This window comes from Arvicola amphibius, chromosome 4 (genome assembly GCF_903992535.2).
Source record: "Arvicola amphibius chromosome 4, mArvAmp1.2, whole genome shotgun sequence".
Taxonomy (NCBI): Eukaryota; Metazoa; Chordata; class Mammalia; order Rodentia; family Cricetidae; genus Arvicola; species Arvicola amphibius.
Genome location: NC_052050.1, coordinates 73,932,179 through 74,004,267, shown reverse-complemented (window position 1 = coordinate 74,004,267; position 72,089 = coordinate 73,932,179). Strand labels below are relative to the sequence as shown.

Here is a 72,089-nt window from a genome sequence, read left to right as displayed (position 1 = left end):
CATTGCCAAACTCTTTTTATGAGGCTATAATTACCCTGATACCCAAAGCACAGAAAGACATTACCAAGAAAGAGAATTACAGACCAATCTCACTCATGAACATTGATGCAAAAATACTAAATAAAATACCAGCAAATCAAATCCAAGAACACATCAGAACAATCATCCACCATGATCAAGTCAGCTTCATCCAAGTGATACAGGGATGGTTCAACATACAAAAATCTATCAATGTAATCCACCATATAAACAAACTGAAAAAAAACCACATGATCATTTCATTAGATGCCAAAAAAACTTTTGACAAAATACAACATCCCTTCATGATAAAGATCTTAGAGAGAGCAGGGATACAAGGAACATACCTAAACATAATTAAGGCAATATACAGCAAGCCAACAGCCAACATCAAACTAAATGGAGAGAAACTGCCAGCGATTCCACTGAAATCAGGAACAAGACAAGGTTGTCCACTCTCTCCATATCTATTCAATATAGTCCTTGAGGTCCTTGCCAGAGCAATAAGACACCAAAAGGAGATCAAGGGGATACAAATCAGAAAAGAAGTCAAACTCTTTGCTGATGATATTATAGTTTAAAAAGCGACCCCAAAAATTCTACCAAGAAACTTCTACAACTCATAAACACTTTCAGTAATGTAGCAGGAAACAAGATTATCTCAAAAAAAATCAGCAGCCCTCCTGTACACAGATGATAAAAGGGCTGGGGAAGAAATCAGAGAATCAACATCCTTCACTATAGCCACAAATAGCATAAAATAACTCGGAGTAACTCTAACCAAACAAGTGGAAGACTTGTGTGACAAGAACTTTAAATCTTTGAAGAAAGAAATTGAATAAGACACCAGAAAGTGGAAATATCTCCCATGCTCTTGGGTAGGTAGAATTTACATAGTAAAAACGGCAATCTTATCAAAAGCAATATATAGATTCAATGCAATGCCCATCAAAATCCCAGAAAAATTCTTCACAGACCTCGAAAGAGTGGTACTCAAATTCATATGGAAATGCAAAAAACAAACAAAAACAACCCCCCAAAAAACAAAACAAAACAAAACAAAGCCAAAAAAGCAAAAAAACAAAAAACAAAACCAAAAAACTGGATAGCAAAAACAATCCTGTACAGTTAAGGAACTTCTGGAGGCATCACAATCCCCCTGACTTCAAACTCTAGTACAGAGCCACAGTACTGAAAACAGCCTGGTATTGGCATAAAACAGACAGGAGGACCAATGGAACCAAATTGAAGACCCAGATGTTAATCCACATACCTACAAACACCTGATTTTTGACAAAGAAGCAAAAAATATCAAATGAAAAAATGAAAGCATATTTAACAAATGGTGCTGGCATAACTGGATATCAACATGTAGAAAAATGAAAATAGATCCATATTTATCACCATGCACAAAATTCAAGTCCAAATGAATCAAAGACTGAAGGTGCGTGGTTGATCGGCAGTTATGATTCACCAGACAAGCTTTAATATATATAATTCAGTTTTAATAAAGGAAAGGAAAGGGAACTTACAAATCCAAGGTTCCAGCGAGGAGGGCAGGAAAACAAAGAGCAGGCGGGCCACAGGCCCGCAAGATTTTATAAGTCAATATTAGCCTAAGGGGGACACACCTAAGAGGGACACGCCTAAGAGGGACACGCCTTTAGACCAAGGGGGACACGCCTTTAGACCAAGGGGGACACGCCTTACAAAACAAGGTTTTTGGCTAGGCTTCCCCTTCATCTCCCCCTTTTGTCTAAATAAGACAGAACCAAACCAAATACAACTATATTCAATAGGAACAAATAATAAATATAAAATTACAAACAACAAACAATATTAAGAAACATAAAACAAAAGTTTTACTAAGCATTCTATTTCAAGGAGTCTAAATAATGTAGAGGGTAACTACAATTATCTAATCTTCAACCCCATCAAAGATCTGAGAAGGGAAGTAATATTACTTAAGCAACCAGGAAGTACAAACAAGAAACTTCCAAAATGTGCAACAAATGACAGAGACAACTAACTACCTGGGCAGTCACCCAAAGTTTCGTTTTGCAATGTTGAGGCAACCAACTTTGGCTAAGGCCTAACACAACTGACATAACATTTTTCAAAGGCAAGGAACTTTTTGTAGAACTGTCCAACCCTGTCTTGGCAAGATAAGACAATCCTGTTTTTATCCATTTACGGATACTCTGAAACTCTGTCAGTGGTCGAAGTATGGGCTTTTTCTTTGCCTAAAGGCCACTTCTGCCAAGAAGACAAGCTCCCAGTGGAGTGTCTTTGGTGCTCAACATTCTCTCGGGAGTAGAGTGGTGTTGCCAGGAGTGATTGTGTCTCATAAGTATCAAACTCTAGGTTAGATTAAAGGCCATGTTCTACAGCTCTTCAAAGAGGTCGAAGATTATACTATCTATACTAAATATAATTTCTATGTATCTAAAAAACCTGAAAAACAACTGTGCAATAAATGAGGAAATATCCCCAAACGTAAACAATGTCATTATACAAATAATATCAGAGGTAGAAATGTACATTGCAATATGATAAATATCTCAATATAACAATTGTTTTAAACAGAGGTAGAAGCATACTCTCATACAATAGAGGTAGAAGCATACTCGCATACAATGTTCAATATACAAGAATCAACACCAATGCAATTTTCTAATAACAATAATTCACAAATACCAATCATCCCATCAAACCAGGTAATTCCCCCCCCCCCTTTTTTTTGTCATAAACACCCCTGAGTCCATATAATACCTTCCCCATCCCCTCAACCCTATACCAACTACTAAATGATGTCCCTAAACCAGAGGGCAAACTCTGTTGGGAGAGGGGGCGTCGTCCTCTAAGATTGCTTCTAGCTGACATGGGGGCGACGTTCTTCTCAGGGGGTTCCATGAAAGCAAATGATGGTAAAATTCCCAGAATAACATTTGGTCGAGGAAATTGTAACTAGCCTCTGAGTGTTTTGAGGAGGTCCGGCCAGAGTGTTGTCAAAATTGTACACCATTTGAAACTGTCTTGTGTAGTTGGTACCAAAAAAAAAACCAAAAAAAAGGTCTAATTTTAGCGCTATTAAAAACATGACGTCATAGTAACCAGGTGAAATTGATGTTGTGGGGCCCCATCTTCATCCTGGAAACTTCAAAGATTACTGAAGGAAAATTTGTTGTTTGTTACAGGAAAGGTAAACATTATCTACAAAGACATATACAGACATATATATTCGATGGAAGGTATAATAAAGACAGACACAGATATGAGGAAAGGCAAAGAAAGTTTATCAAGTATCATCATCATCATCATTATCATTATTATTATTATTATTATTACTACTATTATTATTCTGTCCCATTTCATGGCTCCTGACCTGAGACAGAAACTCTGAGATATCTCTTATAAACAGGCTTGGAATTGAAGAAGGACTGAGCCATAGTCCAACTCCAAAACCAGCTCTATATACATATAAATAAAGGCACAGTATATATGTAAAAAATGTTTTATACTTACTAAACATATTCGGGTTCTGTGTTGATCCATATTAGGTTGTAACTAGTGTCCATGAATCAGTATTTAAATATCCAGGGTCCCTTAAGTTCTTTGAAGATGAGTGGTTTCCTGTGGAGATAAGAAAAGAACCCTGCCCCCAACCTATATGCTTTTCTTACCATCAGTATGATCATTATCCTTGTGAATGAATTATTTTTCTTTTCCAAGGGGCTTCTTCTCTTCAAACCGAACCTTTATTAATTTTGACGGTATCCACAATTTTTCCTCTCCTGTGGAGACAAGAGCAAAACCCCTTCCCCAACGCAGCACATCTCCTGGCTTCCATTGCGAGGTCAGCACATCCTTGAAATAAACTGGTTGATTTAATTCAGCAGACTTTTCCATTATCCAATGTCTTTCTGCAGCTGTTGTCCCCTTCTCATTAGCGTTGAGAAAATTCAAGGTTAATAAAGCACTATGTAACCTATTTCTAGGGGTATTTTCCACCCCTTTCTGTTTGTTTAACATATCCTTTATAGTTCTATTTGATCTTTCTATGACTGCTTGACCTGTAGGATTGTATGGTATACCTGTAACATGCTTAATATTGTAATAAGCAAAAAACTGTTTCATTTTCCTAGAGACATAAGCTGGACCATTATCCGTCTTTATTTGTGTAGGTATACCCATGATGGCCATAACTTCTAATAAATGAGTGATTACTGAATCAGCTTTTTCTGAGCTTAAAGCAGTTGCCCATTGAAAACCTGAATAAGTGTCAATGGTGTGGTGTACATATTTTAATTTGCCAAATTCTGCAAAGTGAAACACATCCATCTGCCAGATTTCATTCCTTTGAGTGCCCTTTGGATTAGCCCCTGCAGGCAGTGGTGTTTGGTTATAAAAAGAGCAAGTAGGGCATTTCTTTACAATTTCCTTAGCTTGTTGCCATGTAATAGAAAACTCTTTCTTCAAGCCTTTGCTATTGACATGATGTTTTTTATGAAATTCAGAGGCCTGCAGCACACTACCAATCAACAATTGATCAATTTCTGCATTACCTTATGCTAGAGGACCTGGCAGACCCGTATGGGATCGGATGTGTGTTATATACATAGGGCAAAGCCTGTTCCTGATCATGTCTTGTACCTGGATAAACAATGAGGTTAGTTCTGTATCATCAGGTATAAATTCAGCAGTTTCAATATGTAAGATTACTCTTTCTGCATATTGTGAATCAGTAACTATATTAAGCGGTTCTTTAAAATCCCTTACCACCATAAGAATGGCATATAATTCTGCCTTCTGGACAGAATTAATAGGACTTTGTTCCACCTTACTCAAATCTTCTGATTTGTAACCTGCTTTCCCTGATTTATTAGCATCAGTATAAAATGTACGTGCTCCAGTTATCGGAGCATCACGGATGACTCGAGGGAGAATCCAAGAAGTTCTCTTTATAAAGTTAAGCCTCTTGCTTTTCGGATAGTTGTTATTGATTTCTCCCAAAAAATTAGTGCAAGATCTTTGCCATGGTTCGTTATCTTCCCACAACTTTTTTAGTTCATCAGCAGTGAAAGGCACTATAATTTCTGCTGGGTCTATGCCTGCTAGTTGACGAAGTCTCAATTTGCCTTTTATAATTAATTCAGAGACTTTTTCCACATAAGTTTTTATTTTCTTACTTGGTTTATGTGGTAAAAAGATCCATTCTAAGATAATATCATCTCTCTGCATTAAAATTCCTGTAGGAGAAATTTTGGAAGGCAATATGACGAGAATACAACTGAGCTCTGGATTCACCCTGTCCACATGTGTCTCTTGTAATTTCTCCTCAATCATTCTCAGCTCCTTTTCTGCTTCAGCTGTTAATTCTCTGGGGCGTTGCCTTATTGCTTATAGACCAAGTTTTGAGCATCTCTCTAACAAAGGACGAATGTAGCCCAAAGTTCATAATGGCTTGTTTAATTTCTTTGAGATCATTCATACGGACGGGTTCCCATGTATATTCCTTGATGACCTTAGGGTTTTTGGAACCAGTCACCTTTTCTGACGTTATTATTGGAAAGGCAGGTAGAACTTATCCCGGAGAGTTTTACTCATTGACGGAGTTAAATTTTGCCTTTCTACCATTTGCTCCTGTTCATCATAGTCTATAATTTCCTCAATCTTTTCTAATCTGCTTACTATTGCCTTCTGTAAGGCCTGGATCTCCTGTCCAGAATTATGCTCCAAGGCCTTCATGGAGGATTCCAAAACATGAAGTTTGTCCAGTAGAGTTAGTATCTCATCCTTGGATAGAATTTTCATAGCATGAATTGTGCCTTCTTGTATTGACAATCTGTCAGCCAATCTGTCATATCCTTTAGACAAAGTCCGATTTTCACATTCAGCAGTTTTAATTCTCTCTGATAATGTTTCAGACAGGGACTGAAGTTTACGATCCAAATCAGCTGTTCTCTCCTCCGCAGCAATGAATCTCTCCTTAATATCAGACTGTAGTTTTTCTAAATTTTGCTCATTTGACCGAGTCATATCAGACAAAGCCCTATTCCCTTCCTTGAGACCTTCAAGCTCTTTCTTGGTGTCAGTCTGAATTGTTTTTGCAAATACCTCGACCGACTTAAAGTTGTCACTCAAAACAGTTGTGCCCTTTCTTAAGCATTCAACCTCTGTCCTAAGAATCCTGGTTTCATTCTGTAAGGACTTTATCATTTTTCTATTTTCAAACCATGTAAGGGAGAAACCAAATACGAGAAAAATTGCAAGCCCTATAAACATCCAAGTTATGGGAATATCATATGTATCCTGTAATATTTCTACCATAGTATAATTAAATAGACTGCAGAAGCTTTCAACGGTGATATGGTCAGACTTTTTTTTTTTTTTAATCAAAAGAAATTTTACCTGTAATGACCGTTCCCTGCCAGTAGGTGGCGAGGGCAGTAACCGCTCGGCCAAACCGAGTCTGCAGTACCGGCGGAGCTTGAATGTTGGGACTCCGGCAGTAACCGCTAGTCTCCGGCAGGTCAGGGCCCAGGCTGAACTCAGCCGGGACTGGTGCTGCCTGAGGGGTTAGCGAGCTCGGACTGAGTCACCCGCGCGTGCACACACACACACACACACACACACACACACACACACACACGTCCTTTGCTCCGTACAAGCGGGGCTGGGACAGGCTAGTCTGGGAAACTGCTCTGAAGCAATCAAGAGCCCAAGGCCGAATCCCTGCCACGCAGTGTGGGAACTGGAGCTGAAGGCTCCCAAATGCCCGAGTTGGACGCCAAATGAAGGTGCGTGGTTGATCGGCAGTTATGATTCACCAGACAAGCTTTAATATATATAATTCAGTTTTAATAAAGGAAAGGAAAGGGAACTTACAAATCCAAGGTTCCAGCGAGGAGGGCAGGAAAACAAAGAGCAGGCGGGCCACAGGCCCGCAAGATTTTATAAGTCAATATTAGCCTAAGGGGGACACACCTAAGAGGGACACGCCTAAGAGGGACACGCCTTTAGACCAAGGGGGACACGCCTTTAGACCAAGGGGGACACGCCTTACAAAACAAGGTTTTTGGCTAGGCTTCCCCTTCAAAAGACTTCAACATAAACCCAGTCACACTGAACTTCTTCAAAGAGAAAGTAGGAAGTACACTTGAATGCATTGGCACAGGAGCCCACTTCCTAAATATAATCCCAGTAGCACAGACACCGAGAGAAACAATTAATAAATGGGACCTCCTGAAACTGAAAAGCCTCTGTAAAGCAAAGGACATGGTCAACAAGACAAAATGGCAGCCTACAGAATGGGAAAAGATCTTCACTAACCCCACATTGGACAGAGGGTTGATCTCCAAAATATAAAAAAGAACTCAAGAAATTGGACATCAAAAGAAACAAATAATCCAATAAAAATGGGGTACAGACCTAAACAGAGAACTCTCAACAGAGGAATCTAAAATGGCTGAAAGACACTTAAGGAAATGCTCAATATCCTTAGCCATCAGAGAAATGCAAATCAAAATTACTCTGAGATTCCTTCTTACACCTGTAAGAATGGCCAAGATTAAAAACACTGATGACAGCTTATGCTGGAGAAGATGTAAGGTAAAGGGAACACTTCTGCATTGCTGGTGGGAATGCAAGCTGGTACAGCCCCTTTGGATATCAATATGGTGGTTTCTCAGAAAATTAGGAAACAACCTACCTCAAGACCCAGCAATACCACTTTTGGGTATCTACCCAAAGGATGCTCAACTGTACCGCAAGGACATGTGCTCAACTATGTTTATAGTAGCATTGTTTGTCATAGCCAGAACCTGGAAACAACATAAATGCCCCTCGACTGAAGAATGGATAAGGAAAATGTAGTACATTTATACAATGGAGTAATACAGAGCAGAAAAAAATAATGACATCTTGAAATTTGCGGGCAAATGGATGGATCTAGAAAACTTCATATTGAGTGAAGTAACCCAGATCCAGAAGGACAAATATCATATGTACTTACTCATAAGTGGCTTTTAGACATAAAGCAAAGAAAACCAGCTCACAATTCACAATCCCAGAGAACCTAGACAACAATGAGGACACAAAGAGAGACATACATAGATCTAATCTACCTGGGAAGTAGAAAAAGACAAGATCTCCTGAGTAAACTGGGAGCATGGGGGCCATGGGAGAAGGTAGAAGGGGAGGGGAGAGGAAGGAATGGGAGTAGAGAAAAATGTACAGCTTAATAAAAGCAATTTAAAAAATGTATGAAAGAAAGGTTAAAAAGTCCTGAGGCAAAATGTGCATGAAGAAAAATGTATTTTTTAAAAAAGAAAAGTTATGAAAGATGAAAAGCAAAAATTAACTGGAATGAAAGAAACAAATTCACAGTTTGCTTGCATTTAGATTTGTATTTCCACATAGCTCTCTCAACAATATAATGAGCAGTTAGACAAAGATTGGCAAGCATACAGAATACATCAATGATGCTCTCTACCGAGGTGATCCAGGTAGTATTTTCTAAACACCCCACTCACCATTGGCAGAAACACATTCTTTTCAAGTTGTTGTATCAAAACATTCATATTCTAAGTCTTAGAGATAACCTCAATGGACCTAACGGAGTTGAAATTATACTGTGTATTATCTGACTGCAATGGGAGCAAGCCAGAGATCAATAACAGAAAGATTACAGGAACCAGACACTCTGAATATCAAAAGTCTCCACAGTGCACTTCTAGCTCCCCAAGATCATAAAGGAAATCTAAGTAAGGCCCATTTGTGTGTGTGTGTGTGTGTGTGTGTGTGTGTGTGTGTTTTCAGTGCTAGAAACTGAATTTATTCCACAACTGAGCTATATCCTCAGTCTTCATAAAGTTCAAAGGGAAATAAGAAATACATAGATTTGAAAAAAATAATACTGATAATTGTGCAATATACCTAAATCATTGTGTAAACGAACACATCTTCTGCATTTACCACAGAAGATAGAAGTCTCAGTTAAGTGACTTAAATTCTCATCTTAGGACTAAAATTGTAAGAGAAAAATACCAAAGCAAACAAATTAAAGTCAAGCCGAAACAGAGAAGAAATAGGATGACCAAAGCAAACAATTGATGAAATTGAAAATGAGATAACAGATTAAAGAGCCAATTGTTTGAAAGGAAAATTGACAAACCTATAGTAAAATGAACAAAGAAAGAACAGGAAAGACACACATTGCTAGTATCCCAGATGAAAACCAGAAATACTCACACAGACTCTGAGGACATGAAAAGGGGGACTAAGGGGACCCTACAAGCAGAGCTACAACAGAGCTTCAGAACTTATATAAAGTGTACCAGTTTTCTCAAAGAACAAAATCCTCACAAATGTACAAACACAGAGATATTAAATTGGTATTTTAATTTAATTCCCTCTAAAAACAAACCTAATCAAGATGGTTTTAGTGGAGAATTCTACCTCCAGCTAAAAGAAAAAAAAAACACTGAACACAGTAGTAACCACCTGCCACTTTAGCGCTCTGGAGGTTGAGGGAGAAGGGAGGAGGAGTGGAGGGGAGGGAGGAAGACCAACTTAACGCAATGCCTTCTAGAAAGTAGAATACCTGTTCATTCATCTCATAAAGCTAGTAGTGTTCTGATTCCAAAACCAAAGAAACTAATAAGAAGAAGGTATGGTTATACATATATGTAATCCCAGCACCAAGGGGACTGAGGCATCAAAATACTGAATTAAAGGACAGGGATACACAGTGGGACCTTGTCTCAAAAAAGTATTAAAGGAGCTGTAGAGATGGCTCACGGGTTAAGAGCAGTTGTAGTTCTTCTAGAAGACCTCAGTTTGGTTTTCAGTATCCACATGGCAGCTCACAACCCTTCAAAATTCTAGTATAAGTGGATATGATACCTCCTCTGACTTCTGCAGGCACTAGACATATATGTGATGCACACACATGTAAGTAGGCAAAACATCCAAACACATAATATTTTAAAAATTTCCAAAAAAGTAATACTTTTAAAGATGAAAAAAGGAGAAGAAAGAAGAAAGCAGTGGATTAATGTCCCTCATAAGTATAAACAAAGATCTCCAGCAAAATAATAGCAAGTAGGATTTTGCAATGTCTAAAATAATTATATACTACAACCAAGCAGGTTTTATCCTAGAGTATCTTAAATCAATTGATATAACTGCCACATGAAGAGGCTACAGAAGAAAAATCGCATAATCACATTAATCTGTGAAAAAGAGTAAATGACAAAATCCAACACCTAGTCACAATGAAACATCTCATGTAACAGAAATAAAACGTCAATATGAAACAGCACACAAAAAAAATGAGCTCACATTTTACAGAGTGATGAAAGCCCACACTTCTCTAAGGCCAAGAGCAAAGGAAGAATGTCCACTCATCACATGTACCCAGCAGGGTGCCAGGAGTTGTGGGCAGTGCCCTAGCAACAGTATAAAATCAAAACCGTGCAGATGAAAAAGTAAGAAACACAACTTAGGCGGAGATAACAAGAGCTCTATACAGGAACTCCCTAGGTATTTACAATAAAGTTCCAAGAACTGATAAGTGAGTTCCCCAAGCTCACAAAATACAAAACATAGATATTTACATGTAAATCTAAAAACTTGTACACAGCATTGAGGGAAGAAGTCAAGAAGCTGTAAGTCAACGGAAAGATATATCCAGTTCATGAATTTGAAGTTTCAGTATTTCTGTCTTCCCCAAAGTGACTTATTGGTATAATGTGCTATCAGTTAAAACTCAATAAGATATTTTGTAAAGACAAAATCATGAAAAAATCATATGTATGAGAAATAAACACAACTATCCTGAACAACTATAAGAATAACCAAGTATTAGGGATACGTCTACTCAATTTCAAGACACCGCACCGTGGTAGTCACCAAGACTATACGGCCTAAGTGGAAAAAGACACACAGTGCTGACGGGAACACAATGGGGAACTCTGAAGCATGCTAATGTAGAGATGGCTGGCACAGTCCTTATGAAGGTGCAAAAGTGCTTCAATGGGAGAGAAAGCCTTTTCAACATATGGTCCTGGGTAGCAACAAACCACAAAATAAATACATTTGATTTAGTCTTGAACCTTATTAAAAGGCTCTCAAAGTCAGGCAAAGACTTATTCAAGATTTACCTAAAGAAAACAAAATTATAAGAAATGTAAGAAGAAACCATAGGAGATGTTAAAAATGTAGTTCACAAAGGAAAACAAATTATTCATTTGCACATCCTCAAAATTCAAAACACTAAGTCCTTTGAATGATCTTGTTAACCAAATAAAAACAGGTTGAAAATGCAAAAAAAAAATTAATATTTGCAAATCAAATGGCCCACAGAGGAACAGTTTCTATGTTATAAAACTATCAAATGTCAGCACTAAGAAAACTGCCTGGGCTGTAGAGATGGCTCCTCAGTTAAGAGCACACACTGACCAAAGAGAAGATCTGAGTTTGGTTCCAGGCACTCACATCAGATGGCTCACAACCACTGCCAACTGCAGCTTCAAGGGATCTGATGCCCTCTTCTGGCCTCCATGGGCACTGCACTCATATGCATAACCCCCTTACACACACATAACCAAAAATAAAAATAAAAATATTTAAAAAATAAACAAACAATCCAGTCAAAAAATGGGCAAAAGTTACCCAGATAATAAATAAAAAGATTAAATAAATTCATAAACTCCTTTGAGGAAATGCTAATTAAAATCACAATGTTATAATTCTGTGTAGCTATGAAAATAGCTAAAGTAAAAAATAATAAATAGGGAAATACAAAAGCATGATTCAGAACAGGAGAAACTATGTCACTCATTTGTATTTGTTGATAGTGGACACGTAAAGAGCCACAGTCATTACGGAAAATGGTTTAGTAGTTTCTTAAATACCAAATATGCAAATGTTTTATAGCAATTTTTACCCCTCGGTATTTATCTCTGAGAAATGAAAATGTATCTCAATATAAAAACCCTTACACAAATGTTTATGGTAGCTTTCCACATAATAAAAAACAACCCTGGATGACTTCTTCAGAGGTTAAAATATCCTTTTCACATTTGTGTTATACAATAATATCCAGGAAAAAAGAATATGCTATCAAACAATTTACCTGACTCTCCAGATAATTATTCTAATTGGAAAAGCTAGCCCCAGAGGTTACATACTGATTGGTTCCACTTGTGCAATGTTGCTGACCTAAAATGGTATAGAAAGGACAACAGGCTAGTGGTTACCAGGAGCTATGGGAAATGGATATATAAAGGGGGCACCACGAGAGGTGACGGAAAGGGACCTTGACTATACTATATCATAGCTGGAATAATTGTGCTCTGCTATCATTCTGCAAGATGTACCATCAGGATAAACCGGACACCGCGTGCAAGGGATCTCTCTGCATTGCTTCATGTAATTACCTACAATTGCCTCCCATTTTAATAACTAGTTTACCTAGGGGGTTTCTGTCTAGATACTGACAAACAGATTCTAAAGTTTATAAGGAAAGGCATGAAGTCTAGAATGCACCCAGTACAATCCTAGGGAAAATAAAGCCAAACAGCTAAGAGGACCAGACTTTAAGAGTTATCAAATTACTCTGATAGCACAAAGCATTATTGTTGACGAACCAAAGGAAGGGAACTGAAAGCCCAGAAAGAGACTGATTTTGGCAAAGAAGCAGAAGCAGCTCACTGGAGGCAGGATAGTTTTATCAGTAAACAGAGGCAACTAGACACCCAAAGACCTTAACCTACAGCAAAAACGAGCACAAACAAGTCATAGGCCTGCCTGTAAAATGTGAAATGGTATCACCAACAAACACATAATCCATGAAAACATGAGCCAGTCTTGATTAAAACAACAACCACCACCCCAGATGTTCTATGAAAGATACCATTGAAAAATGAGAAGATAAGCTTCAGAGTGGGACATTTTGCAAAAGACATATCTGATAAAGGTTATTACCCGAAATATTCAAAGAACTCTTATAAGCAAACGCTAAGGACAGCTGAGAGATGGCTCAGCAGGTAAAGGTGCTGTAGCCCACAGAATCACAGAAGGAGAGAACCAGCTCCACAAAGTTGCCCTCTGACCTCCCCATGTTAAGAAGGTATGTCCACATGATGGGTTATTAAATGGCTTTTTAAAAAAAAAAAAAAGAGAAGATACAGTTACAAAAGAAACGGGAGAATCCTTAAGTAGAAGAAAACACTATATATGACTCCAACTACATGACATTTTAGGAAAGGTCACATCATTCTGATAGTAAAAAGGTCAATGAATTCCAGAGACTTGTGGGGAGGGAGAGATGACTGGGAGAGTTTGGGGGATTTTTAGGACAGACAGAGAGCCTGGTTATCCAAACAGAGGATGAGAAATAGCAAAGCAACACCACGCACACAGTAGCCTGGCAGTGTTGTGTGTAACAGATGGTAAGTGGGAGACAGTGAAGGGAATTAGCACAGAAGCCCCAAGGCCTGAATGTAGCTGATCCGCTTACTGCTGCCCCCTGCTGGCACGAAAAATGTGAGACGCAAAGCAAACTGCCCCTCTCACCAATGGCTGTACTAAGTCTGGGTTGCTGAGTTGCTGAGTTGTTAGCGATACGTTTGTTCACACCAATACAGTAACAGCAACATGCACAAAAACAAATAGTTATTAAGGACTGAAGCTATATCGTAGATTTCATAGGAAAACTCAGTAGCATTGATTTTCATTGGAAGTGCTTCCTTTAGGTTACATATCTACGAATGTATGTATACACATATACACAAATGCACACACACATATATACACCGTTACTATATATACTATATTATATCCTATGAATAAGAAGATACTGAAACCAACCATTTTCATTTGCTAGCTTCCAATTCTTCTCCTGAGACTGATTAACAGGCTGAAAATGCAAATTGACTGACAACCCACAGATTATTATATATGACTCTTTCTACCAATAGCACTATAATATCTGCAGAGTCAGTGAAGTGATAGAGAAGTTAGATTTCTATATACAAAAATAATAAATGAATAGAACCCAGATTCTTATCTAAACTACATATGAAAACAAATCCACCCAAAGTTAGAAACCTCAAAGTAACACTTAAAATCGTAAAAAAAACCAATCCCGTACAGTGTTTGGCTAAGCAAAGATTCTTGGAGAGGATACAGAAAGTACAAGCCACAAAAGGACATAATTGGCAGGACTGGAGTTGGTTCAGCATTTAAGAACACCCATTGTTCTTGCAGATGATCTGGGTCTGATTTTCAGCACGCACACAGTGGCTCACACCATCTGTATCTCTAGTCCTAGGGGGTCCAAAACTTTTTTCTGGCTCCTGTGGGTACCAGGTACACATGCGTTGTGCATACCTACGTGTAGGCAAAACACTCACAGTAAAATAAGTGAATCTAAAAAACAAGAATTGATAGCACTTCAGGGAAGCTAAGAACTCTTGCTGTTTAAAAGATACTATAGGGAGAGTTAAAAGATCAGCCATAAGTTCTAAAAAATTTTAAGAGACATATATCTAGTAAATAACTTATTATACCCAGTGTGTGTGTGTGTGTGTGAGCGTGTGTACACGCACTCACACAACTCAACAGAGAAGACAAGCCAATTTTTAAAAAGTATAAAAACTCAAGCAGCTCACTGGAGAAAAGATGCTTATGACAGAAAACTTAAGAACAGATTCCTAGCATCAAATGACAGCAGATTAAAGCACTGCTCATCCTTTGGGATGACAAAGCAGACTGACGATGCAGAGCAAAGACAACCCAAAGGTTTGTAACATTACATTTCCGGTTTGTAACATTACATTCGCTAAGTTCTGTGAGCGTGGCAGGACATGCGGGGGACGACACAAGGAGAAGGTGCGCGCTACAAGAGAGGTGCGCTCAGTTCCTTTCCAGCTCCAGCTCAAGACCATCATGGAGACCTCGACATTGCTCCATCTGCTGTTTCCATTACCCCTGCAACATTCACCTCTCTCCATTATTCATAGCTGATTCCCAAGGTCACCATCTGTCACTCCCCTAGGCAGCTGGCCTTAGCCCACACTGTGACCGCATGAGACTGCATTACTTTGTCCCCACAGCCCTTATCAGTATCTGAGATTCCTAGGTTTGCATCCTGTTGTCTACATCTCTCCATCAGAAGGTTGGACATGTGTCTTTAACCTTCTAGAACAGTGCCTGGCATGATGGACACACAATAAAGATGTGTTGAAGAAATGTATTCCTTGTTAAACCTAAGGCACACATTTTCCATTCAGACCTTGCAGATACAGTCAACAACATATTCTATTATGACATGGACTTCATAGCCACTATTCATTTGGGCTTTACTGGAAAGAATACCAAAATGAGAACCAAGAGGCTGACAGTCCACCTTGATTAGGTCACTAGCTGTAGGACATGTGCAGTTTGGACCTTCTAGAAATTAATCTCAGTTGGGAAAGTGAGTGCACAACAAGCGTGAACTGAGATACTCACAATCCAGAGGTTGTGACAGTTAACACTGGGAGGAAAGTACTGTCACACAGCAGAGCTATGGCTATGCAGACCGTCATCTGTCTATTAGCATCACTATGGCTTCATTTGAAACTGATGGCCGTATACTGGTCCTTGTTTATCGAAGCTTTTACTTCAATTGCTCATGGACAAATAAGGCATAAAGACACTAGTTGGAAAATTCCAGAGATAAATTTATAGTATGCTTTAAAGTGTGCATCAGTTTGAACAGAATGGTACAGACTGTCCAGTTCTCTGGCCTGCCAAAGTTGTGAATTACTCCTTTGTCCAGAGTATAGATACTATATATGCTACCAACCCTGCAGTCCCTTAGTAGACACCATCAGTTAGAGATTTTCTGTTACATTATTGCTGGATTTTTGCTCAAGTAATTTTTATCTTACGTACAAGAGGAATCAATCTTGCTATTCACGAATGTCAATGGGGAGTCATAAAGTATTTCCTAAAAGTGAATTAGTGATATGATACTTAGAGACCACACTCACAAAATTTTATTACATATGTTGTCATAAATATTCTATTCATTAGTTACTGTAGTTCATTTTACTGTACTTTATTTATAAATTAAACTTTATTATAGGTGGGAATAATAAAACTGTATACTATGTACTGGGTTAGGAACTATCTGTGCCTTCAGGCACTCACTAGTGATCATGGAATGCATTCCCTGGAGTTACAGGAGACAGAGTCATTCTGCTATTTATTCAATAAATCTTTCTTGAATACTTGCCCATCTCAGACACTGTTCTAGGTGCTGACAACAGTGAACGAAACAGGGTGTTTCATGGTTCTCTGTTCATAAACTTGTATTCTGATGAGGAAGGCAATAAACCAATACGCTACACGAATATGATTTCAGTTGATGACAAACATGAAGGATGTTTAGTACATTTTGAAATGTTTGGGGGACCATCATCTTGTAGAGTTTTCTATAGGCCATGGTAGGGGCATGAGATTTCATTTTCTATGTGATAGAAACTGCCTTGGAGAATTTTGAACAGAGCTCAAATCTTCTACTTCAGAACGGAGTGGGAAGCAGGATAAGGGAGGACAAAAGTGGACGCAAAGAAACCATTTGGGAGGCAATTGCAGAAATTAAGGTAAGAAAGAATGACAGCAGAGTCACGGGAGTGGTAACAATTTCTCATATTTAAAACACTTTAAAATAAAACTAATGCAAGTGGTTGGTGGAGCAGTTTCAGCAGTGCACTGGAAGAAAAACAGAGGAACTTTTTGCAAGTAGATGCAATACAATTGGGTAAAGCTGCCTGCTAGGGTCTGAAGTATAGAGGTGAGGGGGTTCCAGGGTGTTTGTGGTATGACCTATGTGCCGTCACATGACTGAGAGGTGGCTTCACAACTGAGTCCTGGGGGAATCAAATGATGAAATGCGCCAAGTACTTCTGACAGATGGGATACAGTGATATATGGGAAATAACCCTGGCAGTCTCTGGTGTAGGACATGCTGGTATCGGGAGAAACACTTGATTCAGGCATGCTAAAAAGGGATGGATTCCTTCAACTGAAATATTGATGGGGGTAGAATGGGGGAGGAATGTAAAGATTACAAGCCAATTAAAAGACACTAGTAGTTTGAAAAGGGTAGTTCTTAATTGGAACCAGAGACAATCTGAATCAAAATATTGATGTGGTAGTTGATTATAAAAACTAGAGAAATCTTTCTTTTACTTTCTTCTTTTCCTTCTTTTCTGTTCTGAGACATGTTCTCACATGTTTTAAGCTGGCTTTGAACTATGTAGCTGAAGATGACCTTGAATTTCTGTATTCTGGATCCTTCTGTTTTGACCCCCCCTAAGTGCTGTGGTTACAGGCATAGGCCATCATGTCTGGCTAATGTAGTGTTGGGGTAAGAGTCCAGTTTCATGTGTTCCAGGCAAGCTTTCTACCAACTGAGCAACATCCCCAACCCACTTAACTTATCTTTGGGTGCCGGCTAATCTTGGTTATTAATCCGTTTGTATCTGAAACCAACTAAAACCCAAAGTCCTGTGAGCTCCAATGAGGAATTTTCTTAATCAGACTTTTAGAAGCAGGAAGGAAGACTGGGTGGCATTTTCTTGCAGCTGCCCAGATAAAAAGGGCAAGAAAGGAAACCGTGCTTTGGTTACGTGTCCCTCACGCTTAGTGGCAACTTCATCTATGTTGTTGCCGTGTCAATCCTTTGCCGGTATTAGAACCAATTTCTTTGGGATTCCTACAGAGACTGAAGTCCAGAAGCCCTCCAGGAATCCTCCAGGCCTCCAATGCCAGGCGAGGGCTGCTGAGATGTCCAGCCTCTTGGACTGAGCAACACAGGATGCTCCGCCTTTCATGCATGAGACAGTCATTGGGATACTTGGACAGCATCCTGTGAGACACTCTAATAAATCAGATGTATATGTTTATGCTATGTATATATCATCAGTTTTTTTATTTAATGACCGCTAATAAACTTTCAGTAAGATAATAGTCCTATGGGTATATGAAGAAATAGAAAGCCTTACCTTGCAGAGTTGCACGCTGGCCTGGAGATGAGATGATGTTGAGCATGGAACCGTTAATGTTGATGCTCAATACTTTCACTGTTAGCCTGCAGTTCTCCATGTATTTAAAAAGAATTGTGAAGCAGAGCTGTTTTATCAGAAGAACATTCTTATCTTCCTTTTAATATTCAGGGTGCATCCTTAAGACTCCCAAGAATTTGGACATTCGTTAACAATTCTTGGGGTGGAAGGAGGGAGCAAAAAACGAAAACTGTAAACAAAACGGTAAATGGAAAGTTTTCTTGCTGGGCCTGATGGCATATTGCTGTACTCTCTTGAGGCTGGGAAGGGACATTTGAGGCCAGCCTGGGCTATACAGTGAAATTTATTCATTTAAAAAATTACATCAGATTAACTTTTTTCATTTGTCAATTTGTGGAAAAATTGTAATAGACATCTTTGAATTCCTGAGAGAAAATAAAAGTGAATGGGGGAGGGGGGGATACAGGTTTAGGATTTTATTCTTAATCATGTTCACACATATGTCCATGTATTTGCAAATAGTTATATACGTACATATGTTTATCACGGAGTATAATCTTGTTAAAACATTTTTGATGGTGAGGTTAGCATTGATAGAATATTTTAATATATTGCTTATCCGTGTTTTCTGACTTTTTACATAAGGCAAGTGGATTCCTCTTTAATAAGTCTCATTGGAAAGTGGGGGGGGTGAGGAATGGAATTAATAGGTAGTACTTTCTTTCACTGACAAAATGTACGAAGACATACTATCCTGACCTGACCTAGGCGGGTGGGTGCTGGGTAGAGCGAAATCCCAGCGAAAACCCCGGGGAAAGAACGGGAGATGCGGCAGTGCGCAGGCGCAGGATCTTTAGGGCGGGAGTAAGACAGCCTCCGTAGCCAATTAAAGGCCAGCGTCAGAGGCTTCTTCCTGAGAAGGCAACCGGAACTTGTGCTTCCGCTGCGCTGAGGAAAGTCGCTACCGGAACAGCAAGCGCTGAGGTGAGCGGGCGGCCGCGCTTGGCGACCGCAACCTGAGCTTCTCTCTCCGCCCCCGCGGCTGCGTCTCCCCGAGCGTGGAGCGCCGAGGTCCGGCGCGGGGCATCCTGGGAATCCCGGGCTCGCGTGCCCCCGCCCCCCCGCGTCGCTCAGCGGAGCCTGCCCGAGGCCGAAGGTGAGCCGCGTGCGGGACGAGCGGGACTTGGGAGGCCCGAGTTCTCGTCCCCACACCGACGGCTTTTGAACCGCCGTGCCCGTAGCCAGGACTGTGCCCCGTCGCCATCGGTAAAATGAAAAGAGCCACCTGGGACGGTGGGGACTGGCGGGAGGGGCGCGAGAACTCCGAGGGCATCCCGATTCCCCATTTACCAGACTTGCAGAGGGGTCCCAGGCACTGGGGACAAACTGAAACTTGCTACGCTTTCCCCCCTCCAAAGCAAACACTAGAAAGTGTGGGTTTTGCTAGTGCTAGTCAATTACGAGTTTGAAAAGCGGCTTTGAAAAGTTCAGTTTAAACCGGTGATGGGCGGATCCCGTCCCGTGGCAGGCTGTGCTCTGGGTGCTTCGCGACTTAGTGAAGCTCGGGCATTTGTACTTTGGCGCAAAAAAACTAGCAAACCCTGGAGTAAGAATTCCCGTTGCACCATTTGCCAGGCTTTTGATCTGATGTACCCAGTTTTGCACGTTGGGGATTGCCTTTGTTGTTTCTGAAATGAGGCTCAGTGTCGGCTTGCTGTGGTTGCAAGAGAACATTCGTGTTTTAGGACTATACTGAAGTACTTACGGGAAGAGGAGTGAAAAAAGAAGCAAATGGGGTGTGTGGGGGGCGTGTGGGATGACCAAACAAACAGTTGGAAACCTGGAGAGTTTGAAGAGGCTACCCTCAGATTTAACATATTCGAGATGTAATACTGGTACAGAACCCGTGTGTTACTGGCCCCGGTTGATGTTGGAAGGTGGTGTATGCTGAACTCAGATCAGTGCGAAAAAGCACTCGGGAATCTCCTCCTTGGATAATACACATAAACTCAGATTGGAATAAGCAGAGGTTATTTTGACCATATATGTTGCAGTGTTGGGGTTTATTTAGAAAGGTTATAGAATGCTATTGTGTTGATAAAACTGTACCAAACTCTTAAGATGGCGCTTCCTCCAGAAACCTTGGATAATAATAGAAGTTTGAAATTTAACAATGCTTTGGGTTTGTTGTTTGTTTGTTTTTTTGTCAAAATGTTAGAGTTTTAAGTTTTTGCTTTTGGGAACTAGTGTATAATAGAAAGCAAAAGTAATTGTGATCGGAGATTGGTAAACACCATATGTAGTTTCACTGTGGGAAAGAGTAATAAATAAGGCATATGACATTTGAGTATGTGTTCTTTTTCCCAGAGTAGGTTCCAACATGCACCTACCAAAAAATATCGAACTTGAAAATTAGTATATCATGTGCCATACAAAAGCTCCCCAAATAAAGACCCTCTTCTCTTAGTTTTTCGAATATATATATTTTGTTTTTTGAGAATTTTATGACATACATTGCCTACCCACTCCTTCCCCTCTGTTACCCTGCAGACCATCACCGTGTCTCATTCCCAGCTTCATGTACTTTTAAAATATTTACTAGTTTTTAAAGATCACATTTGCTTTCTATTATACACTGTTTTCCAAAACCAAACACTTAAAATTCTTATTATTTTGACAGCATTGTTAAATTTCAAACTTCTGCTATCCAAGGTTTCTGGAGAAAGTCCCATCTTAAGCGTATGGTGTCTTTACTTAGTCTGGACAACAAGCATGTCCTTTAACAGGTGATAAAGACTTGAAGAGATTGAAATAATTGTAAGGTTTCCAAATGCCACTGCTTTGTGTTCTGAGGATTTCCTTCATAGACCAAGTTTGCACGGCTCTGGTGTATTTTTAGTTGCTAGAGATTGTTTCACTGCTCACATGGCAGTGGCCATGATGACTGCAGCGTTTAGGTCCGATTCAGATGAGCGACAAGCTATCTGACGCAAGCCTGCAGGCTTCTGGGTGAATGGGATCAGAGCAGGTACTGTGAGGAGGATGTAGGACCTGGAGAGTCAGTGACTAAGTAGGTTTACATGGGAAAAAGCAACACTTCCATATAAGGTGATTCTGCAGTGAAAATGAACTTGCCAGTGTCCACTATCAGTTACAGAACCTGCCTTCGTACTTGACACAGAAGTCTTTGGTGCCTTTAATTAAAGGTGTGGTGGCACACGCCTTTAATCCCAGCACTGGGAGGCAGAGGCAGGCGGATCTCTGTGAGTTCAAGGTCAGCCTAGTTCCAGGACAGGCTCCAAAGCCAACAGAGAAACCCTGTCTTGAAAAACCAAAAAAAGAAAAAAAAAAACCGAAGTCTTTGGAATGTAGTTTTCTGCCCTATTCCATAAACCTAACTAGTTCTTGTCAGTTCATCCATGAAACCACAGCTTTGCTTTATCTTTTTTCTTCCTCCTTTGCCAGGGTCACCTGCCCTCTAGGGCGAATTTAGCACACCTCTTGTCTTGACTGCCTAACAAGATCAAGGCATACTTACCATCAGGAAGCTTGAAGATAGTATGGTCTGAATTCACAGTGAACTTCTGAACACCGAAGTTGTGTTGGCCAGGCTGCCTGGTCGTAGGTTGGTAACTTCCTTTCCTCATCAGTGAAGCTTCATGATACAGTGACATATGTCACAAGAGCCCCCCTCTCCCAGCACCCCTTTATTTTCAGTATACTTCGCCCAGGTCTGTCTTTGAGAAATAGACAGGTGCTGGGGGTCTTTTGTGCTCTGGAAGTTCTCTTTTTCTCTCGATGTTATTACTGTAATTATGGGTGTCTGCCTTCTGCTGGAATGGCATGGTCTCTGGATGTCTCTGCTGCACAGACACCCCGCCCCCAACACCCTAGGGTGGGGGATGGTGGCAACAGGAGATCCTAGGCACAAAGCAGAAACAACACCCTGCATATCCATCTGTAGGCTGTTACCTTTCTTTTGCCTCAGCAGACACCCAACTGATGTGGGACTGCCATAGCTTCCAGTTCCCTCAGATTGCCTTTATAGATGAGAAAGTGTAACTCTTGTTTATTTAACTTCCGTTGAAAACATCAAGGCCATAAAGGAAAATATATGGCTGTTAACATAATCTTTAATCAGGAAATAATTGATAGCCATTTCCTTTTGTAAATGTTAATTTTAAAATCCAAGATCATCTTGTCTTGGACTCTGTCCTGTCAGAAGTAAGAACATACTCAGAAGTCACTTATGGGGATTGGGATGGTGTTTTATAGTTCTGTTCTGAATCTGTGTTCTGTTTCTTTAGGTTCTTGATTGTCCACGATGGGTGAGCCACAGCAAGTGAGTGCGCTCCCACCACCGCCAATGCAGTACATCAAGGAGTACACAGATGAAAATATTCAGGAAGGCTTAGCTCCCAAGCCTCCCCCTCCGATTAAAGACAGTTACATGATGTTTGGCAACCAGTTCCAATGTGATGATCTCATCATTCGCCCTTTGGAAAGTCAGGGCATCGAACGGCTTCATCCTATGCAGTTTGATCACAAGAAAGAACTGAGAAAACTCAATATGTCTATACTGATTAATTTCTTGGACCTTTTAGATATCTTAATAAGGAGCCCTGGGAGTATAAAACGAGAAGAGAAGCTAGAAGATCTTAAACTGCTTTTTGTACATGTGCACCATCTTATAAATGAGTATCGACCCCACCAAGCAAGAGAGACCTTGAGAGTCATGATGGAGGTCCAGAAACGTCAACGTCTGGAAACAGCGGAGAGGTTTCAGAAACACCTGGAACGAGTAATTGAAATGATTCAAAATTGCCTTGCTTCTTTGCCTGATGATTTGCCCCATTCAGAAGCAGGGATGAGAGTTAAAACTGAGCCAATGGATACCGATGATAACAGCAATTGTACTGGACAGAATGAACAACAAAGAGAGAATTCAGGTCACAGGAAGGACCAGATTATAGAAAAAGATGCTGCCTTATGTGTCCTAGTTGATGAAATGAATGAAAGACCATGAAGACTATTCTTTTCTTTTAGTGAGTGGCATCATATATTAGCTTATTTTTCTCTTGGGCAGTCTTAAGAGGTATAACTAAAAATATAAAGGGACTTTTTTCTCAGTTGAAATGCTGTAGGTGGTAATTTAACAGTAAGCATAGGCAAGCAAGTATATTTGAGTAATGACCATAAAAAAACAGAATGTTTGCTATTGTATGGGATAGTCCTATTTTTGGAGTTGGAATAAAAATTTGAAGTAATAACGAACCGTCATTCTTGGGGAAAAAAAGTTACTTGCTTTAAGACTAATAAAGGGCATCAAACTGTACATAAGAAATTATAAAATGTTCAGACTTCTTCCAGAACAATACAGAAGCATTATTTTCCTGATGACTGTTCCTGCAAACTCAGCATCACAGCTTTTTTCCTCCTTGTGTTCCATAGAGTATTTGTTAGGGGCTCTCCCTTCCCCCAGTCAGGTAATCAGTCTTTAGTCACTAAGTTAATTTGCTCATTTTAGTCATTAAGATAGCTGTGTGCTAACTCTACATTTCCTTACCCCACCCCCCCATATCTATCTATGTAAGTGTGAGTGCAGTGCCCACAGAGGCTAAAAGGGAGTTGACTTCAGGAGCTGGAGGGAGGGTGGTTGTAAGCCATTTCTGTGGATGCTGAGAACCAGACTGGTACTGTACAGGAGCAGTATGCACTTGGGCCACTGACCCATTTCTCCAGCCCCTACATTAGCCCTTTAAAGCTGATCTCAGGTCTTAAATATGGAATAAGAAACTGCTAAGTGTTTACCAGATGCTCTTTTTTTCTTTTGAGTTATGTTGCTGAGATGTAGCTGACTGGCCACGTACCACATTTTCCCACACAGTGCTGTTAATCTGTGTGAGGCTATGTGACTATTCTAATCTACTTAAGATGGCAAAAGTTAAGTTTGAGTCCTTGCTTTGAATGACAGAGGCATTTTCATCAGCTGTATTTCTTAACTAATTTGATTTTATGTGAACAAGAGAAGTCTTTGGAGGCTTTTCATTTATTTATTTTATTTATTTTTGTGCTTTCTTCTGACTCTTCAACCAAGGTCTTAAGAGGGTAGCTTTGTTATCAGGCTGCCTGCCTGTCGTCTCTTAATGTGGGATAGTGATTTTCAGAATATAACTCGACCTATAACATAACTTCTCTTGGGGTCCTATTAGAAATGCAAAGTCTCTCATGCCTCACCTGAACCAACATCCCTTGAAATAGCATGAACAAGCCTTTTATGTGATTCTGATGTAACCTCAAAATGAAAGCCCACCCATAGATGTAATACATTTGGTTTCCCAGGTAACCACTTAGAATTTCTCTCAGCCTCTGGTTTGAGCGAAAGGATTTTTTTTTTCTGTCAAGGCTGTATTAGTCCTGGAGCTGGCAAAGCTCAGTTTAAGATGGTTAAGGTCCAGATCTCTGAGAAATGTACATTCCTTGCCTTCACAGATGGATGTAGGCTTTCCCAAGTGGATCCCGCTATTGGGCGGCTCTTCTCAGTCTCAGCAGTTTCATGTTGTTGTTGTTGTTGTTTTCTGGTATGTGTTTGGTAAGATCGTATCTTAGTCACTCGGCCATTCCAACATAGCCTACTCAACACCTTGCCCACATTGTCTCCTTTTGCAAATACGTATAGTAAGTTGGTAGTACTGTTCTGATCACATAACACTTATCCACAACCAACCCATTTTCATTCATAGATGAGGAAGTAGAGGTTCAGAGAACTTGACTTAACCAAGATCACAAAAGTAAATGACAGAATCGGGTTAAAAAATAGATGTTCTGTTCTGGGCAGTAGTGGCACACTGTCGTCTCTTGTTTAGAGACACCGTGACCAGGCAACTTTTATAAATAAAAACATTTAGTTGGAGTGGCTTATAGTTAAGAGGTTCAGTCTGTTATCATGGCCGGACATGGGGGCATGCAGGCAGACATAGTTCTGGAGAAGTAGCTGAGAGTCCTACATCTTGCAAGCAACAGGAAGTAGTCTGAGACACTGGGTAGTATCTTGAGCATAGGAAGCCTCGAAGCCTGCCCCCCACAGTGACACATTTCCTCTATCAAGGCCATATCTTCTAATGCCACTCCCTATGAGATTATGGGGGCCAATTATGTTCGAATTACCACATGTATGCCTTTGATCCCAGCACTCAGGAGGCAGAGGCAGGTGGATCTTTCTGAGTTCGAAGCCAGCCTCATCTACAAAGCAAGTACCTGGACTGCCAGGGCTATTATACAGAGAAACCCTGCCTTAAAAAACAAAGTAGGTATTCTGTTTCATAGCCACAGCACTGGACTTGGGTCTGTCCTCTGGTCTGTCATACTGTTAAGTCATATATGTAAAGAGATTACTCCAGTTTTTTTTTTTTTTTTTTTTTTTTTTTTTGGTTTTTCGAGACAGGGTTTCTCTGTGGCTTTGGAGCCTGTCCTGGAACTAGCTCTTGTAGACCAGGCTGGTCTCGAACTCACAGAGATCCGCCTGCCTCTGCCTCCCGAGTGCTGGGATTAAAAGCGTGCGCCACCACCGCCCGGCAAGATTACTCCAGTTTTATACTCCTAAAATCCATGCTTGTAAATACCTCAGAATACAGAGGAAACATTTGTAGATTCAGAGAGGCTTTCTTTGAACATCCTAAGAGGCATGTGTTGGTTAAGACATCTGTATCCTGAGATGTTCTTCAGACTCAAGGAAGTTGAAGCTTAAAGTTTATGGTTTCTTTGGGCTGGAGTCCATGTGGGGTGAGACACTGGCAAAAGTGTTTTGTTTTGGTACTTTTTTTTTTTCCTTTTTCATTTTCTCTCTTTATTGCTTCCTTGTCTTCATTGGTGGTAAACTTACTGTAAGTCCAGTTAATAGGCGTTAAGGACCATCCAACTGTTTCATATACGGGAGTGCTATGGCGTGACAGCAGTCATAGACGGTGGGTAAATGAAAGCACTGTGTTCTAATCCAACTTTTATATATGAATAGCAGGAATAAAATAAGGACACTGAAATTTGAATTTCATTTACTGAAGCGTTTTCTGAAGTATTTTGAGTTTTTGTACCACTTAAATGTAAAATTCTACTCTATGTGGGTTTAACATCAGACAGTAGATTCAATTTGGCTGGTGGGATTTATTTTATATCTCAAAGTATCGTCACAGAGATAGTAATGTAGGGCCAGCTGGATGACTCAGTTGGTAAAGGTGCTTGCTCAGAATTTGTCGAGGGAGAGAATGGACTCTGGGAGTTGTCCTCTAACTTCTACATACGTCACATATACTGACAGTAGTAATAAATGGACCACAGAAATAATGTCAAAAAGGAAAAACAAACGTCGGGTGGTGGGAGTAGACACCTTTAATCCCAGCACTCGGGAGTCAAGCAGGCAGATAGCTGAGTTCAAGGCCAACTTGGTCTCAGAGTGAGTTCCAGGACAGCCAAGGCTACACGGAGAAACCCTGTCTTGGAAAACAACAACAAACAAAAAGGACAAAGTAATCTTTATGGCTACAGTATATTATGCAGTAGTACTTAAAAAGCTGTGGATATGAGCTACTGTCCTCCCCACTACTCTCTTTTTTAAAGTTTTACTTTGTTTATTTTTCATATTTTGAGACAGGGTCTTCCTAGGTAGGCCTGGCTGACCTGGAACACACTACGTAGACCAGGCTGGCCTCAGACTTTTCAGGGCTCTTGCTGCTTCAGCCTCCAGAGTGTTTGCGTTCCCGGCAGGTGTCACCACACTCCTGTTTATGTTTTTCATTTGGAAATGCTTGTATATATTTACGGAGGAGAGGGTACTTCCCTGCAAGTGTGCTCTCTCTGCTGTTTCTTCTACAAACTATTAATATTTACCTTTGAAGGTTTAAGACCAGGCTTCATACTGTAATGTGACGATGCTACCAATAAGTGGCAGTCTTACTTAAGTGTCAGGCTCTGGGCATTTGCAGCCAGGATGCAAAATGAAACCTAGAGGCACTGCTTACGAACTGCTCATTTAACTCTCCTTCAAGAGTGAATTAGGCCTTTACATCTCATTGATATCTGTTGAATCAGAGATGGCTGTTGAAACACACCCATAATGCAACTGGGAGTAGTGGCTAACACCTGGGATCTCATTCTGGAGGGTGAAGCGGGTAAGAGGGTGGATTTCCAGACTACCTTGTAAGACTTTATCTTAAAAAACAAAGTACAACACACACAAAAGCCACCCCCAACAAACAAAAACAACCTTGGGTTTTAGAATTTGGGCTCTAACTATCAACTGCATATCACTGATTTGGCTTACTAGTGTCTATGGAAACCCATTTTCATTAACCCGGGAAATCACAGTAGTTATCCCAGAGTATAGTGCTGACATTAAAAGCCAGCACTCACCCTAATTTCTTTTGAAACCAATTTGACCCCAAGAAATATAGTCAGGCAAACTAGGCATGTGTAGAGTATTGTTGGATACTCCAGAGGCTAGGTGGTACTGGAGCCTGGGGCCATTGGGGATGGGGAACAAAAAATAGAAGGAAAGCACAAATAATAAAAGCAAAAAAGGGACATTATTATAGACATAGGTAGTAAGTAACAAAAGATGGATAACTTTAATGCATTAAAAATTTAGGGAAAATTGGAAAATTATTAGGAAATTATCATTATTGATAGAAAATCCCAATAATTCTCTAAGGATTAAGAAAAATGAACCAAATGTGAAGATCTTACAAAGAATCTTTCAAGTTCAGATAGCTTCTGTTGCAAACAAGCCTGGTAAACATTGCCAGTATAAACAGACCACTGCGTGTACTTGTGTGTATACACAAAGAATAAGACAGCTTTAGTTTTTTGCAGACAGTGAAGAGGATAAGCAAAACATTTCCCAATTCTTATAAAGCTAGTATAAGCAAAATATTATACTGAGACCTGCAGTATGTTTTGTTTTTCAAAAAGAATGTTTATGACCAATTTATACTTAACTGAAGAATGTGGAATAGGGAATTAATGGAGCCTGCCAAATAATGGATTTAGGAAGAAAAATCACTTTTCACAATAGATGTGAAAGGCATCTTTGAAATTTAGTATCCATTCATGAAAAAGAAAAACAGCTTGCATATCAAGAATAGAAGGAAATTTCCTTAATATAATAAACAGTAGCTCTTAAAAACAGAAAACAAAACAAAAACCTGTGGCATGTTTTATACCCTAGATGATATCTTGAGATCTTTTCTTTGAGAACAGAAATAAAATAAGAATGCCTGCTATCAAAGCTTTAAGTCCGTACTAGATTCCCTAACCAGCAAAGGACAAAAAAAAAAACTGAAAAGGAAGGAACTAAGCTTTCACTACATAACAGAAAATAATCCTCAGCATAAACAATTTTATATAACCTAACGATAATGGATTAGTAAACATTTAATTGTTGCAGAAATGTTAAAAAAATGGTTGCAGAAATCAAAAAATACATTTTACTTCAGTATTTGATAAGCCAAAATAAAAATTAAATGATGCTATGTAAAATAGCTTCAATAATATAGAACACCTAGAAAAAACATCTAGAAACAAATTCTTATAGAGAATTCATTTTATTAAGATAATTTTTAAAAATCAACCTAAATATAGGTCGAGCGAAGACATGTTTGTGGATTGGACCCCGAGCTTGTAAAGAGGCCAAATTTGTCCTGATTTCATTTGTATCTCTACTGCAAGTTAATAATTTTTTAGCATATTCTAACATTTGATAAACTGATTCTAGACTTTGTTAAAAGGACCCAGAGAGCCATACTGCCCTTCAAGGAGAATAAAGAAAAGGGTTTCCCCTGATGCCAGCGTCTGTCATCATGCTACTGCTATGTAAGGAAAATGTTGCATTGACAGAAAGAGAAATAGACAATTAGGCCAGAAATCCATGTCTGTATATCATGATGAAGCACCATGGAGATGACGGTACAAAGTGAGGGAAAGGGCTGGAATTTCAATAGATGGGGTTGGAATAGAACATGCAAAACTCAGCTCCAGGGAATTAAAGATTTACCTACAAAACTTACTATTATTTTTAAACAAGTTATTTATGCCTTAATTAAAAAATGGAATCACAATTGGGAGAGATGACTCAGCAGGCAAAGGTGCTCTCCCCTAAACCTGACTACCTGAATTCAATACCTGGGCCCCATATGGTGGAAAGGGAGAGCTAGCTACCTCCTAAAAGTTGTCCTCAGACTTTGATGTGTCAGGTGAGCCCAACTGGACCAAGAAGCCAGCTGGCTTTAAGATGCTTCAGGCCACTGTCTTTGCTCCTTTTCATATTAGTCAAGTATTTGAACTAATATAGGCAAGTATTTTTTAAACCTCTGAATAAGAGAAGTACTAAAATAAAATACAAAAATGTACGATTCACAAGAGAAAAGATTGGTCTGTTCCATTACAACAGAATTAAATTGTGTTCAGGAGATGGAGAGACGTCTCAGCAGTTAAAAGCACTTGCTGGACTAGAGGATCCCAGTTCGGTTCCCAGCACCAACATGGGCTGACAAACATCTGTAACTCCAGTCCCAGGGGATCTAATACCTTCTGACCTCTACAGGTACTAGGCATGTACAAAGTGCACATGCATATGTGCTTGTAAACCACACGTACACAAATCTGAAAGAGGGAGGGAGGGACTGAGGGAGGAAGGAAGAAAGAGAGAGAGAAAGAGAGATTGTGTTCCCAAATGATACGCTGAAATGCTACAGTGTGGGGGAAAATATTTGCAACAGATGAAATCAGTAGAGGAATGACATTAAAAAGTTATAGATTATTTGTATTAATCAATATGAGACACACAGAAACCCAACAGACTGGGTAAAGGACTTGAACAAGTATTTCTCTAAAATTAAATTCAAACGCTGTATAAACAAGAGTTGCTGGTTAGTCACTAGGGATGTACAAGATAAAGTCATATGACATGTTCCCACATTCTTACCAGTTTTTGAAAAACCATAGAAATCAAAACCACAAACAAAAAATCCAGTTCTGGCAATACCGCAGCTCAAAAAGATCTGTATTTTTTTTTCTTCTTGAGACAGGGTACTTGCTTTGTAACCCAGCCTGTCCTCAAATTGTGTTCCTTCTTCAATCTCCCTGTTTGGATTACAGGTGTGCACTATGCCACCCAGCAAAATATATTCCATATGCTGTTGGTGAGAATCTTGGAAGCTAACTGAACATTATGTAACAAGATTCCAGGGTTTTGTGCCCTCTGATCCATTAACTCTACTTTTAGAAAGGCGTTCCAAAAACTCGTGAATATCAGCATTATTCTATTCTCACATTACTATGTGAGAATGTCCCGAGTGGCAGTGTGTGTCACTGAAATGAAAACAAAACGTTGAAAGCAGAAGGGACAACGACTCTTTTGAGAAGTCCACACCCGTGTTCAGGAGTGTGCCTTAGTTTCATCCTGAACACATTTCATATCTTAACCCTAGCACTTAAAACCTATTAAACCCTTTTGCTAAACACCCAACTGTACTTAAAAAAAAATAGGATGTCCCCATCTGCCTAAGCTAGGTCCTCTGCCGACAGACCCCGGCTGCTTTCAACCTTGATTAGAGAAACATCTTTTTACAGTGGGCAGCGGTCAAATGGATGATGTAGAATGGTCAAGATGCTGAGCATGAGACTGAGTCTCAGCTGTAAACAGGACATTTATATTAACAACTTCACCTTCTCTTCCCGGGATCAGGGACAGAAAGAATGTAACAGTGGGAAGATGGGAGGAGTGTTTTGTGCGGGGTGCTGTCTTCTGAACCTGAGATGGCAGTGCAGTCATGAATTCCCAGCATCAGTGGGTACTTGTTAAAAGACCTCCACAAGATCAAGCCAACCACAATCACCGCGGAGATGAGGTACATAGTCTCAGTTCCCACTCATCACAGAGTAGTCTTTAGTGGTTGGTAACTGAGAGAGGAACTATCAACTTTGCGGAAGATGTGATCACTGGTAAGTTTTCCATGTTCCGGTGGATGACCTCACACCCAGGCAGATAAAAACAGCACTAACTGGGCTTAATGACTTACCAAACAAAACAGAAGCTCCCTGAAGTTGGGAAGGAGTTGAAGATATGAGAAAGATGGAAGGGGGGGAACAGTATCATCATATTTCTTGTACACTTGTATGAAATTCTCAAAAATGAAGGAAAACAAGGAAATGGGCAATTTGAACTATATTCGTTCCCAGAAAAACTTTTCAATAGCAACTTACAAGGACACAAATAGCCAGGGAGGATCTAACAGATACGCTGTCCTGTTAAAGAGATGACAAAACACCACAGTTCACGTGATTTCACTCATAAATTGTTGAAAACCAAGAAGAGCTATATGCATAAATTTGAGAATCATACATAAGTAGTGAAGTTTTAAAAAAGACAGAGAGGGGACTGGCAGTGTGCACAGTCGGTGGAGTGATAGTGTAGCGTGCTAAAAGCCCTGGGTTTGAGCCCTAGCATTGGGTTTGGTGGTGCATATTTGTAATCTAAGCCCTGCAGAGGTGGAGAAAAGAGAAGTTCAAGGCCATTTTAGGATACATAGAGTGTTAGAGGCCAGCCTGGGATACATAAAACTGCATAACAAAACAATCCCAAAAAACTTTATCACGACAAAATTGCATTGCAATACCAAGGATAACACCTACTTAGAGAAGCAAAGTGTTGTGGTCAGGAAAGAATGGATGACTTGGAGTTAGGCTTCAAATGGGCTTTAGCAGAGTGGCTGTATTTTCAAATCCAGATTTGCTTGAATATTGCTTTATAAGTATTGCATAGTCCGTACATTTGTGTTTATGCAGCATTCTATTATAGTTTCCATTAAACAAACTTTAAACCTTAAAGCCATATTGTGAAACCATCTTCCAGCCCCTTTATCGGAAAACTATTGTCTGACAAGAAGATTTTGACAAAGACATGGAGTATCAGAAGGATTCTTGCTGCCAATGAACACGGAAAAGAGATTAGCACTTTGGAAGACAGCTAAGCGTGTTCTTGTAAAGAGGATGTCTTTGATCAGAGAAAAATGATCATAGAGCAGGGATGAAGACAGGAAGTAGTAAGATGAGATGAAAGCCTAAAAGGTACCTCACCAGGACTGACTGGTGGTGAGTGTGTCTGTGAACGCAAGAGAAGGAGAGCTTAGCTGTCTAATCCTGGGAAACTGTTAGTGAGCTGGCAGAAAGAAGAGAGCCGTACTGGAGAGCAGTATAAAGGGCAAGTCATACCACTTCCCATCTGCATGGCTTCTGTGGGCAATAGCGGGATCTCCATTTTCAAGATGAGACTAGATAGGATTTTCCACAGTGAGTCACAGTTCAGCAGAACGTTCTCGCTGGTGGATGCTTTTCATCCTTTGCAGCTGCATGGCTGGAGCCTGCGGGAGCTGGTGAGGGGTGTTCTCTTCACGGCCTTCTCCTCTCGTGATGAGGACATTGGCTGTTTCAGAGAGGATCTGACTTCTTGTAGACCAGTGAATGTGGCAGCTGAGAAGACGACTTGTCCTCACTGGGCCACTGTTTTCTGTGCTTCTGGGTAAAGAACACTGGAGAGGGTGCTAAGTACTCTTGTATATGCTTGAATGTGACCGAAAGCTTAAACTCTCTATCATCCATTCATAATTATCAGATATAAAAACTCTACATCATCTCCTTAATTTTGTTAAGTTCAAGTCCTTGTGAAGCACACACTTCATTCTCTTTTACAAAGAACAAGAATACGTAATTTGTTTTGTTTTGTTTTTATTGTTTTTGAGACATGGTCTCTTGTGTACTAGACTGGCCTTGCATTCTTGATACTCCTTTCTCTGCTTCATAAGTTCTGGAATTACAAGCTTGGTTTATTGGGTACTTGGGATAAAACCCAGGACTTCATCTATGCCAGGGAAGCACTTTACCAACCTAATTATATCTCTAGTCCAAGATCCACACTTATTTGGGAAGATGATCATATTAGTATCTGTCCTTGTTGGCGCAATAAAATATCCAACAGAAAACAATTTGAAGGAGAGAGTTTATTTTTGCTCAGTTTGAGGCTACAATCCAATACTTTTTTTTTAAAGATATACAGTATATAACCATTATCTCCCAGCTAGCCCACACACAGCAAGACACTGAAGCTTCTTACTCCTGCTTAATTATAACACAGAACCTACTGGCCAGCCTCTCCCTTTTCTCTCCGTCTCTCTGTAGCTTCTGGTAACTTCCACTCTATTCTCAGTTTCCACTGTCAACGTTGTTAGATTCTACCTATGAGAGAGAAGCAGCATTTACCATTCTCTGCCTGGCTTATTTCACTTAGCACAACGACCTCTGACCCCATCCACAGCACTGCAAATGGCAGGGTTTTAGCATTCCATGGTGTATACATATCACACTTTTTTCATCCATCAACTGACAGATGTTTAGGCTGTTTCCATTTCTTAGTTATTGGGAAGAGTTTTGGAATAACAAGTGTGTGCAGATGTCTCTCTGAATTATCCATTGCATTTCCCTTGAGTGTATACCCAGTAGGGGAATAACTGGATCATAGAGTAGCTCTCTTACAGTTTTTAAGGAACCTCTGTGCTTTCTTCTGTAAGATTGTACTCATTCACTTTCCCGCCAACAGTGTGCAAAGGTTTTCTTCTTGCCCCTCCCTCCCCTCGTGAGCATCACTTAGACGTTTTTAAATAGCTATAGTGAGATGCTATCTCTTTGTGATTTTGACTGGTATTTCTCTCATCAATGTGTTGGACATATTTTTTTCATTTATCTGTTGATGTTTTCTCTTGAGATGTGTCTTTTTAGATCTGTTGCCAATCTTCGATTTGGATTATTTGAGAGAAAAGGTTGCTGTTGGGCTTTTAGAGTTCACAATATATTCTGGAATCAGCCTCTTATTAGGTGTAGAGTTTACAAATATTATAGATCATTCTGTAGGTTGTTTCTTCGCTCTGTTGATTTTCCCCTTTGTTGTATAGACCATTTTTAGGTTTAGATACACTCCCATTTGTCTATTTTTGCTTTTGTTCCCCGTGACTTTAAGGTCTTAACTAAAATTTTTTTGTTATTATTTCAAACATCTTAAGGCTTTTCTACTGTTTTGTTCTAAGACTCCTTCCCTCCCTCCCTCCTTCCCTCTCTGTGTGTGCATTTCTATGTAAATCTTAGATTTGTTTTTTTCTAGTCCTGTCAAGAATGTCATTTCCATTTTGATAGGATTCCATTAACCTGAATTAGTACGAACATATAACAACAGTATTGATTTTTCCAATCCAACTTATCAGTGTTTTATTATTTTTATTATAGAGATATTTCACCACTGTGGTTAAATTTATTCTGAGATATTTATTCACTCATCTGTTTTGTAGCTATTATAAATTAGATTTCTTCCTTTAAAATATTTTTTATTTTGAGAAAGATTCTCCTCAAAATTCACATGAGGTCAAGGATAACTTGAACATTTGATCCTCTTGCCTCTATCTCCCAAGTTCTGGGATTACAGGTGTGTAATTTTTTTGTGGCACTGAGTATCAAACCCAGAGCTTCAAACTTTCAAGACAAACCCTAAGCCATATCCCCAGAACCAAGACTTCTTGTTTTCTTCTTTTCTACTTCAGCCAACTTGTTATGTTTTCAGAGTTACTCTCAAACTTGATATACTCTTCCTCTGGGGTCACAGGTACGCATCCTCATATCCAGCTGTTTTGAGCATTGTGTTCACAAAGGACATTAGCCTGTAGCATTCTTTTTGTTGTTGTTGTTGTTGTTGTTGTCTCCTCATCTGTTTTGGCTATGGGGTAATGCTGGTTTTGTGGAAGGTGTTTAGGAGAATTCCTTCCTATCCTATGTTTTGGAATCATTTAAGGAAAATTGGTTATCAGTTAAAATGTGTGCAGGTGCCCACAGAGGTCAAAAGAGGACATCAAATCCCCTGGAGCAGGAGTTACAGGTGATTGTGAGTCATGTCGTCGTGTGTGTCGTCCCCACCACCACCTGCCAAGTGTGTATGCTGGGAACCAAACCTGGAGAAACAAGGTTTCTTTGTGTAGCTTTGCAACCTGTCCTGGAACCGTGCTGGCCTCGATCTCACAGAGACCTGCCTGCTTCTGCCTCCCGAGTGCTGGGACTGAAGGCGACTGCATACACTCCTAACTGCTGCACTATCTTGTTAGCTCAATAGGTGACTTCTTATTACCAAGTTAGTCTTGTTACTTGTTATTAATCCTCTCATCTTCTCAGTTTCTTCCTAGTTCTCGTATAGGTAAACTGTGTAGTTCTAGTAATTTCTCTGTTTCTTCTGTTATCTTTATCACATTTGGTCTCTTACACAGCTTTCTTAACTCGTTTGTAGGTGCATAAATATCTCTCCCAGGGAGTGCGTCTGTGGGGAGACAGGGCTGGAGGATCTTCTTTAACCATCACCCCCCTGTATTGTTCTCACACTGCAGCTTTCATTTGAGAATGTCACTCTTGTACTGTTTTCAGGACCTTAGGTTTGGGGAGGTGGCTCAGGTGCCAGCCAGTGAGCACTCTTTGTTGCTGTTTGTTTTGATTCTTCAGAGACTGTGATTGTGGAGAAATGAATGTGTGATGGTCAGGTTGGGCCGTTAAAGAAGTGCAGATCACCATATTTTCATGGAAGCAACCAAGTAATTGGTTCGGTTTTGTCAGTTGTAGTGAGGAGCTGCGGGCAGGCCTGCTTTTCGTCCCGCCCGGCTCCCGCATGGTTAGCTTTACACCCGAAATAACAACACACAAATTATATTTATTTAAATACTGCCTGGCCCATTAATTTCAGCCTCTTACTCACATCTTGACTAACCCATATCTAATTAACTGTGTAACACCACGAGCGGTGTCTTACCGGGAAAGATTCAGCATGTCTGACTTGGCATGAGATGGCTTCATCGCATCTGGCTCACTGAGGAGAGTCATGGCAGTCTGCTCAGAGGGGAGAGGCGGAGCAACTGTCTGAGCCATCTACCTCACTTCCTTTTTCCTGTTCTGTCTACTCTGCCTATCTAAATTTTGCCCTATCAAAAAGCCAAGGCAGTTTGTTTATTAACCAATAAGAATCCTCCATCAGTCAGTAAATTTGTGTTTCCTTGGAGCCAGTTTTAGTTGGGTTTTCTGTCATTTGCAGTGTTAAAAAAATGCTGAGTGTTGGGGAGGCAATGTTGGCAAATCAAGGTTGGAGTGTGCTGAAACCATACTCAGGGAGGTGGCTGCTGGCAAGGTGGGAGCTGTCTTTGTAATGTGTCGAAAACACCTTTTCCGGCACCCATGGAAAGCGAGGCATGGTGGTGCAAGCTTATAATCGGAACCAAAGATGAAGGAACCTCAGTGAGTGGGCAGCCACTCTTGGTGAGTTCCAGGCCAGTGAGGGATCCTATCACAAAAGATGCTCTTTCTAAAGGTGATGCTTGAGGCTCTTCATCTGGTTCCACGCTCACGAAACACATCCCATATGCAAATGCGCTTGGACACACACATGCATCTATCAACACATGGACATGAATACACATACATTAATGGAATTTTTTTAAAAACGAGTTTTAAGGTACATAGGTGATATCCAGCACTTTTTAAAGGGAATCACATAGCTTGTTGCCTTCTGGAAATCGGAAGAACCATCTCTGTAATGATTGTTATGTCTCTTTAAGGGACAAGCCACACCCACTCTCTCCCCCATTCGCTGAGGCAGGCTGATCTTCAGCTTCCGGCCTGAGGCTCACTCTCTTTTCCAGCTTCTGCCTCTCTCCCCACTTCTCCCCTTCCCCCTTCTGTCTCTCTCTTCTCTTTCCCTCTCCCCTCTCCCTCTCTCTCTCTCTCTCTCTCTCTCTGCTCTTCTCCCCTTCTCCCTTCCCCCTCCATAACCTCCTGAATAAATATCCAACCTCACTCTGCATGGTGTGCCTATCTATGTCTCTGTCTCTTGCCCGCCTGCCACATGTCTCCCTGCCTGGGACCAGCCACTGCTCAGGGACAGGGGGATGGTGCTTAGAGGCATTCAGAATGGTCCAGCATTTTTAATTTTTCCATTACATTTGGTTCTGTGACTTGGATAGACTCTCCTGCCCCGAACCTTTCTCCTAGGATTGGGATCCTGAATCAGGTATTTTTTTTTCCACAACCACGTGTTCCATATGCCTGAGCGAGGTTTCTACAATGTGATTTCTATTCATATGACCGGCTTCGATTGGTGTTTCCCCTATTCTGCTATGGTTGCTTCCCTCAGCTTAAATTGTGTTTGGAAAGGCCCAGAGCCAATCCACCTGTGACTGAGGGCCCAGGGTCCCTCAGATCCTTCTTTCTCTCTTTTTTCCCCCATTTCTTTTCTTTTCTTTTCTTTTTTCCCCCCTCACTGTAAAAGGCCACTTGAAGCGGCCTCTGGCCTCTCTGGCTTCTGAGTCACCCCGACCAAATCCAGCCAGGCCATAGCACCACACCTGGGGTCAGGGGACGCCTGGCCCATGGGTCCTGTGGTGTATGCACTGATTTGCACCCCACCTATAGGAGGAGATGCTGCCGTTATAGGCCTTGTGGTATCACCGTTTTGTGGGTTTTCACAATTTCAGCTGTGGGTAGCAAGCCATCCATGTCCATCCCCCCTGAGGTGGAAGCCTTTTAGAGGCCCCAAACCCCAGGCCTTAATGTCCTACTTCTTCAGCTCGTACCCTCACTTGCCGCTGTCCCACCAGCTCCACTTTTATGGGAGCTTTCTAACTACTGTCTGTGGGAGCTTTCTGACTACTATCAGCACACAGGCAAATGGACCCTGTCATGGTTACTGCTGCCAACAAGATTGGTCAGATCCATGAGGCGGCTTTTTTCAATTCCAGCCTTTTGCTCCCCGCTGCAGCTTGTGGCATGGCGGATCAGCAATAGGGCAGATCACGCCTCTTGGTCTCTCTTATTATTAAGCTCAAAATCCCTGCAGCTCAAAAATTGTGGCTTTTCCATCTCTTATTGAGCTTAAAACCCCTACAGCTCAAAAATTGTGGCTTTCATCAACATGTGACTGCTGCCATTTTGACTGAGGGCATGTGACCTCATCACCATCTTAACTGAAGTCAGGTGACTTCACCGCCATCTTAACTGAGTGGCTTTTCCATATAACATGTGGCTGCTGCCATTTTGACTGGGGTCAGGTGACTTTGCCGACATCTTGGCTCAGGTGACCAAGTTCTTCCATCTTTTCTAAAGCATGCCCTGTCTTGTCCCCCAGTTTACTTATGTTTTTTTCACTAAATTCCTCTTGTTGACTCTGTTGCATGTGTTTTGAGCAGTGGCATGCCTTTGGTAGGGCTAAGAGCATTCACTTTGCCTAATTCCTGTTCACTCTCTCTGTGTGTGATCATACATGTAACTTAAATGTACCTATGCTTAATGTTATAATTGTTCATTGCATGTCATTTCAAACTACAAAAACAATAAATCTCATGTTTTAAACTGGTATGCACTTTTAAGTCTCTTACAAAAATATTTATATTTAATCCAACCCTCATTTAAAATAAATATATTAAGCTGTTCTCTACTAGTGTCAGCCCTGCCATTAACCTTATGTTGCAAGCAGTTTTTTTTCTTCTTTCTGTCTTTTTACGAGTGTAAATCTTACCTTTTAAGAGCCAGTACAGTCAAGCTTGGACCCAGCTCTCCAGGCAGATTCTATACTGTAGTTATATCTAATAAAAAGCCCTCAACTGCTCAGAGATCTAGAAAATATGGCATTTAAATATTTAATTATTAAAAACTTTTCATAACGAAAAGAGACAGGCTGGCTCCTAGCACTCTACTTCCTCCAAAGAAGACAGAAGACAAATGGGCACAATGTCCATCTGCAATTCACTTCAACTGCCAAGCGCTGACCATTGGGAAAAACTGCCTTTCATCTAAACTAAAGATCTCCAGACGTGGACAGAATTGCTGGAATCAACAGCCTAGCTGCTCAGGTCAAGGTAGGCTTGCCTTCCTACAAATTTCTTAGTCCACAGGATCTTCTGGAGCCTGGCAGGTCCTGCGCTAAACAGAAGAAGGCAAATACAACCTTCAGTGACTATGAAGAACTCTAAGGAGTAGCTCTAGGTGCCAACCAAATAAGTTCTATGTCATTTTTAATCAGTAACTCAAGTAAAAATTTTATCCTTCTCAAAGATCTCTGATGCAGTTTGACAGCTGAGAGGTTTTGTCAGTTTAAAAGGACAATCTCACCAAACAAATTTCAGTAAAATACAAATACAAGACCTGCAAGTTATAAAGGTATGAGGACAAATACAAGTTATCAAACTTCTTTCTCATGCTGCCTTCCATAATCTTAAGAATACTTTTCATTATACAAAAATATCTGTCAAAGTCATTCTGACATAAATATGCTACTGTTTATACAATGTGTATGTCTAAAACTTCTGTTTTCACAAACCCAAAGAATTCTTTTGAGTTCCAGGGAGCCGAATTGAAGGATCCACCTTAAACAGGTGTAAGAGACACCAGACATTTGCATGCCACAAACACCGGACAGGAGCAAAGAGACCAGCTAAGCCAGGATGTGGCCAGCACCCAGCCTTCTCAGGTTCCCCCCAAAGATGACACCCACAAATAAGCAGAAAGAAGTCTTAAGAATCTGCCACCCCAATTCCTTTAATCTGTGGTGCCTAACCTTCTGCCTTTTTATTATAAAAAAGAGATGAGAATGTAATGATTGTTCAGTCTCTTTAAGAGACAAGACACGCCCACTGTCTCCCCCATCCGCTGAGGCAGGCTAATCTTCATCTTCCAGCCTGAGCTTCTCTTTTCTGTCTTCCTCTTGGAGAGACAGATTCTGCCTCTCTCCCCACTTCTCCCCTTCTCCCGCTTCTGTCTCTCTCTTCTCTATCCTCTCTCTCTCTTTCTCTGCTCTTCTTCCCTTCTCCCCTCCCCCTTCATAACCCCCTGAATAAATATCCAACCTCACTCTGCATGGCATGCCTATCAATGTATCTGTCTCTCTTGCCTGCCTACCGCTGTCACATGGAGACCTGGAGATCTGCTGCATGGTCTCATGAGCTGTCCCTGCTTGGGACTGCTGCTTTCTGCAGCAAGCTGCTGGGGAGCTTGCAGCAAATTCATTTCAGTCTCAAGGTTGCTTAGTTTATGATTTTATCCTTAATATCAACCTCCATAGCTATGAGATTCATTGTCTATGCAATCTCCTGATCTGATTTAAACACAAATATGTTGTTGATCTAAGTACGTAGTGCAGGAGCCCCACTTTTAGTGATCGGTCGTTGTGTGGACTCTGCAGTCATGCACCCTAGACTCTGACCAGTATGAGCTTGCCTGGCAGCCCTGTTGGGACCACACCACATTCCCCTATCTCCTGACCTGGGTAAAATCTATAACTTCCACTCTATGAATTCTGTCAAGTGGCCCTTAGTCATTTATTATTGTGTAATTTGAACTAGAGATGATTGCAGTATTTTCATTTGAAACTTGGAGGCTATCTTTCAGAAGTCTGAGGTTTTCCGCCACTTTTCCTGGTAATTAAGGGGTAAGCAGAGACTCACCCTTCATCCGCAGCAGAGTCCTTCTCCTTCACATGCTCATAGCAAGCACACCCCAGCTGGCTGGGAACAGCTATGGCGTAGCCTTCCTTATTTTTCAGTTGTTTGAGACAGGGCTTCGCTGCGTAGCTTACCGTGGCTGTGAGTTCACAAGCTACCTTGCCCAGTTTAGGACACAATTTAGAATATGAGAAACTATAAAGGGCTTCAGTATCTAAAATCCATTCAAAGACTGTTTTCCAAACTACAGACTCCCAGAGCACTTGGTTACAGAATCATTGTTTATGGGTGGGCCTTTTATAATCGCCTTTGCAAATGAAGACAGGTGTGAAGTATGAATTTCAAAGGATCAACTTTTTGAGACTGGTTTCGCTTGAACTTGCTAGGTGGCAGAGGATGACCTTGAACTTCTGACCCTCCCCTGTCTCTACCTTCTAAACACTGGGATTAGTAGGTTTTTGTTTGTTTTTCCGACTCAGGTTTTCTCTTTGTAGCCCTGTCTGTTTTGGAACTAGCTCTATAGACCAGGCTGGCTTCAAACTCACAGCGATCTTTCAGCCTCTGCTCCCAAGTACTGAGATTAAAGGCCTGCACCACCCACCATGCCTGGCTAGGATGACAGTTTTACAGCTGTCGGCCACCATTTGTGACTCATGAAACGGTGAGGATCACGTAGGAAAGCACCCTACTGTGTCTCTCTTCCCCCATTGAGACAGGATCTCATACAGTACTTCATGATGATTTAGAACGCACAATGTATCCCAAGGTAGTCTTGAACTCACGGTAATCTTTCTGCCTCAACTTCCTCGGTGCTGAGATTAGCAGCGTGAACCACCATGACCAGTTTATTTTCATCCAGTGGAATCCTTGTGTCTGTAGCAAAAAAATGAGATGACTATACAGGAGATAACAGTTTTCAGAACCTTGTGTTAAAACTGAAAGCTGTGGACTGACCAAAATGGTATCTCTAGCTATGCAGCAATCAGGCAGAGATATGCAGCAATCAGGTAGAGATAGGCAACAATCAGGTAGCTGTGTTGCGATATCAAATACAGAGCAAGCTGGAAGTATTAAAAAAGAAAAAAAAATCAGCCTGAAGCACACCAAACCTCTAGAACTAAACTTCCCTTGCAGGCGCTCTAACAGAAACAGGAAGTGGAGTCCATGACACCACAGGGAAACAGGCAAGCCCAGAATGCTGCCATTGCACAGAGAACTGGCTTCTAGAACCAGCAAGGGACTGGGAAATGCAGGGCAGATTGTCATCAATGAAGAGAGAGGTTGCTGCATGTGGACTCCTTGTCTGAGCCTGGATAGAAACAAATCAATTAAATAATATTTTGGAGCCAGAAGAATTTGGTTACGATCTAACATGAGGAATAGAAAATCATCGAGAGTTTTCTTTGTTTTGAGTGGCAGTGAACCACGGCTACACAGAAGGATTTCCTCTTTTTGGAAGTAGATGTACACTGTAGTCTGAGGTGGTGCTGAAACACGTCTATCATCTTTTTAAAAATTACTTTTTAAAAAGCAAATAAAAGACAAAAGATACAAGGAATAAAACGTGTTTTGATACTCCATTTTGCCAAAACAAGGAAAGTCAGCTCAGCGGTTCACAGTGACGTCTGTGTGACCCTGACAACCCAAGTCGAATCCCTGGAGCCTACAGTGAAGGAGAGAACCAAGTCCTGGAAGTGCCCTCTGACCTCTGCACACAGAGGAGCTCCTTAGCCCCTCCCCCATCTCTGTCTGACACTCCTCCCCTTCTCTTCTGTTTCTGTTCCCCTGTATCTCTCCCTCCCTCCCTTCTTCCATCCCTCCTTCCCTCCCCCTCCCCCCCTCACTTAATGAGAAGGGGTAAGACTATAGTTCACTTGTTCTGTATGTTTCCAGAGACTTGAGGAAAGTAGGAGTCTAAATAATTGCAATACATGGGAAATGGGGTGGGAACAAGGTTCCTAATGTAAGTTTTTCATATTCCTGTAACTTTTTACCCATTTGAACATGTAGCTGGCTTGAATGCTCTTTGTTTTTCAGTAGTTTACATGTTTGAAAGATGCTGAGGCCTTCAAGAGATGAAGCCAAGGGGAAATAGAATGGGTCTCAGGGAGGACACCATTCTTAGAGGGACGGAAAGCCTCACCTGACTTGCTGCTTCACCACGTGATCTCTCCCTCTGGCACGCCTGCCTGTCTCTGCGAAGTTATCCCAGAGCTGAGCCCATACTGATGCCGTGACTTTGAGCCTCCAAAACTGTCCTGGATAAAACTCTTACATTACTTCATCTGAGTATCATTACGATAGAAAATGGACTAGGACCTGGGAGATGGCTTAGTGGGTAAAGGTAACACCAAGCCAAAAGGTCCGAGTTTGACCTGGGACCCACGTGGAGGAAGGAGAGAACTGGCTCCAACAGGTTGTCCTGGAACCTTCATGTTAGCATTCTGTACCAAAAAAATAAGTGAATCAAAATGAAAACAATAACCAAAAGAAAATGAATTAAATATTACTTGTTTTTTTTTTTAAAAAATAAATAACTCAATAAAGTATTGACTGTTTTAGGCAATACTCATATGTGTAGGCAAAAATGCCCTCAAGGACTGTAATTTTGATTAGTTGTTTAACAGATTATTTCAGTTCTGTTCTGTGGAAACTATAACGTATCTCCACAGAGGGCTTTATTGTATTTCTGTTTTTTTTCCCCCTCTTGTGTTGTTTATTGCTAAACATAGTTATTTTTGATGCTGATCTTGTGTTTTAACATAACAAAAAGCCCACTAAGAGGTTAAAAAATTAACATAAAAAATCAGAAATGAGTCTCTCATTTACAAATAGAAAAAGGGGTAGGTGGATAGGTGGACCTTTGCAGACTTTTTCATGGCTGCCTTTAATAAATTATACACACACACAAACACACACACACACACACACACTCATATATATATGATGGAGGAGAGTTATCTGTCTATGTTACTTTCATTGGTTAATTAATAAAGAAAACTGCCTTGGCCCTTTAAGAGACAGAAAATTAGGTAGGCGGAGTAGAGAGAACAGAATTGTGGGAAAAAGGAAGCAGAGTTGGGGAGAGCTTCAGGCAGTCGCCATAGTGAGTCGCCATGCTTCTCTCCCAGATGGATGCAGGTTAAGATCTCTCCTGGTAAGCCACACCTCGTGGTGCTACACAGATTACTAAATATGGGTTAAAGGAAGATGTGAGAATTAGCCAATAAGAGGCTGAAACAATGGGCCAGGCGGTATTTAAAATAATACAGTTTCCGTGTAATTATTTTGGGCAAAGCTAGCTGGGTGGCAGGACACAGCCCGCCGCTTCCTTCTACATATATATATATATATATATATATATATATATCTCAAATTGATGTTTTACAGAACTGCTCACAGAAATGGGCATGAGGGACCGTATGTACAATGCTAGTTCTTAGGCAGAAGAGGCATGGAGGATGAGAAGTTTGAGGCCAACCTGTCCTGGGCTACACAGAGAGTTCTAGATCAGCCTAGATTACATCAGACCTCATGTCAAACAAAACAAAGCCAAGAAAAAACAAAGCAAGGCAGTAAAAGTTTTTCTCAGTTCTCGGGACTGCCACCGAATGGACAACACAGAACTACAAGCTGGTGCTTTGGGAATCTTCCCCCAAGACCTTTGCAGAGTAAATATGGCCTCAGCCTCAGGTTTAACCCTCTCTCCATTATACAGGAATACTTCCCACAAGTTGCTAGCAGTGGTCCAGGTAAAGACATTAAATTCATGCAGCATAGTTTATTGTGCAAGTCTAGGACTCAGGGGGCGGTCTTTCTCTACACTGCTAAACACGTACCTTGGGACCAGTCATTCTCCTTGACTCTCTCTTATCTGTAACATGAGGGAGTAAACAGCATCTCTTGAGTAGCCCTCGTTCCATGGCACTGTGGAATTTCTCACACTGAACAAGCTAGATATTTAGATTAAATGCCTCTAAGGTAAAGTGAGTGTCAGGGAAGCCAAGAAGGGCTGACTCAGCAAAAACCCAGGGGGTTTTCAGAAATCACACAGTCTGTAAGTTGACTTCCCTCTGTGGCAAAGCTTTTGTTTTGAAGGTGTCTAGATAAATGTCAACATTTATCTTCAACAGCTGAGAGTGCTGGTGTCTGACATGGTAGCTTGATCATAACTGGCATGGCTTAACTTCACACATTCTGACAATTTCTGTTCAAAGTCCCCCTTTCCTCCAGGGGAACAGAGATGGGATGGAATAGTGAGGGCCACACAGCTCTGTCCAAATAGTGGGCAAAAAAACATTGCTGAAGAAGTATGTGTTTCCTAAACGAAAGGTTTTGAAACTTTGAAGGTCAAATTGGAATGATTTGGGGGCTTTGCATACAATGCTGACACACTTTTTCAGCATCATTAACAGAGGGCGTTCTGTGTAGCCCAGGCTGGCCTCCTCCTCAGTGATCCTCCTATCTCAGCCTCCTGAGACGGGAATTATAAAAGCATGCACCACTTCTAATGGTGAATTGACCGTTTCCTTGTCTCATAATGCCGTTATAAACAAGGAAATTCAGATGCAATAAGCTTATAGATTACATTCTAAAATGTATTAGACCCAGGATTAGAACTGGGCTCTCGATTGGCATGGAAGTAATTTATACATGTAAAGATAAGAAATATAACATTCACTGCTTGCTTGCTTATTTATTTATTTATTTAGCCAGACAGGGTTTCTCTGTGTAGGAACTCCTGGAACTCCAGCTCTGTAGACCAGGCTGGCCTTAAAGTCTGAGATCCGCCTGCCTCTCTCTGCCTCCCAGCAGCTGGGATTAAAGGTGTGGGCCACACGTCCGGCTTCATTGCTTCAGTTCCCACTCCAGGTGCTGCGAGCACAGCAGTCAGAGGCTTGATTGATGAAGAGGGACCTGACAGCACGAATACATGAGTGACATGTTTATATTTTTTTGTTCCTTAGTAACCAGCTGGGTTTATACATGGACCATCTCAGGCTGTTTTATCTGAGATGTTAGAAGACTCTCTCCCTCTTGCTGTGACTAATACTTTTCCTTCCCTGAAATACTGCTTCCTTTTTGTTGATTTCACTTGATAAATGTCAGGGTGCCAGCAGGCTTTGTCTACTGTGACATGATGCAGAATGGGAACATTCTCAGATGTAACTAGCTGTACTAACACGGGAACCTCGTGTGGTCAGACACCCTGGGAAGTAGGTTGACCCTCAGAGGGTGTGGTCAGCCCTCATGAATCTGGGGTAGACAGAAGTTAGAGGAAGCACCATTTTAACTGGAGACCTAAAGCTGTGCCTACACTGAGCTGGCCTTTGCTCTTCCCTGGCAAGTACTAATGTTTTCACATCTTATTTTCAACTGTGTCCTGCTGCTGTTGCTACTGCTACTTGCAAGTAAGTCTGGGCCGGTTAACTTTTCATATGGAGAAAGATTATCACACAGAGGGCAAGACAGAGATAGAGGATGGGTGTAGTGATGCTATTTCTAATAGCATATGTTGGGAAGTAACCTAAATGTCCACAGTGGAGACCGGGTAAGTAAATAAGACATAACCATGAGAGAAGCAGGGAGCCTAATTCAACAACCTGATACAGTTTCTGGGAATCACAATGCTACAGACAGAACCAAGGTGCCCAGTTACTTGTGTAAGACTTGCCAGGAGGCAGCAGTGTATGGATGTTTTTTAATGGTTGAGCTCCAGGAGGGGAAACTGGGGGATGGGAAGAATTGGGAGAGGTGGTCCTGCTTTCAAGTATCTTTTATGTGGTTTAAATACTTTATCATATAGAAGTGTGTGTGTGTGTGTGTGTGTGTGTGTGTGTGTGTGGTGTGTGTTGTTATAAAGGAATTTAAACTTCAGTACAACATTTGAAGAGTTTCAAATATGCAAGCTACTAGTTTTGTTTTGTCAGAACTTTTATCTCAGAGAGAGAGAGAGAGAGAGAGAGAGAGAGAGAGAGAGAGAGAGAGAGAGAGAGGAGAGATTGAGAATTAGGTTACCTTTCCTTTGCTAATGAACAGACAGCTAGACCAGACAGGTGGGTCATTTTCCTGGCCAACAATTCTCATTTTTCTGAATGTTGATTCCATTAGCCCAGGTTTTTTAATCTTCAAAAAACTGTTCACAATTTTCTTTGAGGGCTGAAAAGTATGTGTTTTTGTCAGAATGTGGGTGGGGATCAAGGGCCCACACACATGGGAACTGAGAGACATGCAGGTTCTCATGTTCCTTCTCAGACCTATGGAGGCAGTCATTTTAGGGAATGAGCAGAGGTTGCCCACGCTGGCCTCAAACTCACTGCATTTCTGCCACAGACTCCTCAGTACAGGGATTAAAGGCAGTCATCACTTTCTGGACTGTTAATTTATTTTTTGAGAGATGATTTCATCATGCAGGCTAGTTTGGGATCTTCCTATCTCCACCTGCCAAGCTCCCGGGTTAGAGGGATGGTCAATCATAGTAAGTGTTTGAACAGGACTCGCTGGTTCCTTTGGTGACAAAGAATCATTGCCACCATCAATCCTCCTCCCAACAGAGCAGCCACAGTGCCCTCTTTAATTCTATGATGCATTTGCAACAGAAATGGACCCACTGCCTCACTCTCTGGCCCTCCTCCCCTCTCTGTGTAGGGTCTTTGGAAGATGCAGTTATAGTCGAGGTCGGTAAGAATGCGTATCTGCCCTGCGACTACAATCTACTTGCCTATGGGACACCTGTGCCTGTGTGCTGGGGCAGGGGACCCTGTCCTTGGTCACAGTGTGCCAATTGGGTGCTCAGCACTGATGAAAGAAATGTGACACATCAGAAATCCAGAAGATACCAGCTAAAGGGGAATTTCCTCAAAGGAGATGTGTCCTTGACCATAGAGAATGTGACTCTAGCTGACCATGGGACCTACTGCTGCCGGGTACAATTCCCTGGTCTAGGGAATGATAAAAAATTAAACCTGGAATTAGAAGTCAGACCAGGTGAGTAAACCCTTCCCATGTCCTCTTTGTTTATAAGAATCACCCGTGGGTCATGATATAATAATACACATATGGATTATTATCACCTCTAGTTACAGTCCTGGGGGTGGGATGGGAAGGCCCAGGATGAAGAGGCCTCACCTGTGAAGGCCAGTGATGTACCTGCCATGTGTTTTCATACTCAAGGATGCAGCCTAGAGAAGGGGAAGAAAGGCCTAGACCAGAGAGAGGTTCAAGACCCTGCCTGATCATTAGATCACGTGGAAACTTCCTTTCTTTAAATTAATTTTTGCTTTAACTTTTTCATACTATACATTTTGATCATTTTCTTTCCCCTCCTCCAACCCTCACTAGATTCTCCCACCTTCCTACCCACACAACTTCATATTCTTTCTATCTCTTAGACGCCCCTGCCACATGCACACAATGCAAAACCAAACACTCCTCCAACAGTCAAAACAGACAAGTAAAACCAAAACATGAAAAATATCAAACCAAAAAAGTGCCCAAGGTCAAATGGAATCTGTGTTGGCAGGGGCCTGCTCTTGGGTGTGGCTGGTATACCCGTGGACACTCCGTTGGAGGACGCTGGACTGTCACTGTCCCAGCTGCTGTCAATGCAAATAGCTTCTTAGGAGTGGGGATCCACGTCCACTTCCCCATCTTAGTGCTGGGATTTGTGTGGCTTGAGGCTTTGCATGTCTGTGAGCGCTGTCATTGTCTCTGTGAGTTCATATGTGCAGCGGTCCTGTGTTGTCTGGAAGACTGTTTCCTTGGGTCCGTCTACCACCTCTGAGTCTTACGATCTTTCCACCTCCTTCGGGTGCTTGGGCCCCACCTGCAAGGCAGAGACATGGCCGTATCTGGGATATGTTCTTCAGGTAAGTCAGGAATATAGGCTATTGGGTTGTATGTGCAACTTAAGGAGGTGTCTATGTACTTATTCTTACGTTTTAAAGTTTATAATAGATAGGGTTAGGTATACAGCTCAGCAAAAAAAAAAAAAAAAAAAAAAAAAAAAAAAAAAAAAAAAAAAAAAAAAAAAACCCTTTGTGGTCATCTGGAGCATTACATCATGTGTGACCTCTTCAGCTGTACAATGTAGTCAAGTATCACTGAAAGGATTCTACAAAGCAATGTTTATGAGCTTTAGTGTGACTCTCACACTGGTAGTTCCATCACTGTCTAGACTGTGGCAATGGCAACCACGTCCTGCTGTGGTTACGTGTCTGAAATAGGTGCTATCTCTCTCTGAATGTGACCATGCCGGTTTGAAGGTGAGGGCATGTGTCTTTCGTTTCTCATCTTTCACGTTTTCTCTGCTGCCCTGTGGATTCCCTGACGAAAAGCCTCACTCCTGGGCAGGCGAGAGGGCTCAGCGGGTAAGCTCACTGACTGCCAAGCCTGATCCCCTGAGTTTTGTCTTTGTAACCCACACGCTGAAAGGAGAGAACTAACTGAAAATCCTGATCCTTAATTTTTTTTCTGACTCAAGCCAAGATCGCCCCAGTTGTCCCTGCTCGTGGATACCCTACTCCAACTACTCCAAGAACCCTAACCACCAAGGGAGATGGCTCAGGTGAGACATGAGCACAGGCGTATGTGTTTAGCTTGGATCTCAGTTCACAGAGTTTAGAATATGATAAATAGCTAAGAAAATCACTTTTCGTACTTGAGAAACTCTTTGAGGTGAATGAGGTGGTGGCCACACATGTTGGTCCCTGGGTTAGGATTCTGTAGAAGTCACAAACTAGACAAGTGACCTGGGCCAAGGCCTTTCGGTTCCCTGGGGCTCTGGTTCCTCTTGTTGTCCAAGGGGCGTGGCCCAGAGACCTCTGGTTTTCCTGTCTCAGGAAAAATAACATTGCCCCCATGGAGAACTTAATTTGGATGTCCACAGGTTTTGCTACACAAAGAAAGAGAATCATGTACCATTGCCATCATGTGATTTAGAAAGAGAGTCATTTGGGGCTGTAGAGATGGCTCAGCTATTAGAGGGTAAGGTTCACTGCCAACAAGGGCCCCCTTTTACTTAAAGTTTTAATTTTATTACATTTTAATAAATTAATCTCTCTCTCTCTCTCTCTCTCTCTCTCTCTCTCTCTCTCTCTCTCTCTCTCTCTCTCTTTCTCTCTCTGCTCATGAGCCATGGATGGCATGTGGAGATAAGAGAGAAACTTAGAGGCACCTGCTTTCCCCTTGCCCTGTATGAGATGAGGGGAGTGGACTCAGGTCTCAGGGAAGTGCCATTATATGTGGTGTCATTTTGCTGGCATTTATTTAAAATTTCATTTAAAAAACTTTTAATAAGGAATTATTCTATTTTGGTTAGATATTAAGTAAACTTAGTGTAAAGGATTATTGTCTTTGTTATTTTCTGATTTACTCTGGGCTGGCACTGTTGCTTATATCTGGGATAAGGGATTGATTCGGTGAAATCAGGGACCTTTCTAGTTGAACGCCGACCATCAGCTTCCTCAGATGTCAGCTTCATAAGGAGGAACTCAGTTCTTTCTAGTGTCAAGGTTGGAAGCTGTCCCAGGAGACAAAGGAGACAGAAGAAGCTGACCTCAGGGCACATGGATCAGGGAGGTTAATCTCATCTCATCTCATTTCTGGGTAGAGTTCTGCTCTTAAACATTATGAAGCTCTTTTCATTTTTCTGAAATGGGAGAGGAAAATAAGTTAAGTCCCCTCTCATCATATCATATTTCTCACAAGCTACGACTTGTCGGATTTCAATAAGAAAATGAGACCATGACGGTTAGTCCAGTGTCTGCTCACAGTGTGTTCTCTGGTACATTAGCGCCTGCCACCAATGCTGTTAGTAGGGCCAGGAGGCAGACTGGGAAAATGGTTCAGTGCTGCAGTGAGAGTAAACTGGGTTCTAAATTCAGGTCTCCTGGCCAGTTCTGGTCTCTGAAGTTTAGGTTTCATGTGTCATGAGCAGAGTTCTCTAACATCCTGTATCTGGGTTGGTGTGTTAGTGCAGCCACCAAGGTTGTCAACCTGGGTTAGATCCTAGGTCCCCAAATGGTGGAGAAGGGTCTCCCAAAGATCTTTCTCTGATCTCCATATATACACCATAGCATGTCCAGTGAGCACATACACACACTTACTTGTAGGCACACATGCATACATGAATATTAAGATAAAGTAAAACTTTGTTTCTTTATTTGAAAATGGCAAAATAGTGGTACATACCTACATCACATACATATATTTATGTATAATTTTTTTATTTATATTTATATAGTTTACTTATAACACACACGCATATATATACATATATATATATATGTATGTATAAGATTAGGGTTAGGCATGACGGCACATGCCTTTAATTTTAGCACTTGGGAGGCAGAGATAGAAGGATCTTTGTAAATTCTCATGCCAACTTGATCTATATAGCAAGTTCCAGTACAGCCAGGGTTACATGGAGAGAGACCCTGTCTCAAAAAAAAAAAAGAAAAGAAAGAAAGAAATAACGGAAAAAAGGAAGGAAGGAAGAAATCCAACCGAATAACTATAAAAAAGATTAACAGTACTAAGAACCATTGCTAGCATCTCGGTGCCAAGTAACAGTAACCGTGGCATCTATATACATTCATGACCATTTTATTCCTCCTCCCTGCTGCCTGTTTCTAGTGCAATCTTCAGTTCTCCAAGTAAAACAGAAAACAACATTACGGACATTTCTTGTTCTTATCGCAAAACGAAATGGGGGAGAAAAGTAAAGAGCTTAGGGCTGGATGTATTGCTTAACTGGCAGAGTCTTTGTCTAGCCATGGAAGCCCTAAGTTTTATCTCCAGCATAAATCATAAATTTGAACATGAATCAAGTATGATGGCCCAGGCCTGTTATCTCAACACTCAGGAGGGGAAGGTAGGAGGATCAGGAGTTCAGGGTCTCCTGGCTACAAGTAGGGTTTGAAGGCAACCAGGACTACACAGTCTCAAAAAGGAAGAGAGAGACAGAGAGAAAGAGACAGAGAGAGGGGAGGAGAGAGTGGCACACACAGAGACATATACGCAGAGACAGACACATACACAGAGGGAGAGAGAGAGAGAGAGAGAGAGAGAGAGAGAGAGAGAGAGAGAGAGAGAGAGAGAGAGAGAGAGAGAGAGAGAGAGAGAGAGAGGGAACAAGTCAGTCTTGCCACTTAGACCAAGAATCGCCATGATGGGGAAGCAGAAGTGACATTTCCATTTCATATATTGCATGTGGTGAAGATTCCTGTTACTCTGAGGTTCCACCCTGTGGTTTTCCTGCTTTAAGTTGCTTTCAGGTAATGAAGACAAAGCTGGAGCGCTTTCCCCCTAAATGATGTTAAGCTGAGACCGTCTTTGCCATCTTTAAACCACAATCAATTACTTAGGCTCAGACTTGCCAGTTTCCTATAAATACCATAATTTCATTCTTATTTGTGGTTGACTAATATTCCATTGTGTGTGTGTGTGTGTGTGCGCTTGTGCATGTGCATGTGCGTGTGTGTGTGTGCGTATGCATGCCCATGTAATATTTTCTCTATCCCTTCACATGTTGATAGGCACCTAGGCTAACTCTGTAACTTGGCTCTTGTGACTAGTACAGCAATAAACATGGATGTGCAAGTTATCTCTGTGGTGTGTTGGCTTAGAATCCTTGAGTCGTTGCATCATGTGGTAGTTCTATTTTTAGATTTTAGGATTTTCTTTCTCTATTATTTATTTTTTGAGGGGCTTCTGTACTGATTTCCACAGTGACTGAATTAATTTACATGATCCAACAGTGTGAGGGGTCTTTGTTTTCCTCCTTATCCTTTGCTAACATTTGTTTATTTGTTTGTTTGTTTGTTTTTCTATGTGGCTCTGACTGTCCTGGAACTCACTCTGTGGATCAGGCAGGCCTCTAACTCAAAAATTCACCTGCCTCTGCTTCCAGAGTGCTGGAATTAAAGGCATGGCCACCACCGCCTGACCTTATTTATTTTCTTAATGTGCTCTTGCTGACTGAAATGACAGAATTTCACTGTTAGACCAGTACTTTGCCACCAAGCCTGATGATTGAGTTTGGTTTCTGGATCCCACCCACATGCTGGAAGGATGGAAGGAGAGCTCTAAATCTTACAAGCTGTCCTCAGATATCCTCAGGCCTACCATGGCACGTGAGTGCACACACACACACACACACATTAAATAAATAAATACATAAAATAGATAAACAAGAGTCTTTATGTAGTTTTAATTTTTCATTCTTATTAACCAAGTGTACTTTGTCTTTTCATGTAAGGAACAGACATTAATCCATTTTTCATTAAGTTGTTTGTTCTTTTGTTAATTAGCTTTGAAGTTTTCTTTTTTATATATTCTAGATATTAATCCTGTGAAATATATAGCTAGCAAGGGTTTCCTTTCATTCTGTCTGCTTTCTCTTCATTATAGAAACTTTCTATTTCGTGCAATCTCATCTGTTAGTTCTTGGTTTTATTACTATGATTGGGGGCCTTTTGAGAAAATTTTGTCTATGCTGGTATCTGGAAGTATTTCCCTGGAAGTCACTCCCATGGGGCTGAGGCACTGGAGGAGCCCTTGACATGGCCGGACCCATGTTAACAGCACACATTCACTCAGGGCTTCCTCCACTGCCCTCAATGTACCATACTCAATCTTAGTCAAAAGTCCAGGGAAGCCATTTAGTCTATTTATGTGACTTATTACTATTATTGATTTGCCTATGCTGAACCACCCCTGCTTCTGTGGATGAAGCCATTTTGATTGCATTCAAGATTTTTTTTTAATTATTGAATTTGGTTTTCTAGTTGTTTGTTGTTACTGTTGTTTTTGAGACAAGGTTTCACTGTGTTGCCATGGCTGGCTGGCCTGGAAGGTTTGCAGATATTTTATTGATGATTATTTTTGCACTAATTTTCATCAGGAAGATTGGCCTTCTGTTGTTGTTATGTCTTTTTCTGGTTTTGGTGTCAGCCTAGCCAAAATTAGCTCTCTACAATGATCTTGAGAGCATTTCTTCCATCTGAAGTTCATGAAATAATTCAAGGAACATGGTGTTAGCTATTTTTTAAAGGTCTGGTGGAATTTAGCAGTGAAAACATCTGGGCTCTATTTAGTTAGAATAAATAATTTTTGCTTCAATTTCATTTTTTGTTATAAATCTGAAGTTGTTCAGATTCTCTTGGCTTAGTTTTGGTCAGTCATATGTGTCTAGAAACCAATTCATTATTTTAGATGCTCAGTTTAGTGGAATATCCGTCTAAGTAAGTCATAATGATTTTCTAAATGCCATTTTTTAGCAGTTGTAATGTCTCCCTTTCATGTCTAATTTTATGGATTTGGCTCTTTTTTCCCCCTCTTTTGGTTAATTTGGCCAAGAGTTTTCTAATTTTGTCCATCTTTCCATTGATTTTTTTTTTGTACTGGCATTAATTCTTACCCCAACGTCTGTTGTTTCCAGATGTTATTTTTAGGTTTAGTGGTTCTTGTTTTTCTAAGAACTTGAAGTTTCTCTGATGTTTTAATCGTCGACCCTTACGTAGCTAAAGCTTCCCTCTTCCCTCTACAGCCCATTCACTCCCTTCTGCAGGCTATGCTATAATCATTTTCATTCAATTCGAGGAATTTGTGAATTTCCCTCCCAGTTCCTTTGATGACACATTCATCACTCAGTCACCCATTTTCTCTGAGACTGTGTTTTTAGGACAGTTCTTTTCACACAGAACGAGATAGTTCCTTAAAAGTGTTTGGCAAAACGCCGGTCCCATGGTAAACTGTAGTGATTGTTTCCATTTGAAAACAGCTAACTAAATACCTTAGCAATGAATAAATATTAAACTTTTTCCAGAGTTTTGTGTCTTTGAAAGTCTAATTAGACTATGAACAAACGATATCAATATCACTGGATGGCTAAAGGCTGGCATGACTTTTCCTACACGTGGTGGCAGAGAAGGTTTATTGTAGATAGGAGGGAGAGTATAGCCGGAGGCAAAGGCATCTGGGAGAGTCCAGAGTGGATATGACCCTGAGTAGGGCCATGTGAGAAGAGGGGAGAGGAGAGGAGAAAGCCAGGAGACCAGGAAACTAAGAGGCTATGAGGATAATGGGTAAAAAAGAAATGGCATAGCCCAAAGGATTGGATTATATAGGGAAGAGCAGCCCAGCTCCTGGGCTAGAGAGTTCAGGGTACGGGGTGAGTTATGCCTGCCATACCTTGTAACCTGTAGGGACTGAGAGATGCTTGGAGAACCTGGCAGCCAGGTCTGCTTTGGAATGTTAAATTGGCACCTCAGCCATTTGTCCTGGATTTAAGACCTAACAGATAGAGGAGTTAATTATCTGTGTGGAAGGACATCACCCTGAGATTGGTTTGTGTGCATTCAGTGTTGTTTATTGGTCTTCTAATATTTGTGGAGCATAGGGAGATGAATTAGTAGTAAACAGGATTACTAGTATGTTTAATTTTTTTCTTTGATCTGGAGTTAAAAAACATTCTTAACTATTGTTTACTCTCCCCTTTGTATATGTGTGTGACAGAGACACAGACTATGGGGACCCTCCAGGATAAAAACCTAACGGTAAGTGACTTTGGTGTGTGTGCTGACATTATGATCAGTTGTAGACTTCCTCCAGGCCACCCCTTGTGTGGGAAAGTTTGTGCCTTTCTTGTCTTCACACTCTGCGGCTTTCATGTGTTGACAGGTCTGACCATATAGGCCTGTTCCTGATAGAAGTAGGGTGTGAGTATGAGATTTCTGGCACGTGCTAAGTGTGGAAAACCCCCCAAAAGAAAGAAGCGTTTGATCTGTCTTTGCAAATGCCACTGCTGTGTGTCGCTGTGAAAGGTCCCTTGCATTTCTTTTCAGGTTTTCCACTTCGATCTTGTTGTGGCTTTGAGACAAGGTGTCATGTAACCCAGGCTGGTCCTAAACTTATTATGTAGCTAAGAACAGTAACGAACTCCCCATCTTCCTACCTCCTCTTCCACAAGGCTGGGGTGCCCAGCTTGTGTTATGCACTTTTTTTAAAATTCATTTTTATGTAACAAGACACCACTCAGGAATACCCAGAGGCAAGAATTTATGTCCTGAACTATTATGTCTTGAACTAGACAGGGGAAAAAAAAACACTAAAAAGCCAGCTAGCAGGAGCAACTTCAATGACTGGGCATTGAGTTTCTCAGTGTGTAAAGGCACTTGCTGCACAGCCTGACTACCCGAGTGTGATTCTTAGAACTCATGGTGGAGGCAAAGACCTGATCAGCTCCTGAGAGTGGTCCTCCAATCACCATGTACCATGGCATGGATGTACGTGTATGTGTGTGCACACACAAACCAATAATAAATAGGTAAGAATAATGAAACCAACTCTTTGAGGCCGTGTCTAGAGGCCTGCATTCATCTAATTCAGTCCCTTATTTGTGCTCTCACCGTTAGTACCTGGCATCTTGTGTGCTTGTCTCTCTCTCCCCTCTTTGAGATAGAGAGCACCTTTAAGAACTTCTGTCGTCCCAGGTGTTTAACACATAGTGCTCGTACATAGGCATCCTGATTTGCAGAAGTCACATGTAGTGATTAAATGGAGGATTTAACCTCTGAGATTTTTTGCTTTCATTGTTTATTATTGTATTGTTTTTAAATGTAGTTTTTATTTAGTCTTAGATCATTTTGTACACTAACACAGTGTATTTCAATAAGATTCACTTCATCTCTCCTCCAACTCCTCCTAGATCCCTCTCATGTCTCCTTCTTGTTCATAACCTACTGTGTCTAATTAGTTCCCATATATACATGAGAGCTTTGGGTCTTTTTGAAATGGGGTCTCTATCTGCAGCCCAGGCTGGCCTCAAATTTGCTACTTTCCAGTCCTTGCCTTCCGAGTGCTGGGATTATGAATGTTCACTGCTATGGCTGGTTGGCTTATTTTCTTCTAAACTGTTTTTATTATTACTGCCTTTGGAGGTGGAATGTGGACTAACAGTTTAGAAATATAAGGATTTTCTCTGCGACTCTTTGGTATCAGAAATAAGAGAAATAGCAGTAGTGTTTGCCACTGACAGTGTTTGCTCGTAAAGAAACACGTTTCGTGCTAATTGGCTCAATCACTCCACAGGGTCACTGAGCTGTTGGGGATGTGGGATTTGAGCTGAGGACTATGTGGTTGCAAAGTCCTGGCTCTTGTAAAATTGCTTTTCTGTGTGAATGGTGGTTTCCCTGAAAGACTTCCGGAACTCCCTCCCTCTGAACACACAATTTTGAGGCAGTAGGATCCACTATCCAGCCTCTGTAAGGATGTGGGCAGGTGGGCCGCAGAGTGAGTTCTATACTCCCTGCACAGGATGGGGGGTGCTTTATCTCCTTGTTAACTGCAAACACTGAGCTAGCCCATTTCATTCCTCTGCTGACTGGGTCTAGTCTAGAAGAGGGCAGATCAAGGGAGGTTTCATCATTCCTGCAATCTTGAGACTATGAAGAAGAGTGGTCCTCCTCTTGAATCACAAGACTTGCTGAGCCCATGACCAGTTTCTGGGCTTCTCAAGTTTGACGCCTGTTCTCTGTCCCCCAGCAAATTTCCACATGGACCGATGAAATGAAGGACTCTGGAGAAGCCATCAGAACGGCTGTCTATATTGGAGTAGGAGTCTCTGCTGGGCTGGCCCTGACACTCATCTTTGGTGTTTTATTCCTTAAATGTAAGTTGCTGGATGCTGCTTCTTTTATTTTCTGATAGAGAATGGTTACCATAGGAACAGTGCAAACCTAGATAGAAATACAACTTTCTAAGCAAACCTGAAGGACACTCATTGCCCGTAACATGGCCGATAACTGGAGATCTTTCAAAGTTCTACCTATGTGGCAGGTAGACATTGTGCTAAATGTTTTACAGATATCTTAGTCACCAACAGTTATAAACTAGGCAGTACTATTTCTTCCCAGTCTAGGGCAGAGGGAAGTAAAGCTTGCTGAGAGCAGCTGAGTTCTCCAAGTTTCACTGTGAGCAAGGTCCAAGTCTAGACCTTCAAGTGCGGCAGACAACAGAATGGCTATCTTTAGATACACAAGCTAATCTTGGGACTCGTGTGATGGCTTAGTGAGTTAAGGTGCCTGTCACAAGCCTGATGCTCTGAGTTTGATCTGAGAGACCCACATGCTGGGAGAAGATAATGAATTTCTTCCCTCAGACTGTCCTCTGGCCTCCATATGTGAGCTGAAGCATCTGGGTCCCTCTCCTTCTCTGCCTTTCCCTCTTCTTCTCTCCCCTCCCCTTCCTTTATCTCATCTTCCCCCTCCCCCGGTCCTCTCTTCTCTTTGTCTCTCTCTCACTCACTGAAAGAGCTACTCTAGTTAAATAAAATTATATCCATGCTTATTAGGAAGCCCAACAATACAACCTCTCTCTGTGGGTTTCTATGTTGCTTTCTCAGGTGCCCCTTTTTAAACACTGAACCATGCCTGGGCTTCCAGAACTGGGGTTTCTCCTCACAGTGCTTAGCAATACAGGTATTTATCTTTATTTAAATAGATGACTCGAGGTCTGGGCATGTATTGTAGTTGTTAAAGTATTTTTGTAGCATGCAGGAAACACAAGAGCCCCATAAAAGAAGGTATGGGGGTGTACTAAAATTCTCAAGAAGATCAGAAGTACAAAGCCATCGTCAGCTACACACTGAGTTCCAGGCCGGGGGGGGGGGGGGGCTGCAGGAGACCCTGTCTCAGGAGGAACAAGTTTTTTCATTTTGGTTATTATACTTGGAGACCATTGTCACACTAAAGATCCAAATGTTCCCATAAGTCCAAGTCCTTTCACCCTTTCATAATTGTGATATAGTCTCTTTTCTCTGAGAGCAGAGAAGAAGGCATTTCTCCAGAGTGTCACGCATTATAAAACCCTTTGTAAATGGAGACTGCACTTTGTTTCCCAGCTGCCCAGACCCAAATAATCACACAGAACCCATATTAATTACAACACTGTTTGGCCTATTAACTCAGGCTTCTTTTTAAATAGCCCTTACAACCTAAATTAATCCATTTCTATTAGTCTATGTATTGTCATGTGACTGTGGTATTTCCTCATTTTCAGCATGTCTTGTTCCCTCAGCGACTGGCCGGAGTCTGCTTGACTCCACCTACTCTCTCTCTCTCTATCTCTTTTTGGGTTTCTGGCCTGGCTTTACTCTGCTAAGCCACTAGCCAAAGCAGCTTCTTTATTAACCAGTGGTAATAAAACATATTCACAGCAATAGTGGGGAATCCCACATCAAGCCTTTCTCCTGAACACACAACAGGGACTATCTATGTCGGGTCATTAGCCATCTCAGATTTTCTCAAGGCTGAAGGAAGTTCCTAAAAGTGGAACGTCCATTGGTAAAGCTGGGCCCATCTAAGATAAACCAGGATGGCTTGGTCACCCTGACCGGGAACTGAAGTTGCCAAGGACTTTAAAAGAGGTTAGGTCCTTTAACTATGATATACAATAAAAAATATACTAGGTACAATTGATACCTGGCTGGACAACCAGCATGCTGATGTATTAAGTAATATGTCCAAATCCATACAGTTAATTGAAGAATATAGGGATTGAAATCAGCCTTACTTCTCCTGATTGTTTTCTACTACTTCTTGGCAAATGGGTTTTCCCAAGAAAGAAACGACCACATATAGACTCACACAAGCTCTCCTAGAGGCTGCAGGAAACAGTGGGGACTGATCAGTTGAACATGAGATCTGGAGGCTACTAAATGATTACAGCAGAAATGATAACTTGTACTATGTTTTGAGTTCTTCCAAGACCTATAAATTAAGGACTTTTGTAATTTATGTAAAAGGTAAGGAAGTAGGTGGGTAGTCCTCCCTCGGAGTCCCTTCCCGTGTTGAGAGTTTGCTTAATAAATCTATGCTCATTCTTGTCTTTAAAAGAGGTGTGGGTGAAATCTAATGCACATATAACTGCAAACTTTCAATGCACAGTTTCTACATCTCTGGACTCAACCATAAAGTAAAAAAAATTATAGAAAATTGTTTATCCTTAACATATATGGACTTTTTAATCTCCCAAAGAAGGCAGCAACTATTTAAGTATAACGTTTATATCATGCTAGATGTTATAAGCTGTCTTAAGATCATTTAAAGTGTGTGGTAGAATGTGAGAAGTATTTGGTGTTTTATATAAGGCACTTGAACACACTTTGGTATTTGTAGGACCTCCTTGACCAACCACAGTGGGTTTAGATGGACAAGGGTAAACACAGAGGGTTGTTTCAAGGAATAGATCAAAATGTTCTGTTCAGTTTATAATTTTTTCCCTAGATTTTGTGGGTAGCAATCTGACAGATGAGGGGGCCTGCTCTTAAGTAATGACATTATAGCCAAAAGCTGACCCGGAAGAGCCCATCAGTCCTCTGGCTTTCGAGTGGACCGTGTACTGACTGATGATCACCCATGCTTTACTCCTTCTTAGCCTCCTTCAACCCTCTCCCAGCTAAGGAAACAGCAAAGGTGCCCCCTGTGCTAAGTCTTCATCCCTTTATGTTTTCCTTCGGAACTGTCTATCTCACTACTACCCTTAAAGTGCCACAGACACAATTTTAGTCAATCCCAAATTGCTTCCATTTTACCAATGGTCACAGATAGCTTTATCTTTCTGCAATAATATCTCAAGTAGAATCCATACTTTGTTTTAAAATGTTTTCTTTTGGCTTTGGAAGCACCGTTTGTTGTATTTGATTGGCAGGTCCTTCCCATTATTTAGATGTTTCATCTTCTGCCTGATGTTTAAAAGCTAAAGTTCCTCTGGATTTGGCCTTTTTCTCTTTGTAAAAAAAATTCTACTTTATAGCATAAGTTCCATGAACTTAAATATTCACGTTAATCTTTTCAACTCTTGCAATGTTGATGCATCCTGTCTCTCTGTCCAGGTAATAGCTCCACTTTGAAGGTTCATACAGTCATGTCAGACACAAAACTCCTGCTTCCAAATTCCACCCAGCAGGACCCAGCTGTTAGGTCCTGGACATCTTCATTATTTTACTGTCTCTCTTTCTCTCTGGTTTCTTATGCCAGAAATGCAGAAGTCATCCCTAAATCCTCTTTTTTCAACATCCCAATGAGTAATCAGCTTCAATTGCAGCCTCTGTGCAAAATAGATCTAAGACCGCTTCATTGTTCTGCATTTTGCTCGGTTATTTGTTTTTTTTATTTCTCCTTTTAATCAGTTCTCTACGTAGTAAGCAGCTCATATTGTCATTCAATGGTACCCTACCGACCTTGCTGTCTCATACTGTCCAAATCTTTTTGTTGTTGTTTAGTTGGTTTGTTTGGTTGAGATGGATCTCATGGATTGCTTGCTTGATTTGAACCCTTGATCCTCCTCCCTCCATATCCCAAAGGCTGGGATTACAAGATAATAACTGGAAAGGCCTTTGGGACCAAGCCTCAGCTTATGTCTTAGATTGTTGGGGGCCACTCTTTTGCTCTCATCGTTTTGGTTTTGACACCAACCCAGATCTCTGCTGAGAGTTCTCTGTTCCTGGAGTATTTGCCCTCACCCTTGACATAGGTGACTCATTCTGTTCTTTCGGAACAGACCTCAAAAGTCACGTCTTACCGTGCTCGCCCAACCATCTCTGGTTCTGGTTTAGAATGGTGCTGGTTTCATTTTATAATGCAGTGCAATGTGAAATTATTTGTTTCTGTCATTCCTTTCCTCCTTCCTTCCTCCCACTCTTCCTTCCCTCCTTCCTTCTTTCCTCACTCAGATGCATGCTTCATGACGTCAGCACTCACAATTGCCCTGTGTGTCCTTGGTGCCTACCAGTCTGCAATGCACACAGAATAGTCCTCATAATGTTTGTTAAGTAAGAGCTCCACATTATTATTGTTAATATCGTCCAAAGATTGCTAACAGGTTGATTTAGTTTGTTCTAAGGCAAGACCAAATGTCACCAACCTGTATTCATTGGTTTTTTCTTCCACCTTTACCCAGGGTATTCTTATAAGAAAAAGAAGTTACAGAATTCAAGGTAAGAACACAGAAGAGGGAAAAGGGGATTGGGGATCCCTACCATCTTTTGATTTTATTCTTCCTCTGAAAAGTTCCTATTGGAAGTTTTGAAATCTTAGGTTAGACTTCTTCTGTTTATGAAATGAAAATTCAATTATTTGCCCTCCTGTACATTTAGCTTCCTCAGTTCCAAAGCTGAGGTTTATAGTTGGCCTTATTACTAAAAAATATTTGTTTCTAGTTTCCAGTGAACTGCACCTTTAGCTGAGTGCTTACTATTTTCATGGTGTTACCAGAATGAGAGAGCAAAACAAACAAACAAATAACAACAACAACAACAACAAAAATCAAGCCGCTATGGTTAGGATTTTATAGCCCTGCCTAGGCATGTCCGACTGTGGCAGTGTGTTAGGATGTCCTGGGAACTAATCCTGCAGATACAGGATACACCTAAAGGAACTGAATCAGGATATTGGGGGAGGGAGACTGAGATGGTATTGTTCTCGAAACTCTTCAGGTGATCCTCATCATTACTCCGCTCCTGACTGTTTACTTCACACACACACACACACACACACACACACACACACACACACACACACTGCTTTTGTGTGTGTGTGTGTGTGAGAGAGAGAGACAGAGAGACAGAGAGGCAGAGACAGAGAGACAGAGATAGAGATAGAGAGAGAGCTTTTACAGTTTTAGTAAGATTCAATACATGAAAAATTGTAATGTATTTCAATGGAAAATAAAATTATCTGCTGAATATAGAAACCACCTCTTATTTCAGAAATCAACAAAATTCAGAATGTTCCAAAGACAAGGTAATATAAAGTGAAAAGTCATATAAATCCAAATATAGTATTTAATTATCAGTACCATTATTCTTCATCAGAAGTGAAACTGGAAACATGATATTCATGGGTAACGCTGACAGACATCAATTCGCTATCTGTGAAATGATGTGCTCAATACTTAGCTTGACCTGGGACTGTAAACCAATAGTGAACTAGGAACTAGAACGCTGTGTTTGACTGCTGTAACTCCAGCATAGTCTCTAACAAATACCAGTGATCAGCTCTAATGAACGAATGATCCAGTGCTCCTCACAACAGCCCTGCTGCACGGCTCTCACCTCCCCTTTCTAGACTTGAGAAAACTCAGGCACAGGGTTTACTAAGTTAGATATCCATGAATATATGTACTTCGTTCACTGTTGAAGTCTACAGATGCACAGGACAGTGTGTAACTGCCTTGAAGACACATGGATGTCATGAGAATAGATAGAAGAGTATTTGGGAAGAGGAGAGGGCACAGGAGATATTGAGGTGTGCGAATATGGGCAGAGCACAGAATATATGGCTCTGAAAAGGTTGTCATGAAACCCTTATTTTGTACAAAAGTACTAAAAACATTTAAAACCCCAACCAAATGAGCAAACAACCACACACACACACACACACACACACACACACACACACACAAACGCCTTCACCCAAGTCATGATGTTGGGTGTTGTGAAGAAACACAGAATTCCAACTCAAGCCTGATTGGTTCCTATTCCTTTTCAAACTGTTGGAGTTCACAGAGGGTTGAAACAACAGCGCAAGGGACGTTAAAGCACGTTACCTTCAACTCCTCATCAACATTTGGAAACCCCTGTGTTGCGAGTTCTCAGTAAGCACAGGGCTTTCTCTCAACCACTCTTAAGTATGTTGCAGGCATCTTGACACATCCCAAACCCTTCAGCCTACAACTCCTAAGAACAGGGACCTAGGGTTTACAAAGCTAAGAAAATTAAGAATAATTAATTACATGTCCTTAATTGTTCCCCAAATCACTGCCTGGGTTTCTCTCAGTGAGCACCCAGTGCAGGGTCCTGAGTGTCAGTTGGCTGCTGTCAGCCGTGAAGACGGCTCCTTTCACTCTGTTCTCTGTTCTCTGAGAATTCTGGGAATTCTGTCGACGGCAGCCTTTTATCTCCACAGCCTCATCACACTGGCCAACCTCCCTCCAGTGGGGCTAACGAATGCGGGAGCAGGCAGACACCGGTCAGAGGAAAACGTCTATACCATCGAGGAGAACATCTACGAAATAGAGAATGCCAATGAGTACTATTGCTACGTCACCAGCGGGCAGCCATCTTGACCACCCCTGGGCTCTCGCTTTTTAAGGTTCCCCTTCATTTTCGACTTTGCGGTTTTCCTTTTTGAACACTATGAGATATATCACCTGAAAAGTTTGGGAGTTCTGTCCACCACAAAAAATGTTCCTGTTTTCTAGGGATAATTAGCTCATAAGGGGATTCAACTATAACCTATGCTATACTGAAATGTATCGTTACCGCTGAGTTCCAGGGATAGGATCTTCCCCCAGCCTAGAAAGCACTAATCATGGATGTTGAAGCTCACATGTGCCTTCACAATTAGGAATGCTTAGTATGATATCTCTGGAGTACCTGGACATTCAGGATTGTGGTGTGTCCACAAAGCTCTTCAACAGGTAGGGAGAATATTAGGCTAAGGGAGATAGGTGCAGGTCTGTGTGGATGCAGGAAATCTAAAGTGGCCACTGATTTTTCTAGAGATTTCAGACCTTGAATAATTAAGAAAAAGTCAGGTGGCACATACCTATAATTACATAACTTACGAGGCTGATGAAGGAGGATCGTGAGTTCAAGGCCACCCTGGGCTATGATGATGAGACTTTGCTTTAAAAACAGAAGAGAAAAAAAAACAAGCAAACACACAGGGAAGTTAAAAAGATGGATCAGACGGTGAAGTGCTTGTTGTGCAAGCATGAGGAGTCTGATCCCAGAACCCACACGCAAAAGCTAGGCGTGCTAATGCCTGGCTGTAAACTTAGAGATGGGGAAGTGGTGACAGAGTAGGTCCCTGTGGCTTGGTTGCCAGGCAGCTTAACCTAGTTGATGAGTTCCAAGTCACTGAGAGCCCCTGTCTCGAAATAAGGTGGACGGCGTTCCTGAGGAAAGACAACGGAGGTTGCCCTCTGATCTCCACACACATATTTGAATGTACATACGCACATATGTGGTCACACATGAGATAAAGAAAGAAAGGAAGGATGAGAACAGGATGATACAGTAGTGAAGGTTCTCTCTGGACCTTCTGCCTGGATGCAATGTTGTATCTCTACACGACCCGCCCCCCCCCCCCCCCCCCCCCCCCGCCCCATCTCAGTCCCAACAGCTTCTGAGCCAGAGCATGTGGTGCAGACATGTCATTAATTCCAGCCCTCAGCAGGCTGAAGTAGGAGCATGGAGAGTTTGTGAGCTACGGAGCCAGACCCCCCCTTCACAAAAAGAAAAGGTTCCTCAGGGGCCTGCTGACTGCAAAAAGAAACTCTCTTTGCCGAAGTCCGACCTTGCCTGTTGTGTGCTCAGAGGGAAGCGCCTCTGACAACTTCTCCATTCCCGGAGGAAGCTGGAGCTGTGTTTTTCTCACAGAAGAAGAACCAGTGACTGGGATGCTCATGCTGTTTCCTAATTGAAAGAAGGCAGAGTCCTGGCAGCAGTCTGTGTCGTCAGCCTCAGATCTTCCACTACAAGGACAGTGGTCACAAAACCAAATTTCTAAGCTGGTGGAGACCAATTTTGTCTGGCTTATGACTGTTCAGTGCCTTGGTTTGTGTTGGTTCCCATATGTAACAGAACCTAACTAAACAGCCCAGAGTCAAAAAATTAAATGAGCAGAAAGATAGCTTTGTTGAAAGACTTTTACACTGGGGAGCTACTGTGGAGACCAGAAGACATTTGTCAATGGGACACAGGCATCTATCTGGCTGTTTGTACAAGTTTTTCTTGTATGGATTTTGTTGTTTAGGCTGCACCTAGCTAGTTATGGGAGGTACTGGTTTTCTCAGGAGGGTATGGAAGGGGGGCCAACTGACAAAATTCAGTTAGAGGTAGCGGCTCTCATGCAGGCGAGGAAAGTAGTAGCGGATGTTTTCAAGTTATAAACTGCACTGGGGAGGGTTTTGAGCACATTTAAACCAACCCAGTGGTTTCCTCCATCAGTGTTCTTATTGGGCAACGTCTTTAAGCAAGGGCATGGATCCAAAGATGATACTGTGCTGGTGTTTGCAGGGGACTTTTGACATCAAGAGGGGATTGCTGATTACCTGGTGTGACAGTTTCTATTGATTGTTAACCTGACTGGATCTAAACATCACCTTGGAGATGACTCCCTGGCCAAGTCTGGGAGGCGTTTAAGGTAGTTGAGGTGGGTGGGGTCATTCCATGGGCTGGTGTCTTGAACTACGTGAAAAGAGAAAGCAAATTTAACACCAGCATCCATCTCTTTCTGCTTCCTGCTGATGCCATGTGACCAGCCCACTATTGTTCCTACTAGCATGTCTCCCCACCGTGATGGACCATGTCCTCTTGACTGACAAGTCAAAGCCCTTTTAAAGAGGCTTTGGTCAGGTATTTCGTCATAGCAACTGGAAGGCTAGCTAATACATATGGTATTGATATGGTTTTTAAAAAGAACCAGGTAGCTTTGCTTAGAGCTGATGCTCTTTCTTTCTTTCTTTCTTTCTTTCTTTCTTTCTTTCTTTCTTTCTTTCTTTCTCTCTCTCTCTCTCTCTCTCTCTCTCTCTCTCTCTCTCTCCCTCCCTCCCTCCCTCCCTCTTTCTCTCTCTCTCTCTTTCTTCTTTCTTTCATTTTTTTGGCTTTTTGATATTTGAGATAATGTCTCAAATATCTCAGGCTGCTCTTGAATTCAATAGATGGCCTTGGACTCCTAATCCTCCTGCCTTTTTCTCCTGAGTGCCGTGTCTACTTTGCACAATGGCAAACATTTTTAAGTGGTTGCATTGTGCAGGCACTTTGGTACTGGAACAATAGAATGAATCACATTTCTAGCCTTGTGAAAGTCCAATTGATCCCATAGGAGGAAAGATCATATTCATTCATTCAGGAGATCTTTATTAGTGATTACTTCCTGCTGGACACTATTCAGTCTCTAGGGACAACAGGAAACACAACCAAAATCTCTACCACAGACTTTGTACTGTTGCCAGAAGATAATGCTACATTTTTAAGAAAATAAAGAAGGTGCTAGAATTGTATATTTCTCTCTTAGCATATGGAAAAAATACCCAAATCAATAATAATACCATAGGATATTTCGTTTTTTCCTTTTACATACTTTATGAAAAACTGGAATATTTTTGTTTTTCTTTGTTTATAAAAGTTAAATTAAGCATTATAACAATGTTCTCCTGTTTTTTTTCCTCATCAAAGAGAAATAGGTCAAGGTCAAGGGCACCAGAAGGTGGCAGCAAGCTGGATTTAGAACCCTTGGTTTTAGACCTATAGCCACTTACTGTCACATATTTGGGATGGAACTGGTGAGCGGCACAGGAAAAAAATGAGGGAGCCAAAGGAGATAGTATAAGAGGCCCAGGAAATGGCAAAGATGAAGCTTAAAGTCTTTAAAGGGAGAGGGCGGAGAGATGGCTCGGTGGTTAAGAATGGCTGCTGCGCACGCATGAGGACCAGAGTTTGGAACTCGGCTCCTGTGCAATGAGACGGGGGTCTACTGCATTCCTGGAGCCCTAGTGGAGAGGGGCAGAGATAAGAGGACGGCTAGAGCATCCTGGCTTCCAGCCTAGCAGAGAAGTAGGAGAGTGGCTGATTATATGATGTGATTGTTTTTATTGATTTCTAACTTGACAGGTCTAAGTCACCTTGGAGACGAAGCTCTGGCCATATCTGTGAGGTGTTTTCTAGTTTGGGGGAACTGAGGTGGGAATACCTACCCTAGATGTGGGTGAGACAATTCCATGTGCTGGTGTTCATGGAAACAGTAATAGGGGGGACACAAGATTTCCTCTTCTAGTCTTTGTACATGTGCTTAGGCACATGTACTGCACACACATGTGCATGTATGCACATACACACATATACACCACAACCTCTAATAAATCTTTAAAAATGTAACACAAAATCCAATTCACAGTAATATGAAAAATGAAAATAAACTAATATATAGATATGGAAATAAACCCAAGAGAGAGGAAGAGCCAGGGCAGCCAAATTAAAAATGAATAAAAACAAGAAACCGAAACTAACAAGGAAAAAGGGCTGGAGAATGACTCAGCGCAGGTCTAATGACCTGAGTTGGGTCTCCAAGCCCCTGTCAACTTGAGTTTGATCCCTGGAACCATGGTGAAAAGAGCAAATGGCCTCCTGAAAGTTGTCCTCCCATCTCTATATTCCTCCTGTGGCATTTATGAGCCTATGCTCACACATCCTCATCATATACACACCGTAAAATAAGTTAAATAAAGATGAAAAAATTCAAAGCTGTTAGAAGTTCAAGCCTTTTGAGGCTGCATGATACTTTATCTCAAAACAAAAACAAGAATAATCCCCCCCCCAAAAAAGCAAGAGATCAAAGGCTGGCTTGATGCCTCAGCAGTTAAACACATTTGTTTTGTAATTATGAAAGCTGAAATTCAGAACCCAGCATCCATGTAACAAACTGAGTGTCTTGCGCATGTCTATAACCGCATCTCTGATGGGTGTGCATGTATGCGTCTTGAGGGGGTTGACCTGGGCTTGCTAGTTTCCAGCAGAGGAGAGCAGAGCAAATTTGAGACCCAAATTCTTGGAAAGGCTCAGCCTCAGAATGAACGAACAGAGGGGGATAAAGGAGGTCACCCAGTGATGTCTTCTAGCCTTCACTTGTGTGCACAGACACAGTCACCACATATGTGCTCATGCACACACCCACACACACATACCCACCCACACCAGTAAACAGACAAACAAAATAGTTTTAAAAATCAAATGGTTGTTGCCAAGTTGTAGTTGCCTACTGTGCACAAACCCTGTGTTGAGTGCCAGCACTGCATACATGGGGTATGGTGGAGCACTTCCGGGGTCCCAACCCTGGAGAGAGAGAGAGAGAGAGAGAGAGAGAGAGAGAGAGAGAGAGAGAGAGAGAGAGAGAGAGAGAGAGAGAGAGACAGAGAGACACAGAGACAGAGAGAGACAGAGAGAGAGACAGAGATAGAGACAGAGAGAGAGAGACAGAGAGAGAGGGACAGAGAGAGACAGAGAGAGAGACAGAGAGAGAGACAGAGATAGAGACAGAGAGAGAGAGACAGAGAGAGAGGGACAGAGAGAGACAGAGAGGGAGAGAGAGAGACAGAGAGAGACAGAGACAAAGAGACGAGAGAGACAGACAGAGAGACAGAGAGACAGAGAGACAGAGAGAGAATGTATAACTTGCTCTTACAAGTCCTTAGGAGTTTCCTAGTAGACCAGACAGGTTCTGAGATGGGAGTTTTCCCTGCCCATGATTTATAGATTTGAAATTCCCAAGACAGACATCGTAAGTTGTTCAATGGTTCTCCTGATAACAGCAAGTCAGTTTATATGAATCATTTCCCCCTTTAAAATAGATATAGCATGTGCTTGTAGAAATAGCTTGTTTCTATACAACTCATAATGGGATGTATTCATTTCTAAGCTTATGGCTTGAGTTCGAGAAATGTAGTCATTATATATTACCACTTCCAGCAACATCCAGCATCACTATCAAACAGCAATAGGATTTGGTGAAGCTCAAATGACCCTTATGCCTACTCCCAAAGGTGATCTATTGACTTACAGCAAAAAAGCAGTACTCAGTTAGATCCCCAGATTTGTAGGCAAATGGTCTGGATCCTTCTAGAGATAAACAGAGGTGCCCTAAAGTAGTTGTTCTAAGATCTGCCATGTTTCTGGGTTTCAACTGAGAAGTGGGGAGAGCAGGAGGGGGGTGACCATTTTCTCTTAGGATCCTCAAGGCTGAGGAAGGCTTAGGTGTCAGTTGTTTTTCAGCGGGAGACCTGTGCATAGAGGAAGTGTGAGTCAGAAGTGTTCCTTTCGGGCTTCCAGATCCTGTGTCCTGTGTTAGCCCTGCCTAACGCCATTATAAACAAAGTCACATCGGCTAGCAAATGACTCAGTGGGTAAAAGCACGGGCTGCTAAGCCGGGTGACTTGAGTTTAAACCCGGGGTCCATTTGGTGGAAGGAGAGGGCTGATTGCCCTATCCTGTGCTCTGACCCCCACATGTGTCCTGTGGCACACACACACAAAGTATATAAATAAATAAGTGTAATAAAAAATAAAAGTTATTTCAAGTCACTTAGGTCTTCTGTGGTCAGTCTCTTTTGTACATTTGTATCCTAACTTCTCCTGCTTATATGATTTTTCTTCTTCCAGAAAAAACAATGAGGGATTTTAAAAATGGGTTTTTAACTGTTTGTGTTCAGTAATGAGGCATCAGGTTAAAGTTGCTCATACTTTAACATGATAATTAATGGTAGGTGTGTCACCTTTAAATTATTTTATTATGGCTTTCTATGTTAGTCTTATAATTTATAAGTTGACAAGTTGTCATTTCTAATTTCTACCTATTGTTTGAACTTTGACCTTTTTTTCTTCTTATTTGGTGTGCTTGTTTTTTTTTTTTTTTGATACAAATTCTTGCTGTGTAGACTGGGCTGGACTGTAGTTTGCTTTGTAGTCCTGTTGGACCTCAGCTACTGTAATCCTTCTTCCTCTGCCTCCTGAGTGCTGGGATCAGAAGCATGCCACACCACAATAAGCCCCATTTATTTCAAATCATGCACACCCCTTCCAGGCTCGGCCTTTCCCGCTAAAGTCTCCTGGTCCCCCAGGAGATGACCCATAACGTTGCTTTGTACTTCTAGACCAGCACTGTCCAGTAGAAGCACAATGGGAGTTACATAGGTAATTTTTGAATTTACACTCAGATGTTTGTTTATTTCCTTTGGGTCATCCATGAGGCAACCAAATACATACACAGTGAATACAGCTAAATTGTACCTGGCTATCACATGGCTAGGCTGACCTTGAACTCAGATCGTAGTGGAAGATGACCTTGAACTCTGGCTCTCTCTACCTTTACCTCCATCGTTGTGGTCCCAGTTGTATGTCACCAGGATGATTATAACAATTTCCCCCATACAAAAACTGACTAGATCCTGGCCAAACCCTCCTGACCTGCTGTTGGCTGAGCTGTGGTTAAAGGTAGGCTCAGTGCTGAGGGTGAGGGGCTCCAAAGCCTGTCTGCTCCAGGGCTCAGGGAATTCTCTGTAGTTTTCACTGTTCTTCCAACAATGACATCAACCATCCTCCTCAGGTTAAAAATTCCCAATACATGTTCTCCCTCCTTCTGCTCCTCATCTGGACCTTGGCAGCTCAGTCCAGTGCTCCAATGTGGGTCTCTGTCTCTGTCTCCATCCATCGCCAGATGAAGGTTCTATGGTGATATGCAAGATATTCATCAGTATGGCTATAGGATAGGACCATTTCAACCTCCCTCTCCTCAGCTCTCCAAGGAACAAGCTGGGGACATCTCCTTGGACACCTGGGAACCCCTCTAGAGTCCAGTCTCTTGCCAACCCTCAAATGGCTCCCTTAATTAAGATATATACTTCCCTGCTCCCATATCTACTCTTACCAAGGCCAACTGGACTGGGACTGATGGAGCATGTGATCAAACCGGTCTCTCTGATCGTGGCTGACAAAGAGGGCTGACTGAGAAGCCAAGGACAATGGCATGGGTCTTGATTCTACTGTATGTACTGGCTTTGTGGGAACCTAGTCTGTTTGGATCCTCACCTTCCTAGACCTGGATGGATGGGGGAGGACCTTGGACTTCCCACAGGGCAGGGAGCCCTGACTGCTCCTTGGACTGGAGAGGGAGGGGGAGGGGAAATGGGGGGGAGGGAAAGGGAAATGGGAGGAGGTGAAAATTTGTAAAAATTATATAATAAAAAGAAGAAAAAAATTCCCAATACACATGCAGCAGCCTCACCATCCTGGAAGCTCAGGTAAAGACTCTGAAGTCTGACATTCCACACCTTCTAGCTGCTTCTTTCCAGTCAGGCTGTCACAGGGACACTCTGGGCGGGGCAGCCTGCTGGAAGCTAACTGCTTACGGTGTTCTGGGAAGATACAGCTCTCCTTGGATTGTTTATTTCCTTGTTGTTGTTGTTCAACTCTTTGTCCTGAAATAATCTGGATCTGCAACAGAATCGCACGTGTCTCTGAACGCGTTGCGTTTCCTCTAATGCCGGCACCGTGCACACACCGTGGAGCCTTGATCAAGATGAAGAAACCAGCATGGTACTGCTAACTGAGCCCTGTTCCTGACTGGGAGTCCTGGCGTTGGTTCCTCAAGTGTGAATACTTTAGCCAGGTGTGGTTGCACATGACTGCAATTCTGCAACTAGGGCAGGGGGATTGCTATTATGAGACCAGCCTGATAGTTATGAAAGACCCTGTCTCGAAAAACGACACAATAGCAAGAAAATAATGGTAGGAATATAGCTCAGTGGTATACATACATCAATAAATAACATGCAAAGACTATGCTAATCTATACTGTAATGTTAAAAAATAAAAA

General features: G+C 41.5%; 2 protein-coding genes across 5 annotated transcripts; both read left to right on the top strand.

The window, feature by feature from the left end:
* Positions 1-19,022: 19,022 nt before the first annotated feature.
* Med7 (mediator complex subunit 7) lies at positions 19,023-23,375 on the top strand. Of its 3 annotated transcripts, none has more exons than XM_038327239.2 (3): positions 19,023-19,085; positions 21,567-21,726; positions 22,409-23,375. In XM_038327239.2, exon 3 carries the CDS (start codon positions 22,426-22,428, stop codon positions 23,125-23,127), a length of 702 nt encoding a protein of 233 aa, XP_038183167.1. In that variant the 5' UTR covers positions 19,023-19,085; positions 21,567-21,726; positions 22,409-22,425; the 3' UTR covers positions 23,128-23,375. The 3 variants fall into 3 exon arrangements, with proteins under 3 accessions (XP_038183167.1, XP_038183166.1, XP_038183165.1); XM_038327238.2 differs by having other exon boundaries at positions 19,035-19,257; XM_038327237.2 differs by having other exon boundaries at positions 19,035-19,367.
* A 22,559-nt stretch (positions 23,376-45,934) lies between these two features.
* LOC119812519 (hepatitis A virus cellular receptor 2 homolog) lies at positions 45,935-64,705 on the top strand. Of its 2 annotated transcripts, XM_038327246.1 has the most exons (7): positions 45,935-46,068; positions 47,306-47,644; positions 49,140-49,223; positions 55,175-55,215; positions 57,203-57,329; positions 61,619-61,655; positions 63,625-64,705. In XM_038327246.1, exons 1-7 carry the CDS (start codon positions 46,011-46,013, stop codon positions 63,782-63,784), a joined length of 846 nt encoding a protein of 281 aa, XP_038183174.1. In that variant the 5' UTR covers positions 45,935-46,010; the 3' UTR covers positions 63,785-64,705. The 2 variants fall into 2 exon arrangements, with proteins under 2 accessions (XP_038183174.1, XP_038183175.1); XM_038327247.1 differs by lacking the exon at positions 49,140-49,223.
* Positions 64,706-72,089: the final 7,384 nt, after the last annotated feature.

Coding starts and splice junctions, on each gene's coding strand:
- Med7 (XM_038327239.2), top strand. CDS start 22,426: ATGGGTGAGCCACAGCAAGTGAGTGCGCTCCCACCACCGCCAATGCAG.
- LOC119812519 (XM_038327246.1), top strand. CDS start 46,011: ATGTTTTCACATCTTATTTTCAACTGTGTCCTGCTGCTGTTGCTACTG. Junction 47,645..49,139: donor GGAATTAGAAGTCAGACCAG/GTGAGTAAACCC, acceptor TTCTGACTCAAG/CCAAGATCGCCCCAGTTGTC. Junction 55,216..57,202: donor TCCAGGATAAAAACCTAACG/GTAAGTGACTTT, acceptor TCTGTCCCCCAG/CAAATTTCCACATGGACCGA.